Here is a 72089-nt window from a genome sequence, read left to right as displayed (position 1 = left end):
TTCTACCAAGTATGAAACTTGTGATCTATCTTTCAAGATACGAATTTAATATGAACGAGTCTCGTTATTGATCATAATTAATAAGGACTTAAAATACCTAGATTGGTTACGTACTATTTGTGTTATTCATATTTATATTATAAATATAAAATCATATAATGTGAAAAGGAAAAACACAAAACACCATAGGTTTTGTTACGAGGAAAATTTCACCTGCTGAAAAATCATGGGAGCTCGTCTAGATTTGAGCACCAAACTGTATTAAGCCTCTACAGACACTATCATACTATCAGACTTCGGACTGGAGTGTGGTTGAGATCGAATAATCTTCCAAACAATTCAGCTGTAGTCATGCTCCTTACGTCTCTTAAACCTTGCAAGGCTCTACGCAATTGATTCTTTAAGTTGACGTCTTTTATAGCTTAAGAGTTATTTCTACCTAAGTGGAGACTTTTGATACCAATTGCCTCTAATAGATAAGCCTATTTGATTTCCCTTTGATATTTGGACTCTAGGTTTGGAATTCTGTTTGCAATTAAGTTCCAGCAAACCTCGCGAATCCGGAACACTTACACTCAATTAGCTTAGAATCATGGGTCACTAACCGCCTCTCAAGAACAATCCAAAAAATCAAAGAAGAATTTAGATATCTATCTTGAGGAATCACAAGGTCTGAGACGAAGAAAATTTTGCGATTTCTATCTATCTTGTTTATGATTTGAGAAAACAAGAACCTCGAAGATCAATAAGAACAAGATCAAGATACATGAGCTATTAAGTACAAGATAATCAGACCTGGATTCACAAACATTAAGTGAAGTCTTTAAGTCATAACCTAATTATGTTTCTCAGAGGAAACCTAGGATTTTAGAGGACGACTCAAACAAGTAACTAGGACACAAAAGTTCCAAGGATTGAGATAGCATGTTGCATGAGTCGCTCTATTTATAGATTTTCAAGGCTCTTGGAAGCTTTGAATTCTAGCTAAGATAACGTTAGATTCAAGCAAAAACTTTCTCAGTTAGATGAAATTCTAATTAGGAATTTATGTAAGCATATGAGAAATTCTTCTTGAAATTATATAGAAGAATATACACTATGATCCAGGGTTCTGGAACTGTGTACAATGATAGTTCGTATCGGAAAATATTCCTTTTGATCTTTCAAGCAAAGTTCGTGTTCTTTAACACTCAATACTTAAACCATGATTCACAAACAGAAAGTGAGTTAGTGAACAAAGTTGTATTATAAGTGTTTATGAGAGTCGTAGCAATTTCAAACGTATTTGTGAAAATATTTTATGAGCATTTGCTTAGTTCGATACTGGGTAAGTATGTGTAAAGCTACGCAGTCCAATCCAAGAACTCAGGTTCTTGGGGTAGCGTACCGATTATGTGTATCCTTGGCCATTCATGAACTCAGATCCCAGGGTATGCATACTGGTTATGAGTACCTCTCTCCCATTCACGAACTCAGAACCTTAGATTACGCATACTGGGTAAGCGTACCCACCCTGTGTCAAGAATTTCAATAAGTTCTGAAAAATCTTTTTAAACAATTTGAAACATTCCCAATCGCCATAGATACTAAATATCATTTCTTGGGAAATTCCCAAATGATCAACTTGAAACAAAAATAGTTCATGAACAATAAATTGTTCTTCACCAAGATTGTTAAGGATCTATGAACATTCATTGCTTCAATCATATTTTGAGAGATTTATCAAGACAAGCTTGACTCAAAAATTCTTCTTTGCAATATTAATACCTTGGGCTTTACATAGGCCATTGTAGGCCTAATTCCACCTTTTTTACTTAGCTTACACATTGCTGAAAGCATGCACTGATCTTACTCACGTAAATAGTGCATCAATTAGGTTCATGTCATACTTTCCTTAGGATTATGAAAGCTCTGCTAACTTGTATACCGATATTTCTTACTTTCCTGGTCATGCATGTTAGAGCACTGCTCTGTCGAACTCGCAAGTGTTGCTATCTCAAGCTTGTTTGTCAAGTTTAGTTGCCAAAACTATAAGTCTTGATTTCTAGTCTATTTATATCTAAGTCTCGGATTAGGATATTAAGTGTATTTGAGCATTAGGCTTCACAGCATTCATCGATCGAAGACGAAAAACTACTAAGGGGAGCTTGTGGAAATTCATCAACAAAAGGTATGTGGAGACTTGAACTCATCCATCACTCAAAAGTCTATCTACTCTATCTCCTATTTGAGTCAAAAGTCGTATAGATATATAGACTTTGATTATACACATTTGATATTTCGAGCTGAGTTTAACTCGCTTACATATTTCTCGAAATATGTGTTGATAAGCTTTCGCTTTAACCAAGTTCATCTTATATTCTTGACGAAAGTCAAAATTTGATCATGTGAAAATCGTCTGGCGACATCTTACATGATTTGTGTGAGACGGTCATTTTATGTAGACTCGGAATGTTTCGTATTGGTCATTCGATCACTTGAAAATTGCTTTGAAGCTAATAGTTTGTGTGAGACAACTATTGTCGTCTTCTAAGAATGTTTCAATGATTGAAATGGGAGTTTAGAATAATTAACTATGATTGGATATAACACAGTATGCGTACTTGTATGCTAAACTGTTACATGTTATTCCAAGTCCGGGAACCATAGTATGCAAACCCGTATGCATACTGGTTGGTTAATGAAAGTCCGGGAACTTAGTATGCATACTCGTATGCGTACTGGCATAAAGTTCATGTCCGGAAATTCAACTGAGTTTGGAGGTATGCATACCCGTTCGCATACTGGCGAACCCAAACTTAGTCCGACCACTTAAGTATGCGTACCCATTTGCATACTTGAGTAGGTTATGTTCTAAAATCGGTTTTTTCATGAACTAATACATTTATATATTAAGGAATGCAATCTTTTGCAAACCGTGGCTATAATGTTCATGAATTGATTCGAGTGAATCAAAATCGATTTTGCTTCAATTGTGTCTTGTATACTTCTATAATAATATAAAGAATTGAACAACACTAGAACCAGTTTCATTTGAATCATTTGAACTAGTTATGGTTAAGATGAATAAGGTTGATATGAAAGTGTTCATATGGCTAACTTCGGTTAACTATTGTTGATCCAACAAGGTGCACACGTTTAGGTACGGTTACTAATATCTAAATGAAGTCACTTTTCATTTGTGTGTAACAAGCTAAGTTCGATCTAACGGTTGAAAGATATTAGCTTGAGTCTAATCAGGTTTTCATCTAAAGGTGAATATTTAATGCTTTTTTACCAAGGTAGTATTGATTGCAAACCCTGATTTGAAGACTATATAAGGAGAACTCTAGAAACTGGGAAACCTAATCCCCACACCTCCTGTGTGATACTAGTTACGACTAGAGTCAATTCTCCTTTAACCTTAAGTTTTTCCAAAACCTTGTAGGTTAACGACTTAAAGATTTCATTGGGATTGTAAAGCCAGACCCAACTATTTTCTCTGTATTTGCGTGTTCTGATCGTGCTGTTTTGTATCGTATTGAGTACTATCTTCTCTAAGATTTTCTCGAGATTTAATTTCCAATAGGCAAGATAAAAAGTAGTCACAAACATCTTCGTCTCATAGTTTATGATTCCACAATATCTTGTTTCACTACCATACAATTAAGATTATTGTGAGGTGATTGATATTACTAGGTTGTTCGTCGGGAATATAAGACCGGTGTATCAATTGGTTCATGTTCACCTTGATTTATCAAAAGACGGAACAAAACTCATAGGTATTTCTGCGGGAGACATATTTATCTATTGAATAGACTTTTCTGTGTGATACAGATTGGTTTATCAAGTCTTCGACTTTGGGTCATAGAAACTCTTAGTTGTTGGTGAGATCAGCTAAGGGAATCAAGTGCGCAGAGTCCTGCTGGGATTCAGAGGCGTAAGGAACGCGACTGTACCTTTATCAGTGTGAGATTGGTTAGGGATCAACTACATTCCAGTCCGAAGTTAACTTGGAGTATTTTAGTGTCTGTAGTGGCTTAATACAGTATGGTGTTCAAATCTGGGTAGGTCCCGGGGTTTTTCTGCATTTGCTGTTTCCTCGTTAACAAAACTTCTGGTGTCTGTGTTATTTCTTTTCCGGATTATATTTGTTTATATAATTGAAATATCACAGGTTGTATGTAGTTCAATCAATTGGATAATTCAACCTTTGGTTGTTGATATAAATTGATTGACACTTGAATATTGGTCTTTGGTACCGTTCAAGTTGTTTCACATGATAATCAGGCTTGCGGGTTTCTATCTGTTTGATTTGCTGATTACATTGTGAAACTGAGATACAACTCTTTGATATATTTCCATAGATTGAGTCTGACTGTCTAGTTGATTCTCTTGGAATTATACTGGAGTTTGTCCATATAGATTTCCTAAACGAAATATTGGGTGAGGTTGTTAGACCCCTGCTTTTTCAATGCCCAATATGATATTGGTACATGCATACCTCGAACATCTTGATTAGAAGTTGTAACATACAAAAAATGGAATGCAACTTTCCTCATCAAGTTTGTCCGCAATCATCCCTTGCATCGTAATGCCGATCCAGGTGATATAAGAGGCCAATACGCCGCAATCATCTAACAAGATATGAGCTCCAAAGTGTTGGACTGGCAATGCTGCAACTCATTGCGGCTTCCTACATATCCTTCTAAAGGGATCAATTACTGACCGTAGTTCATCCTCGAATGGATAAGCAACTTAAGTCAACTCGTGTTGCAAGGCCGTCCAAGAAATATTGGCATATTCCGCATAGGTCGTTCCGTCAAAATACATCAAGGTGATGCTTATTTAGTCCACGACATGGCATAGTGATGTCTTCGCATCATACGCCCCATTGGCAAGTCTACGCAACTATAAATGAGGCTTAAGCATCATTTATGCTCTTCTGGCTAAGCTATGAAGCTTACTTGTGTATAGTCTGCATATGCACCTTCAACTAACTACCCCTCCCTATATATGTCTTGAGTACATTTCTATAACTAAAACTGGGGGACCACTTTGACACTATCTAAGTCCAAATTTGAGGTGATTGTTTCTCTATTCATGTCCGTTGTCAAAGCCAAGTGCTGTCAAGCACCATGATGGATGTATTTCTAACTTTGGCCCATAAGCCAACTCTAATATTTGTTCTGTTACAGATGGTATCAAAGGAAATTCCGAGTTAACTCTAGAGACTGTTTGTAATGTACTTGTCAATGAGTATTTCCTTGAAAGAAAATTGTAAGTTGGAAGTGTAGGCTGCGCCAGTTGGAGAGTAGACTAACATTTGCACATCAAGCATAGAATTTGCTGAGTATTGTGCCGCTGCTTGGCCTAATTTAGGCACTTGACCACTAAATACTGTCTGAGACAGTTGGATGGTATCCAAATACATCGACATTTGAGTTGATCATCCTACACTTGTCAACTGGAAGGGGTGTGATGCCAGTGCTAGCGTCTGACAAAACCTGCAGACATTCTAGGAAGCCGTCTGAGACAGTGGGCTAGCATTCGGGGGAGTAAACTGTTGGGACGGTTTAAGACTGGCGGATCCAACTACCCTGGCACTACATCACATAGTACTGTAGAAAGCATGGCTTGTCATGTTGGATTTTTTCCAAGAATTTTAGCGAAAGACCCTGTGAGCTTTGCAGGTTCCTAAGTGTTCGGTATAGGACGGATGCTTAGGGAATCCAGAAATTTTGCGATTTATGAGCATCTAGTATAGGACTTTTGCTTAGGAATCCAAATCGAAAAGTTTTTCCACAATAGTTTTTTATCTTGAATTTCAGAGGAGAAGTTCTTTAAAGGGGTGAACGATGTAACACCCAGTGTTTTTTTAGCATGTTCGGAAATGCATCATGGCCTGAGGTGAACCTTCATCTTGAGTTTTTGTTGCGTGTTAAGAGGAACATTGGCCTAGAACCAACATGGCGTCCAGCATAACGCATGCGTAGGAAAAAGCCCAATATCGCGTCAAAATTGCGCATTATGTTGGGCATATTGTCTTAGGGCCAATAATGCGAATTATATTTTCCAAGGGCCAATAATGAAAATTACATTGGCCAAATGCCAATGTGGCATCAAATGTTGTATCTAGCCAGTTGAGAGGATGGACTTGAGAAAAGTGGAGCTACCACAATACATTACGCAGTTCATTGGCCTATGAACAATATCGCAACACAATGGTGCATCAAGCCAGAGCAGGCTGGCCGAGATAATGTAAACCATCATGGCTGTAAATATTAGAATTGTCCTATCGTGCAAAGTTAGAAATACAACCATCATGGCGATTCACAACACTTGGTTTTGACAACGATCATGAATAGTGAAGCAAGCACCTCAAAGTTGGACTTGGTGAGTGTCAAAATGTCCTTACAACATATATAGGGAGGGGTAGTTGGTTGAAGGTGCATGATGAGTGCCAAATATTGCATATTTCTACACCTTTATATTGACAATTAACTCATCTTTTGTGTTTTAAAATCATATTTTATCCGAAATTTAGAGTTTTCATTGTTTTCAAGAATAAATACTTTTACTAATTAATTCTGTGTTTTTAGGTAGTAAATAAATCTTGGATGAACTAAGAAGCCAAAAGAGCTGAGAAATGGTGGATAGTAACTACGGAGGAGAGGCAACACCAAGTTCCCGCTAGAAGGCAGTGATGAGCGTAAAGGAAATATCGCGTAAAGAGCATCCGCAATCCGTTTGTGCATCTATTGCAATCCGTTTGCGAAGACATGGGCTTGGTAAAGAACACAAAACCCTAATCCATATCCAAACCCGTTACATCAAATTTGTTGCACCATTCCAACATCCAACTGCTTATCCTTCAGAACATCAATATCTGAAGCAACTGCTCAACACCCAAGCTGTCTCTTCTTTTCTTCCCCATCGAACATAAGCCTAACTCTTCTCAATTTCCTCTCTTGTTCAACAGTACCAGTACCACCTTCATCTCCCAATTAATCACCTCCGCCCACCTCTCTGAGCACAACCACCATCATTAACGCAATAATTAAACCTCTAATCGCTACCTCTCTCAATATTATCTTTATTCTTATCAAGAACAGTAACCCTAGAAGATAAGTTTTAAAGAGGTAGAGTTAGGGTTAGCTGTACAGCTGGGGGAGCATCGATTCAATGAACTTGCAGAGGAATTGAAGACATGGAAAGTCAAGAAACGCGTTTTGGTGAGTGGGTCTTCATTAAATATCAAATTGAAGGTGAATTGAGTGAAAATTGTGTATAAATAGAGGCTTGCTTCTCCGTAACAAATCATCTAGTTTTAGTCGGATCAATTATCTAGTTTAATATCATTGTTTGCATCTTGTTCATCATGTTCTAATCTTCTTCGCTAGGGTTTAGATGAAGCCCTAGATTTCTACTATGTTATTCATGTTTTATGTGTTGCTCTTGAATGCTTAAACTGTTTTAGGATTGATTTAGTCATAGCACCTCAACATTTTGCTCTCATAGTGTATGTCATGTATCCATTGTAGTTAGAATAACACTATGTTGATTGTGCTGCTACTCAAACTTAGAGACTGTTGTTAATCCCTTAACTAGTTGTGCTTAATTAGGCAGTTAGTGCTTCGGATTAATATCTTAGTTGCGATTGAACTATCCATTGGTGAAACACCTTAGGTAAGTGGCAGACTTGAATCTTCACCCTTATTTGTAGAAGGACAAGAGTAATACTATTAGCTGAATATCTAGTGTAGGTTTGTGGTGGAATCGATAACTCTAGTACCCTCATCTTAAGTGCTTACATCTCTTGTCATTGTACCTTTACTTTCATAATTGTTCTACTACTTTAAAACTTGTTTAATCACCTTGTCGTATCGACACAAACACCCCCTTTTTGGTTACTCTTTGTTCAAAATCAGTTATAGTAAGACCTTAGCTTTAACTCAACACCCACCTTGTCCCTGAGGATCGATCTGTATCTTCTCTGTCTACTGTAGATGTTGTGCACTTGCAGTTGTTATTGTAGGCTTGTTTACAGACCTTTCAAGTTTTTGGCGCCGCTGCTAGGGACTCGGTAGCGGTGTAGCTGAGGCTTCTTCGTTACTTTACTGATTTTTAGCTTAGCCTTGTATATGTGTCTGAAATTTTTGCTATCAATCATTGCTAGTGCAACTTAGTTGTTAACTATCTGTTTATATAAACTGCATTTTAGTCTTGCATTTTTAGCTGTAACTTTTTTATTTATATCATTATATGTTCACTGCATCTTATTTCAGTTAAGTTAGTTGCTTCTCTGCCATTTTTTTTTTGTAGCTTCTTAGTAGTTTGCATCTAATCATATTATAGTAAATTCTAGTCTGATTACTGTTCATATATCCTGTGGCAGTAGCTTTTAAAAATTCTAAACCTGTAGCTTTGTTGTTTCTGTGAACTGCGTCAGCATGACATAATGTCAGTTTAGGCCAATCCGCCGTCTCCTTCCAACCCAGTCTATCTGTTATCATCAACTGAATCTTTTTAATTTTCTTTCAGCAAGTTTACCTGCATCTGGCATCTCATCAATCTAAAAAAAAATATTTCAGTTGTTTTCTTTTATCTTTTTAGCTTATAGTAGTCATATAGCTGTTGATGGAGGATTTTCAACAAAGGTCAAAACCGTAAAATCATGATACTGCATGTTTCTGACACAACTTTCAGGCATGTGACGATTCATATTTTACGATCCATGATGAATATGTTTCTCGAAAAGCCTCCACTAGCTGAGCGTTTGATGCCTCGCATTTCATCATGCCTTCTATGTAGAATAACATAATTGGGCGGTTCTCCGTAAGATTGAGAGCATTAACGCCTTCAGGATATCGGTGATACTTTTTGTTCCCTGAGTACATGAGAGAGACCCCCCTCTACATAGAAGAACGATTGGGCGGTTCTTCGTAAGATTGAGAGCAATAATGCCTTCAGGACGTCGGTGACACTCATTGTTCCCTGACTATATAGAGATACCATGTATATATCCAGGCGGTTCTCCTTAAGATTGAGAGCATTAACGCCTTCAGAAATTCGGCAACACTCGCTGTTTCCTGACTATGCACCTTTCAGAACAGGTATGACGCTTTAACTGGCTAATATCCCTTCTGTAATAGATTAATTCTACCGTGACATTCACCACTGAATTCCTAGAAGATAATCTATTTTATCTCATTACTCCGATTCCATGGTCGAACCCACGACTTGATCTCATGCAATGGTAATAGATAATTATCTTATCTCATTACTCCGATTTCATGATCGAATCCACGGCCGATCTCATGGAACGGTAATAGATAATTTTATTACTCTGATTCTATGGTCGAATCCATGATTGCATGGAATGGTAATGCTCATTTTATTATTCCGAATTCATGGTCGAATCCACGGCTGATCCTATGAATTGATAATAAATAACTACTCACCTTTATTACTCAATTTCATGAATCATTCTCCACTGAATTTCTTAAATCAGTAATAAATACTCAATAACCGGGCATCTGGACTATCACTGAGTAAGTCCCAATAAAATCGTGCAAGTGTACTCAACAATGATGCACTACCGAGCACCCGAATGCACGAACGAGCATTCGAAAATATGGATAAACGAGGAATCCTACACAAAACATGAGAGACAAAATAATAATATTAAAATAATAAAAAGAGGCGCTCATGGGTCGGGCCCACCGACTGGACGGCCGTGCCCTAGCCGTGGCCGGTCCCATGCCTCTTCCATTATTTTTCCTTATTTTGTTATTTTCATGAACTCATGAAAACTCCTTCATTCTAGCAACTTTCCTTGTTTGAACAAAACTCACGGTTTCTCCATATTTTCATGGTTTCATGGGAAATAATAATATAAAATAGGGAAAGGTGTCACGGGATCGGGCAACCTAGCCGGCCGGCCATGCCCTAGCCGTGGCCGGTCCCACACCTTGCAATCCCTTGTCCTTTCATAATTATTATTTCCCTAATCTCATGAAACTTCTCTGTTTCAACAAAACTCATGGTTTCTCCATAGTTTCACGGTTTCATGAAAAATAATAATATAAAATAGAGAGAGGTGTTGCGGGGCCGGCCATGTCCTAGAAGGCCGACCATTCACAAGACGTGGCTGGTCCCACACCTTACAATCCCTAATCTTTCATAATTATTATTTCTCTCATCTCATGAAACTCCTCAGTTTGAGCAACAATCATGGTTTCTTCATATTTTCTCAAATATTGCTCAAACCATGAAAAAGCCAAAAAATCAAATGGTCACATGACCGACTAGGCTACTCATGTAAAATATTAAAATATCATTATTTTAATATTTTCTGAATTTTGATCAAACGAGCAAAGTCCTACTTGCTCATTCGAGCAAAATCACGAATTTCAGTCAAAGATCGAACTCTTCTGAAAATCCAAAATATTACTCAAACGCACATCAAAAAAATACTGAAAATCTCAGGACTGAGACATGGACATTGTGGCGACATGGGCATGCTTCCTTGACCGACCAAGGCCGGCCCTAAGGTTTGCAAGGAGCCGGTCCCACACATTCTCATAATTTTGACCTAATTTGCTCAATTGCTCATATTGGGTGGTCCAAACTCTTTCCAAACAACTTGGAATTTGCTCAAACGACCATCCGCTGGTCCCATGACCACCAAGGACCGGTTTCATGCCCTCTTGGTCGGTCCTCACTTTTCCATAATTAGGTTTTATCACCTAATGCTCAATCGAGCACTATTTCAATAAATGATGAAACCGTCATTTAAATCATCATTCTTTCACCAACTGGTCTAACTCAGAACCCTGGTGCATGCTCACTCTAGAAATTTGGCATCACATGGTCGTCCATTATCCCATGTGGTCGGTCCCTCCCTCACTCATGACCTATTTTCAGCAATTCATCAATTGACGAATAATTGATCAGAAATTAGGGTTTCGAACAAACGCTCCACGAATTCATCATTCTGAGCAAGTTCAAACACTAATAAATTTATGTTGATCCATCAATCAACATCTGGATTAATTATATAATACTCAGTAGTCTACCAGTATTTTAATTAATATTTTATTGGGTCACATCACCAATAAATAATTCGTCGAATTGAGCAATACGTGAGCAACTAGTGCTCAGTTGCTCGAATATTGATCGAACCATCAATATTCAGTAATTTATCAGTAATTCGTCGAATTGAGCAATACTTTCTCAGTTGCTCGAATACTGATCCAACTATCAATATTCGGTAATTCGTCGAACTGAGCAATATTTGCTCAGTTGCTCAAATACTGATCTTGATATTCAGATGCTCGGTTGCTTGAATTTACAATATTTTCTCAGACGAGCAATATCTAAGGACGTCTAACATGTTCAATCCATGAATCATCGAGCATTCGATCACTCATGCTCGATTCAACAAAACTTAGACTCATTGTCTAATCAGTCAACAACTGACTAATCAAATACATGTATGCTTTGAAAACTCCACGTTCGTGAGACATCACTCACGTCACTCGGGGGGATATTACTTAGGGTTTTGGTCTGGCGTTCTACGGCACGTGGATTCATCCACGATGAGAAATGTCAGTAAGTTGTGCAAACGGTTGAAGGAGTTAGCAAAGTAGTAGGTGGACGGTTAACCAAGTCTTCGTACGACCTGGAACTGGTTTCACCACGATTTCCCACTTTCTCACTCTTTCACTCAAGAAACCGTCACACTTACATGGATCAATGTGTTTATTCTGACAATATAAATAAGTCTCTGGATCCATGATTGAAACAAGACAATTTTTCGAGTCATCACTCTCAGAAATTCCATCAATCGACCAGAACTTACTTTGAACTCATCAGTTCATAGAAAACTTGCATAAACCTTCAACACATCCACAATCCTTGATCATCATTGATCACACACAATTCTCAGCTTTCCTCCTACAGATCAACCCATCTCCCTCTTTGCGACCGAATTGACTCTGGAACGACCATTGACTTGGTTTAGGCCGGAGTCCTACAGATTGTTCTCTCGAATCTAAGCACTCCCTTTGCAGTGCATTTGTGTGAGGTTGAACAGTTTGCTCAGGTGAGGAGTCTCGACAACACGCTCGTCTCTTCAATTCCCTGAAAAACCAGCGAACCGTTTTTCCCCATCTACAATAGCATCCTATTCGTATCCTGTTAATATTTGTGTTAGTTAACTTTTGTTTTCTTTTTAATTTCGATATCATCTTGGTAGTGTAGCGTAACTCTGTAGCATCTTAGTGGTAGTGGTGTTCTGTAGCTTAGTTTGTGCATTCGTCTGTAATTCGTAGTTTAATAACATATATCCAACTGTATTGTTTCAACCAGTATCATCTGTATCTTTACTGTCATATTATAGTTTAGTTAATTCATTTGTTCATATATCTTGCATCACTTTAACACTGTCTGTCTTTGCATCCTGTAAAATCTTAGTAGCTGTAGATTTTCATATTCATTTTCATCTGCATATCTGCATCTTGTTTTAGTTTTTCAGTCAATTGCATCATTGTCTTATCTCATATCTAGTTTAAGTTGTGTTACCTGCATCAGTGTCTTGTCATGCCTACTTCAGGTTAGTTAAAACTAGTTTCAAACTGTTTTAGTCATTTTTAAGTGCATCATGTAGTCTAGGTAAGTGACTCTGTTAAAATTCTCTTTTGTTTGTACTTTTTAGAGTATTCTGTCATCTGCATCTTAGCCTGTAAATAGTTGTATATCATAGTAATTTGCATCTATAGTTTTCCAGTCCATCTAAGTCACTTTAGTGGTGAACATTTTGTAGCATAATTTAGATTCCGAGTCCTCTTTCATGTAAACTGTATAACCAGGTCAAGCATCAGTAGAAGTTAGTATATCAACAAATAACTAATTGCATTTCATTCCCCTGTAATATATCCAAACATTATGCATATCATCTCTGTTCTTTTTACATTTGCAACCTATCTATACTTGCATTTGTTTGTCCTGCTCAGATCATTCGGTAAGTGATTGCCTAGTTTGTCAGATAATATATCAGTTGGTTCATCAGTGGTACATAACTACTTTCTGAGTTTGTTTGCTTTACCTGCCCATTCCCGAGAACTGAATCTGTTTTCTAAGTAACCAGGTACCTGAACTTTTGCTGTGCACGTCAAGTAGGAGAAGAAAAAGGACCAGAGCAAACTGGGATTGTCGTGCCTAAACCCGGTTTATACCGGTGGTATCGTACTCGAACCTCTTTTTACTTTTTATTGTGTGAGTAATACAACATGTTTATTTAATGCACTGGCAAACCCTACTGAGCTTTATTCAACCCCTGTGATATTTGGCATATGTGTGCATGTTCCTGAGACATTTAAGAGACATATTTGCTAGCTGGAATTGTATTCCCTGTGCATCCTTGATCACCTGAATCTGATTGCTACTTCCATAAGTCCTTAATTCTCCGAGTTATGCATTTGTTGCTCGTCTAACCAGTACAACATACTAGTTCTGTGTGCATACTTCCGAGTTTTAGCTTTTGGATTCTCGTGGCATTGTTTTCCTGAATTGTGATTGCGTGACTGTCCGGGTGTTATAACATGTTGACTGATATACATGCTAGGATATGATTGTCACTTTCCGTGACCAAACAAACCGACTAGTTAGAATTATCCAAGAGGATATTGTTGATATTCCCAGTTCTGAAGTAGACAGCTCCGACCAATCTGAAACAATGGGTGAGGAACTGAACCAACCCCGTAGTCTCAAGGACTACATGTACCCAACAAGGCCAAGCCAGCCCCTCGTGCATTATTCTACTAGCTGATGCTGGTCAATTTAAAATAAAAGCAAGCACGATTCATATGTTGCTTGCGTTCAGAGGGGTTGATGCTGAAAACCCTTACCACCATGTAAGATAATTTGAGGAAATCTGTGGGACTCTGCGTTTCAACCAAATGTCGGAAGAGTCCTTCAAACTGAGACTATTTCCTTTCTCTTTGAAAGAAAAATCCAAGTTCTGGTTGTATGCCCTCCAACCGCAGTACATTAGAACATGGGATGACCCTACAAAAGAGTTTTTCAAAAAGTTTTTCCCAAACCATAAGACTGCGACCATTCGTCAAAGTCTGAATAGTTTTGTGCAATTAGATGGAGAGACTCTAGCCAAATATTTGGAGAGGTTCAATGAATTATTGCTCCAATATCCTCACCATGGTTTTGAAAAATGGAGACTTGTGTAAATTTTGTATGAAGGTTGAGATGTAAGAACCTGAACCACAGTTGAGTCAATGTGAAATGATACATTTATTGACAAAAGTGCCAATGAGGCTGGACTTTCTTAATCGAAGTCGCTGAAAAGATCAGCAGTGGAAGTCCATCCGTGAACCTAAAAAAACTGTCCCTATAGCTAATGTCCATATAATTGAGTCCGACTTTGAAGGAAATGCAAAAGTTACATCCTTAGATATGATAGTAGAAGCGCTAGAGCTGCAGAAGAATGTGAAAATTACTGCCCCTACTCTCTGTGATCAAATTGAAACAGCCATTTATGCGGCATGTCACAGTTGAGACCACCTAGTGGATAGTTGTCCAGACCTACATGCATTTTAAGAATCTAAACTTGAGTAGGCTAATGCTTTGTATTATAAGCAAGAGAACAACCCTTATTCTCAGATCTACAACCCAGGGTGGAGAAACCACCCTAACTTTTCATGGTCTAAAGGGCCCATACAAGGCGGTACAATGAGCAATAACCAGGGATATTCGTATCCTAGAAACCCCCAAGTGCAACCACACTCTCAGTACCCTGTAGAGAAAAAGCCTAGCTTTGAAGACAGTATCGGTCTGTTGACTCAAAATTTTTTACAACTTCAAAAGACCACAGACCAATGTTTCACAAGTCTAGAACTTAAAATGGGTCCAATTTGTGATGCACTAAATGAGAGAGAAAAGGGTAAACTCCCTAGTCAACCCCAACAAAATCCAAAAAATGCATTTCAGGCAAGTACGTCAGCATGCAATGAGTCCTCACATAATCAAGTGAATGATGTCACCACTCTTCGGAGTAGTAAGGTTGTTGATAAAAATGTAGGTGTACCACAATCAGTTGAGTCTAAATCAGACTCACCAGTGCATACAACTCCACAGAAAACACCCATTGTAGAAAAGGAATATGAGCATGATAGTGACTCTAAGAATTCCACTGATGATAATGCTTCTTTACCATCTTTTGTGCCTGTTGCTCCATTCCCACAAAGGTTGGTGCAGCAAAAAGGGAGTAACCAGTACAATGAGATGTTAGAAATGTTTAAGCGAGTCAATATAAATATTCCTTTTCTCGAAGCAATCAAACAGATACCTGCTTATGCTAAATTCTTGAAAGATCTATGCACACAAAAACGGAAATATCATGTGCATAAGCGTGCCTTTCTCACTGAGCAGGTGAGTTCAATTATTCAAAACAAGACCCCACCTAAGTTTAAGGGCCCAGGTAGTCCAACTATCACATGCACTATAGGTGACCATATAATCGATAGGGCTTTGTTAGACTTAGGCACAAGTGTGAATCTTCTGCCATATTCAGTATATGAGAAGTTAGGTCTAGGGGAGTTGAAACCCACCCATGTTACGCTGCAATTAGCGGACAGATCTGTAAAAATTCCTTGTGGTATTGTTGAAGATGTGTTGATCAAGGTTGATAAGTTTTATTTCCCTATGGACTTCATTGTTTTAGACACTCAACCTGTGCAAAACCCAGACTGTCACATTCCTGTAATTTTAGGACGTCCTTTTCTAGTGACGTCCAATGCTATCATAAATTATCGTAATGGAGTGTTGAACTTGTCATTTGGAAACATGACTGTGGAATCAAATATTTTTCGGGTTAGCCAACAACCTATGGATTTTGATGATAATGAATTGCATGAGGTTAATATGATTGAGAGTCTGATCCAAGACTCGTTGCCTGACATCTTATCTATGGATCCTTTGCAAGCATGTTTAGATAACTTTGACTTAGATATTTTTGATTCTGAGTACATTAGTGAAGTACACTCTTTGCTTGAATCTGTGCCTCCCATGGATATTGCTAAATGGCAGACTGTTGTGGAAGCACTTCCACTCTCTGATTCCAAATCTGCCTCATCTCTTGTCAAACAACCTAAGATTGATTTGAAGCCATTGCCTGATACTCGTTGATATATTTTTAATTGATTGAGTCTTGTTGATTCTCTTGAAAGTATATTCGAGTTAGTCCATACAGATTGCTTTGCGAAATATTGGGTGGTGTTGTTAGACCCCCGCTTTTTCAATTGGTATCAGAGAAGGCAAACACATTTAAGACCTCAAAAGTTTGTGTTTTTAGCGATCTGACTATATGGACCATAAAGTCTCAATTGACACTTCACCAGGTTTTAAAAACAACCGTAGAAAAAGGTCTGATAAAATGGTTACTCTTTAAAAGGGGTTGGATGAACAAATCCGGATCAACTCTGGTCTTGTTGCAGAAATTACAATTCTTAAGGATTTGAGATCTGGTAATTGTCCCTTGGTGAATCTGAGTAACTCCAGTTGTTCCCCTTTAAAGAATAGTCGTAAATCAGATAGTAATCAACGACCGTTTGATGAAAAAATTGATGTGACTAGGAACCACTCAGACAAACTTCAAAGAAGTGGCCCGTATTGTTGTTGTGATTCTTCCAATCGTTTCAACAAGTTTGTATGTCCTTCCAAAAGAGTCTGAATGTTGCATGTAATCTTTGTAAGAAAACTAAACAACATGTTGATACTCTGAAAGGACATACAAAACTATCAGGAAACTCTAAACAGAGAAATACTAATAGTATGGGTGCCTTTTCTTTAAGATCTACGTCTCCTTTTCAATGGTTTCTTGATAGTGGATGTAGTAGACACATGACAGGTGATTTCACATAGTTCGTTTCGTCTATTGACTATGAAGGAGGTTCTGTAACGTTTGGAGATGGGAGTTGTTGCTACATCAGCAAGAAGGGAACGATCAAACTACCCGGTGTTCCAGAAATCCATGATGTAGTGTACGTAAAAGGTATGACTGCTAATCTTCTTTCTATTAGTCAAATTTGTGACAAAGGCCATCGAGTTGTCTTCAATGCAAATGGATGTGACATTGTTGACAAAACTGGGAAAGTAATTTTTCAAGGAACTCGTGGTAAAAACAACTGTTATCTACTTGATACTCAGTTTAGCAATCGTTGCAATTTGACTAAGGTGGAATCTACACATCTTTGGCATGAGCGTTTTGGTCACATCAATTATCGCCTTCTAACTAAGATCATTAACAAAGAACTTGTTAGAGGCATTTCCAAAATCAATGACGATTGAAGGTATATGTGGTGCCTGTCAAAATGGTAAGCAAACGAAAGTTCACCATAAATCATCCCGAGATATTCTCACTAAAGCTCCACTTGATTTAATTCATATGGATCTCTTCGGACCAATTCAACAACCTACTGTTGCTGGTAAGAAGTATGCTTTAGTTATGGTAGATGATTACACCAGATTCACTTGGTTTGCGTTCTTATCTCATAAGAATGAAACTCTTGGTGAATTCAAGATTATTGTTAAAAGGATCCAGAATGAACAAGGTCGCAAACTAAAGAAAATTAGAAGCGATCGTGGTACGGAATTCAAAGACACAAAGGTATTTGAATTCTGTGACGAACTGGGGATCATTCAACAATACTCACCACCTATCACTCCTCAAGCTAATCGAGTTGCTGAAAGAAAGAATAAAAATATTCAGGAAATGTCCAGGGTAATGCTCCATAACAAAAACTTACCTTTAAGATTTTGGGGAGAAGTTGTTTTCACAGCATGCTATTTGATCAACCGTGTGTATTTACGGTCTACAACCCTTAATACTCCTTATGAGTTATGGTATGGAAGGAAACCCAACCTACACTATCTCAGTGTGTTTGGAAGTAAGTGCTATATTCTGAAAGATCGAGAACAGAAAGGGAAATTCGACACCAAAAGTGATGAATGTATCTTTCTTGGTTATGCTTCTGATAGTCGTGGTTTTCGAGTATTTAATCTCAGAACTCAAGTAATGATGGAATCTGCTAATGTTATCATCGACGACATTAGTAACTTTCGTCAGGATAATCCTCCTGCTGAATTGCCTCCAATCGAGACAATTGAGAAAGTCAAAGAAATTCCAGAATCAGTTGAAGTTATCCCAACTGTTACTGATCCTGACATTTCTAGTGACGAGGAGAAGAGCACTGATCATGGCATCCCTGATGAACAAGAACGTTTCCCTCCACGACATCTCCGAGATATTCTCACTAAAGCTCCACTTGATTTAATTCATATGGATCTCTTCGGACCAATTCAACAACCCATTGTTGCTGGTAAGAAGTATGCTTTAGTTATGGTAGATGATTACACCAGATTCACTTGGGTTACGTTCTTATCTCATAAGAATGAAACTCTTGGTGAATTCAAGATTATTGTTAAAAGGATCCAGAATGAACAAGGTCGCAAACTAAAGAAAATTAGAAGCGATCGTGGTAAGGAATTCAAAGACACAAAGGTATTTGAATTCTGTGACGAACTGGGGATCATTCAACAATACTCACCACCTATCACTCCTCAAGCTAATGGAGTTGCTTAAAGAAAGAATAGAAATATTCAGGAAATGGCCAGGGTAATGCTCCATAACAAAAACTTACCTTTAATATTTTGGGGAGAAGCTGTTTTCACAACATGCTATTTGATCAACCGTGTGTATTTACGGTCTAGAACCCTTAATACTCCTTATGAGTTATGGTATGGAAGGAAACCCAACCTACACTATCTCAGTGTGTTTGGAAGTAAGTGCTATATTCTGAAAGATCGAGAACAGAAAGGGAAATTCGACACCAAAAGTGATGAATGTATCTTTCTTGGTTATGCTTCTGATAGTCGTGGTTTTCGAGTATTTAATCTCAGAACTCAAGTAATGATGGAATCTGCTAATGTTATCATCGACGACATTAATAACTTTCGTCAGGATAATCCTCCTGCTGAATTGCCTCCAATCGAGACAATTGAGAAAGTCAAAGAAATTCCAGAATCAGTTGAAGTTATCCCAACTGTTACTGATCCTGACATTTCTAGTGACGAGGAGAAGAGCACTGATCATGGCATCCCTGATGAACAAGAACGTGTCCCTCCACGACATCTCTGGGTTCAAAGGAATCATGATCTAAACAGTATTATTGGAGGAAGAGATTCTACAGCTAAAACTAGAGGACAACTTCAAAATATTTGCAATTTTGGTTGTTATCTTTCGCAAGTAGAACCAAGAAATATTGATAAAGCTCTGAACGATCCCTTTTGGGTGAATGCTATGCATGAAGAGTTAAATCAATTTCAAAGGCAAGATGTGTGGGAACTTGTACCTTGTCCCTCCAATATCAATATTGTTGGTACCAAATGGATATTCAAGAATCAGTCTGACGAATTTGGCAAGATTGTCAGAAACAAAGCTAGACTTGTTGCTCAGGGATATTCACAGATTGAAGGGATTGACTTTGAAGAGACCTTTGGTCTTGTGGCACGCCTTGAGTCCATTCGTCTCTTGTTAGCTCATTCTTGTTTTCTTAAGGTTAAGCTGTTTCAAATGGATATAAAATCCGCGTTCCTTAACAGAATCTTAAAGGAAGAAGTCTATGTTGCTCAACCAAAGGGGTTTGAAAACCCTGATTTCCCAGATCATGTGCTAAAGCTCAAAAAGGTACTGTATGGGTTGAAACAAGCACCTAGAGCCTGGTTTCAAAAACTTACTACTTCTCTCATTAGAAAAGGTTTTTCAAGAGGCAGAGCTGACAAAATGTTGTTTACCAAATGGAGTGGGAAAGATGTTGTTATTGCTCAAATCTATGTAGATGATATCATCTATGGATCAAATTCTGAAATTTTTGCAAAGGACTTCCAAGTCTCTCTTTCTAAGGAATTTGAAATGAGCAATGTTGGTGAATTAAAATTCTTCTTGGGATTACAAATTCAACAACATAAGGATGGAATTTACTTATCCCAAGAGAAGTATGCTCGTGATCTTGTGACAAGATTCGGCCTGGATAAGTGTTCTCCAAAATTAACACCTATGCCCACCACTGGTAAAATACATAGAGATGAGAAAGAAGAAAAAGTGAATCAAAAGTTGTATCGATCTATTATTGGTAGCCTTTTGTATCTTACAGTAACTAGACCTGATATTTCTTTTAGTGTTGGTTGTTGTGCCAGGTTTCAGGAAAATCCAAAGGAATCTCATCTTGCATATGCAAAAAGGATCATTCGATATATTAATCACACTGTCGGGTATGGTTTATCTTACACTTTTGATACTAACAATGATTCATCTGCATATTCAGATGCTGATTGGGCAGGATGTGTCGAGGACAGAAAAAGTACATCAGGGGGTTTCTACTACGTAGGACTAAATCTTGTTGCTCGGCATAGCAAAAAACAAAATTCTCAATCCCTGTCTACATGTGAAACAGAATATATTGTTGTTGGTTCATGCTGTACTCAACTCCTATGGATGAAACAAATGCTAGCTGATTATGGAGTTGATACTGTAATAATGAAGATCTTCTTTGATAACTCTAGTGCGATTCGAATCACTGAGAATCCCGTTTAGCACTCAAGAACAAATCACATTGACATAAGGTACCATTTTATTCGTGATCTTTATGAAAACGGTATCATAAGTATGGAATTTGTGCCTTCCGAACAACAATTGGCTGATATTCTTACCAAACCATTAGACACTGCTACATTTCAACACTTGCGGCAGTCTATTGGTGTTGTTTTGGTTCATTAAGCGTTTTTATAACTCTTGCCTTTGTGCTTATCTCTATCGTTTGGGCAATTGAGTTTGAAACTCCAGTAGGTTACTTCAGTTCAATTCCTGTAGACTTGTTTTCTGTCTAGTTAGTGTCATCTTTTGTGTGTGTCAAAATCCTTCGTTTCTCTTGAAATTAAGGTCGCTCATTGTTGTTCCCTTGGGAATGACATCAAATGGGGGAGAGTTCTTTTGAACTTGTGCTTAATGGTCATATCTTGAGGGGTGTGCGGCTGTGGAATTTTAGAGGGGTTATCCTGTATCTTTAAACTCCTTGATGAATGTTGTTAGCTTCGGCTATATGATTGCATCTAAACAAGATGATGTCTGTTTCTTTCTCTCAGTCATGAAATGTCTCTTACGGAAATTTCATTATGATCCCGTTCTTGTACCTTTGCCAATTTTATTGACAAAAAGGGGGAGAATTAATATGTAGTTCACACTACAAATACATATGGTTTTCGGATCATTGTGTAAGGGGGAGTGGTTTTCATGTGAGATGGAGTATTGACTAAGGGGGAGTGATACATATCACCATAGTATTATTGTTGAAGTTGTGATACAATTGGACTTTGACACTATGTAATAATACTATGACATTGTATAACAATGATCGAGACCGATGCTTTGTCATTGTTATAGCTACGGATCTTCAACAACGGTGATGCTAAACATACAACCTTTGGGATCATTGGAGTACTTGGAAGTGACGAAGATTTCGAGGAATGTTGAAGATTAGACATGTGGAATAGGATCTACTAAAGTTTCATTATCTTTTTTGTATTCCTTATGTATTGATAGTTTTGCCAATAAAATTGACAAAGGGGGAGATTGTTAGAGCACTGCTCGGTCAAACTCGCATGCGTTGCTATCTCAAGCATGTTTGTCAATGTTAGTGATCAAAACTATAAGTCTTGATTTCTAGTCTCTTATAGCTAAGTCTCGGACTAGGATAGTAAGTGTAGTTGAGCTCAAGGACTTCATGGCGATTCATCATACAAGTAGAAGATCTACTCAAGGAACCGGTGGAACTTCTCGACAAAAAGGTATGTGGAGACTTGAACTTATCTGTCACTCAAAAGTCTATCTATTTTATCTCCTACTCTTTGAGACAAAAGTCGTATGCTATATATATAGACTAGATCATACACATTTGGTATTTCGAGCCGACTATACCTCACCTATCTATATCTCGAAATATGTGTTGGTAAGTTTTTCGCTTCGACCAAGTTTATCTTTACCTAGTGACGAAAGTCATGAATGTTTCAATCACTTTGAAAATTGCTTTGACGGGAAATAGTATAAAAACTATATACGTCCTTTAAGAATGTTTCAATGATTGGAATGAGAGTTTAGATTACATAACCAATGGATTCCTTGAACCGAAGTTTTCGAACTTTGTTGATCAAGAGAACCGGAAGTATGGCAAGTGCCAAGTCCGCGAACTTAGTCCGCGAACTGCCGAAGTTCTCAAACCCGAGAATTTCTGCTGGAGTTGACAAACTACTTGCGTGAGCCAAGTCCGCGAACCCAGTCCGCGAACCGACGTAGTTCTCGAACCCGAGAATTTATGCTGGAGTTTCTAAACTCTATCCGGTGCCTTAAGTCCGCGAACCTAGTCTGCGAACTTGAGAAGGTTATATATCTAAAGATGATTTCTGAACTTAATCCTAAAAGACTAAGGAATGCATTTGCAAACCGTGGCTATTAAAGTTCATGAACCGATTAGAGTGAATCAAATCATCTTTGCTTCAATTGTGTCTTGTGTAGTTACATAAGATTTCCTTGCAATTGAACAACTCTCTTAACTAGTTCATTTGAGTCAATTGAACTAGTTATGGTGAAGAAGTACATGGTTGGTATGAAACGCTCATATGGTTAACCTCTTTGGGTAAACTATTGTTGAACCAACAATGTACACGTTTGGGTGCGGTTAACAAACCTAGAAGCCTACAGTAATTTGTGTATGACAAGCTAAGTTTTCGATCTAACGGTTGAGAAATATTAACTTGACTATAAATCAGGTTTTCATCTAACGGTGAATATTGATTGCTTTGTAAATAATGAAAATCCCTGATTTGAAAGGCTATATAAAGGAGACATTTAGCATTGAGAAAACTAATCCCCACACGTCCTTGTGATACTAGTTTCTCTACTAGAGTCGATTCTTCTTTAACCTTTGGTTTTCTTCTTCTAAAACCAGGTTAACGACTTAAAGACTTCATTGGGATTGTGAAGCCAGACCGATACTACTTTTATCGTAGTTGTGTGATCTGATCTTGCATCTTCTATCGTAACAGTACAATCATATTGATTGGCTTGATATCGTGAGAGTTCTCCGATAGGCAAGATATAAAAAGTAATTACAAACACTTTCGTCTCATCGTTTGTGATTCCACGACATCTTGTTTCGCTACCATACGATTAAGGTTGTTGTGAGGTAATTGATTAATCTAGGTTGTTCTTCGGGAATATAAGACCGGACTATCAATTGGTTCCTGTTCACCTAGGTTATTATCAAAAGACGGAACAAAAAATTTTAAGGTTTTTCTGTGGGAGACAGATTGATCCTTTGATAGACTTGTCTGTGGGAGACAGATTTGTTTATTGTTAAAGCCTGCAATTTTGGGTCGTAGCAACTCTTAGTTGTGGGTGAGATCGGCTAAGGGAATCAAGTGCGTAGTATCCTGCTGGGATCAGAGGCGTAGGGAGTACAACTGTACCTTGGATCAGTGGGAGACTGATTGGGGTTCAACTATAGTCCAGTCTGAAGTTAGCTTGGAGTAGGCTAGTGTTTGTAGCGGCTTAATACAATGTGTATTCAATCTGGACTAGGTCTCGGGGTTTTTCTGCATTTGCGATTTCCTCGTTAACAAAATTCTGGTGTCTGTGCTATTTCTATTTCCGCATTATATTTGTTTATATAATTGAAATAATACAGGTTGTGCGTTTGAATCAATCAATTGGAAATCCGACCTTTGGTTGTTGATTGATATTGATTGATCATTGGACATTGGTCTTTGGTACCGTCCAATTTATTCCTTGTGTTTGATTAGGACTCGCTGATTTCTATTAGCTTGAGTAAATCAAAACAAGAGAGAGATATTCACTCGTTGATATACTTTTAATTGATTGAGTCTTGTTGATTCTCTTGAAAGTATATTCGAGTTAGTCCATACAGATTGTTAAGTGAAATATTGGGTGGTGTTGTTAGACCCCCGCTTTTTCAATTGGTATTAGAGCAGGCAAATACGTTTACGACCTCAAAAGTCTGTGTTTGTAGCGATCTGACTATATGGACCATAAAGTCTCAATTGACGCTTCACCAGGTTTTAAAAACAACCGTAGAAAAAGGTCTGATAAACTGGTTACTCTTCAAAAGGGGTTGGATGAACAAATCCGGATCAATTCTGGTCTTGTTGCAGAAATTGCAATTCTTAAGGATTTGATATCTGGTAATTGTCCCTTGGTGAATCTGAGTAACTCCAGTTGTTCCCCTTTAAAGAATAGTCGTAAATCATATAGTAATCAACGACCGTTTGATAAAAAACTGATGTGACTAGGAACCACTCAGACAAACTTCAAAGCGTACAGTCATTTGTGTATGACAAGTCTTAGTAATTGGTAACCGATCCTATGACTTGTGCAACCGATCACAAGTAAAATAACATAATTATGTGGTAACCGATCCTAGTACCTAGTCAACCAATTTTTTGAAAGCTAGTGTGACTGATCCTAGTATCCACATGGAGGTAGAACCAAAGCTTTGTTTTGGTAGAACCGTGAAACCCATTAATGGTGATTTGATAGGATAATCAATCACTTAGTTCTTGGAAGTCAGATGAACCAATTCTAAACTCGTTTGGAAGTGTGGCAAATCGGTTCCAAGATTGTAAGTATGAAAAAGGATTTACAAAGAAAAGATGTCGACATACTTTGAACATGTGCAGTAATTCTTACCTTTTATTGTTCAAAGATATTCCTTAATAACCAAAGGAGAATCCCGGATCGAAATAAATTGAGAATCTTTTAATTAAGGTTTTTAGCTTTATATGCTTTTGATTTCCAGCAATCAAATGCACATCTTTAGAAAATAAAAATTGGTAATGTGCTAATTGGAGATTTTCTACTGAGATTTCGGTCAACGTTTGGACAGTGCATTTCCAGGAATTATGAAAACCGTTTTTGGATTTATTGCATATCTTTGAAAATATTCGGTCTTGGAAATTCCTTGGTCTATAAATATTGAAGTTTGCATTTCGAGCAAACTAATACTCAGAGCCAGCAAAACTACCTAGTTGTGTTGTTACTGGTGGAGTCGTCTATTCGGAAAGGAAAGTACCCTAATTAGGCGAAATCTCTTACGATCGCTCGTTTTAAAGACTTCTTTGGGATTGGGAAGATCTACGAGTACCGTTGGTAGGAAACTAAATAATTGCAGTTTATTATTAGTTTTCGATTGATTTGATTGACTAACGGTTGTTGAACTTTGATTGCACCTAGTTTGTTTATTGAGAATCTTCTCTTCAGATATAAGATTCACTCAAACTAGATCGAAGTATCGACGGGGATCTTTCGACTCTTTGTAGATCTAAAGACGTCTTGTGATAATCCATCTTTAACAGACTCCGTTCTTTGTGTGATTGATCACAAGAGATTCAAGTTTTTTGTGTGCAGGTGTTTATTGAAGATCTAAGAAGATTTATTATTTGAGTTCATCTTTGGTGTGCACAAAACTTGATCGGCTGGGGATCCAACTATAATCAGTTTATCTTTGTGATAATCTTGATTTATTAGTTGAGTAGATCGGCATCAATACATTTCTTTGTGATTAATAATATTCATTGCATAGTCTAAACAATTACCTTGGTAGTTGTTAAATAGATAGATCTAAGAACCTGACAAAGGAGTTTATTGGGATAAACGGAAGAACCTTTTGTCAAACTCATATCACGGTATTTGAAAAGAGTTGTTACCGAACAGATTTGTTGTTCCTTTACTGTTTGGAATATGAACCAAAGGAATTGTTCCAAGTGCGTGACTTATTGCAAGTTGGAGGCGCAAGGATACTGAGTGAACTAGGTGAACTATAGGTTTAGTTGTTTGGTCTCAATTATACGAAGTTGGTTTAGATTTTGTATAACGGCTTAATTCTGAGAGTATTCAATTCTGGACAAGGTCCCGGGGTTTTTCTACATTTGCGGTTTCCTCGTTAACAAAATCTTAATGTGTCTTTTACTTTTCTATTTCCGTAATTATAATTGTTTTATTATAATTAGAAGTAAAATACAAAAACGTTAATTCCTAATTACTTGATAGCAATCCTATTATGTTTGGTTAAGTCCGAACCTATTATCAAGTAATCATACTTCATTGTTGTACTGTCTCGATCTCGTATCCATAGACGATCACACGAGTTATCTTGTTGTCGTATTGTCTCGATCTCGTACCCATAGACGAACACATGAAGTGTGAACCGATTAGTTGTATCGTCTCGACTCAGTCCATAAACAATCACTTTCGGAGAAAGGACTTATAGGTGGAAAAGTTTTAGATTGAGGTATATTTGGGTACCCTCGTCTTTTCAATTAGTATCAGAGCAGGCAAACACGAAAATATCTAACAATCTGTGTTTGGTGCGATCCAACCTATAATAAATGAATCTAATGAGTGATTCAGTTAACGTACCGCCAAGGTTTAATGGGACTAACTACCCATTATGGAAATCTTCTATGAAAGCTTTTCTTCAATCCCGAGATTTTGATACTTGGTTATTAATCGAAGATAGATATGAACAACCGATGGATTATTCGGAGACAAAGTTCAAATGCTTAGCGTTCTATACTCATGAAGAAAGAGTTCTTGCAAAGCAGAATTCTGATGGTTTAAATGCCATCTTACATGCAGTTAGTTATGATCTTCTACATCATGTGCTGACATGTAAAACTTCTAAAGAAGCATGGGATGTTCTTGAGACTGTATTTGAGGGAGATGATTCTGAAAAAGAATCAAGACTTCTTTCCCTTTCATCTGAATGGGAACACCCCAAAATGGATGCTAATTATACCTTCGAGGAGTTTAACTCTAAACTTTTTGAGATTGTTAATGCATCTTTCTTTCTTGGAAAGGCTATACATGAAAAGGAAATAGTATGCAAAATTCTCATATCGTTACCATCCAGATACGAGTCTAAGAAACATGCCATATTGGAAGCCAATGATATTTCTATACTTTCTAGAAGTTCTCTTGTAGGAAAGTTAAAGATCTTTGATAAAGAAACTCTGATGAAAAGCCAAAATATTGGATATGATATCTCAACTATAACAAGTAAATCTTCGAAAGAAGTATGTGTAAATAAGACTGAGAAACGTTGTCAATAGGATGAACTACTTAACTCAACAATTCTTCTTCTAACACAACAGATTAAGGATGTTTTATTGAAAGATAACTCTAATTATGATAAAGAAATCCAATGTTTCAAGTGTCGTAGATTCAGACATATGGCAAAATATTGTTCAAGCAGAAGAACTCAGAAATGAAACAAGGCTTATGTCTTTACTCTTGATGATATTCCGGAGGAAGAACCCTATGAAGGAATATCTAACTGTAATGCACTTCTTGCCAACTATAACAGTGTTGAATATTGTGAGTCTAATCAACTCCTAGAAACACTTGAGTTGGGAATTAAGGAAAATAAAAGGTTAAGCCTAGAACTTGAAAACCTTTTGAAATTCCTATCAGATAAAACCCGAATGGTGAAATCTGAGCAAGCAAAATTGGTTGAAAAACTAAAAGGGTCAGAAACTAGTTTTTCTGATAATATACTAAGTTCTTCATGTGGAGGAAATAACCACACTGCAATCTTCCATGGAAATCTCCAACAAAATAAATTTATCAAGGCACTTCACAAGGGGGTAAAGATTTTGAACGCTGATAAGTTTATTAGATCTCAAAAGGAAATTGCAAACGCTTGCAATTACAAGAGAAAGAAAGAACGTAAGGAAACACAGTTTATTGTGTTTATAAGTCATCCTAAGGATGTCTTTGTTACCTATGGTGAGAATAATTCTCACCTCAACACACACTGATTGTGTTGAACAATGCATCCTCACTTGTTGCCCAAAATTCTGACTGTGAGGAGGTATAAATCTGGGCAGGTTGTACATATTCCTTAAGTGAAAATAATAGATATCTTTTACTTTTGGGGAAAATATATTCGGTTTCCATAAACCAAATTATCTCTTGAATTTATCCTATCTTATATACCTTCTTCTTGTCCGAAAGAAGACTATTTTGTTTCAATGGGGAAATCCATAAAAGAATAGTCATCTATATATGATTTAGCACTCTGTGAATCAGTTATGACTGAAACTCATGATGTCTCTCTTCATGATAATCCTCAAGATTCTCTAAGAAAACATATTTTTACTGTTAGAGGTTGTATTAGATATCATAAGATGATGATAAAGGATTCAAAAGAAGTACTAGCTGATCTTCATTCTCAACTGTTTGAGATGAAAAAATTGTCTACTGAAAAAGGAAGTGCTCAGAAAAATTTGAATCCAGTTTTCGAAAGAAATCTTCACAAGACTTGCAATTAGAAGGAAAAATAGACATCAGTTTTTGATTTCTTTCAATTATTGTTTAAGGTCTATTATGAATAAAACTATTTATTATTTATGAATAAAATTATTATTTTATAATTTTTCTTGTGATAGTTTTCGATTACATAGCATGTGCTTGAATGCTTTATATTATTACTATGTATGTTTATGGGATGTTTGATTTCGGTTTTCATAACCTTAATATTCAATCTCATATGGTGTGAACCCTTATGGTTTTTGTGACTTTTTGATTTAGCGGGATTGAGTTCTAGCCCATGTTGGTAGGGTTTATCAAAGGATCATAAGGGGTTCCGATAGAAACTAATATGTGAAAAAGTCACAATATGTTGAATCGTTTGGTTTAGCATAAAAGCATATGTGTTTCGGGGTTTGAACTTTTGCATCGCATTAGTTAAAACCGATTTTCAACCTTTCTCTGGTAAAGGTTGGTGTTTGTTGTTGTTCTTTTGTCTTGCAAGAGGATGACAACACGGTGATATTCCTCCCCGGAAAGATGTGAAGAAATGGTGAAGAGGATGCGGAGCTTGAGGTAACAAATTTGTTAGTTAATCGTTTTCCTGTTTAAGAAAAGCCCGATTTTATTGCATATATTTATTGCTTTTTCTTAACAAAATTTCGGTACAATTGATGTTTATTCCATTATTTGTGTATGGATGTGTGTGTGATTCAATTGTTTCCGGTTAAGAAAAACTATTGTTATCTTTCTTTATGGTTTGGTATCAATTGTTTAGTATTACAGAATTTCGGTGCAATTGCGGTGCTATAATGTCTATGTTTGTTTCAATTGCTTCCGGTTGAGGTAAATAATTATACAAGTTGATTTATTTGGTTTGTATGAATTGTTTATGGCTTAACAAAAAGGTTTTCGGGACCAATTGTTTAGTCCAATTCGATTCCGAATAAGAGAAACTAAGTTAATTCTGATCTTAGTTAAACTTATCAAAGTGGAGGTTTCGGTTATTCAAGTCTAATCAAATGCCTTAACAAGAAATGCTAGTTAACTAACCTAGTACTTGTCTTGTTTAAAAGTGAAAGGTCTAAGTTATTATTTGAATAATTAGAACCTGATGAGAAAAATAGAGTTAATTCTGATCTTTATTTTGGTCTTATCGAACAAGCGATTGTATTTGTACAAACGGTTTAGCAAAAGAACTAAGGTGCTTAGTCAATTTTGATTTGCTAAACTATTAGGGAAAATTGCTTCGGGCAATTGTTTCCTTGGTAACATATCAAAACAAAATTACTTTGTAGTTTCGCTTTTGATATTGGTTATCTAAAATGGTGTGTGGAACCCTCGTGCTTAACTCTTATAGGTTTTGCAAGTCTTTTAAAATTTGTAAGATCCTTTCGGTTTGTCTTTTATTTGCTCGTACCTTTGTCATTTTGTGACAAAAATGGGGAGAAATATATGGAGTAAAAAAGTGATTTGGTATCACTAAGGAAATGACAATGGTGCTTAAACGTTATATCTAACGAAAGAGTAAAGCATAGACTAAGGGGGAGAAACATATCATATTGATAATTGTGGTTATCTTAACTACAAAGGGAATAACAAAGACGTGTGAATCGAAAATCTACCTATCTTACCTTTAAGGGGAGTATTAGCTTTGTTATTATAATGTCAACATCGGCATTTATGGATTGAATGTATACATGTTATTGTGTTGTTGAAACTTGGAATCAAGCTTATGTGTAATGAATTCTTGTAATTTGTTTATCCATATGATGTAAGAGTTTTTTCACTAAAACTGACAAAGGGGGAGATTGTTAGAACATAGCTCGGTTAAACCCACCAAGCGTTGGTATGTCAAGTTTGGTTGTCATATTTTAGTGAATAAAAACTCATTTAAAGAGTCGCTTGATTATTTACTAGAGTCAACTTCGTATAGGTTAGCTAGAAAGTTACGAGGATATGAAACTTACAAGTATTACGTGAAGACTTGAAAAATATGAAGAAGTAAAGAGATACATCGACGACATCATCCATCCTCTTGAGGTTAGTAATATTTGACTTGAACTGTTTCATTCCTAACGTATCTTTCAAGTCGTTCATATTGAAAACATAACTGCGAAGCTGTGAATGATTATACTCTAGTTAGACATAGTATTAAGGAATTACAATACGAAGTATAACGTCTATCTTTTGAACTTCTCATATAAGACATCGACATAATCGTATGAATGATATTGTGATTATGTGGGTATGGGTGAAGATTTCTTCCTAAGAAACAATGTTTTTACATTCGTTTAAAGGAAGTACAATTCATAAACTTGTTTTGTGAATCGAAAGGGAAATCGCTAGGCTTATTGGTATTGTTATTCATTGCAAATCTTTGGATTACCAATATATGTGTTTAGTATAACCGCTCATAACTTGTTTATGTATCTTGGTAAAACTATTCACAATGCCTGACTTTTGTATTGGTATGACTTTTATTAGTGAAACCGATTTTAAGTAATCACCTGAGATGGTATGATCGATATTTTGTAATTGGTATGTCCAACTCTAGACATTGGGTAACCGATCCTAGTAAGAGGTGCAACCGATCATGTTAGAGCATTGCTCGGTCGAAATCGCATGCGTTGCTATCTCAAGCATGTTTGTCAATGTAAGTGATCAAAGCTATAAGTCTTGATTTCTAGTATACTATATATAAGGTCTCGGACTAGGATAAAAAGTGTAGTTGAGCTCAAGAATTCCATAGAAATCATCATACAAGACGAAGGACTACTCAAGGAACCGGTGGATCTTCATCGACTAAAAGGTATGTGGAGACTTGAACTTATCTATCACTCAAAAGTCTATGTATCTCCTATCTTGAGACAAAAGTCGTTTTGCTATATAGACTTAGATTATACACATTTGCTATTTCGAGCCGAGTTTATCTCGCCTATCTATTTCTCGAAATATGTGTTGGTAAGCTTTCGCTTTAACCAAGTTCATCTTTACCTAGTGACGAAAGTCATGACAAGTTTCAATCACTTTGAAAATTGCCTACTTTGACGAAAAATAGTTTGTGAATAACAGCTATAGAATATCAATGTCCTCTAAGAATGTTTCAATGATTGAAATGAGAGTTTTGATTATATAACCATTGGAGGATATAAGCATTGTTGTGGAAACACATATATGTATAAGTCCTTATTCCTTGAACCGAAGTTTGCGAACTTTGTTGATCAAGAGAACCGGCATGGTGGCGTGAGCCAAGTCCACGAACTGGCGGAAGTTCTCGTCCCGAGAAATTCTGCTGGAGTTTGTGAACTCCTTCCGGGAACTTAAGTAGGTTATATCTAAAAACGATGTTTGAGAACTTATTCTTATATAAACTAAGGAATGCAAATTGCAAACCGTGGCTATATAGTTCATGAACCGATTCGAGTGAATCAGTCAAAAAAAGATTCACTTTTCTGTGTGATACAGATTTGTTTATTAAAGTCTTCGACTTTGGGTCGTAGCAACTCTTAGTTGTGGGTGAGATCAACTAAGGGAATCAAGTACGTAGTATCCTGCTGGGATCAGAGACGTAGGAGAATAATTGTCCTTGGATCAGTGTGAGATTGATTGGGGTTCAACTACAGTACAGACCGAAGTTAATTTAGAGTAGGATAGTGTCTGTAGCGACTTAATACAGTGTCTGTTCAATCTGGACTAGGTCCCGGGGTTTTTCTGCATTTGCGGTTTCCTCGTTAACAAAATTCTGGTGTCTGTGTTATTTCTTTTCCGCATTATATTTTGTTATATAATTGAAATATCACAGGTTGTGCATTGTTCAATCAATTAGAATATCCAACCTTTTGGTTGTTGATTTAAATTGATTGACACTTGGATATTGGTCTTTGGTACCATCCAAGTTATCTCTCTAGTATTTAATAAAGACTCGCAGATTTCTATTTGCTTGAGTATATATCAAATCAAGAGATTGAGATATAAACTCTTTGATACACTTTTTATCTAGATTGTGTCTGACTGTCTAGTTGATTTTCTAGAAAGTATATTGGAGTTTGTCCATACAGATTGCTAAGAGAAATATTGGTGTGGTTGTTGTACCCCCGCTTTTTCAGATCACAAGTATGTGGAATCGATCCTTGTAAGAGGTGCAACAAGTCTTAGTAATTGGCAACCGATTCTATGACTTGTGCAACCGTTCACGAGTAAAATACCATAATTATGTGGAAATAGATCCTAGTACCTAGTCAACTAATTTTTGGAAAGCTAGTGTGACCGATCCTAGTACCCACATGGAGGTAGAACCAAATCTTTGTTTTGGTAGAACCGTGGTGATTTGATAGGATAATCAATCACATAGTTCTTGGAAGTCAGATGAATCAATTATAAACTCGTTTGAAAGTGTGGCAAATCGGTTCCAAGATTGTAAATATAAAAAAGGATTTACAAAGAAAAGATGTCGACATACTTTGAACATGTGCAATAATTCTTACCATTTATTGTTTAATGATATTCCTTAATAACTAAAGGAGAACCCCGGATCGAAACAAATTGAGAATCTTTTAATTAAGGTTTTTAGTTTTATATGCTTCTAATTTCCAGCAATTAAATGCATATCTTTAAAAAATAAAAATTGGTAATGTACATTTATTAATTGGATATTTTCTACTGAGATTTCGGTCAATATTTGGACAGTGCATTTCCAGGAATTATGAAAACCGTTTTTGGATTTATTGCACATCTTTGAGAATATTCAGTTTTGGAAATTCCTTGGTGTCCAAACTCCCTTGGTCTATAAATATTGAAGTTTGCATTTCGAGCAAACTAATCCTCAGAGCCAACAAAACTACCTAGTTGTGTTGTTACTGGTGGAGCCGTCTATTCGGAGAGGAAAGCACCCTAATTAGGCGAAATCTCTTACGACCACTCATTTTAAAGACTTCTTTGGGATTGGGAAGCTCTACGAGCACCGTTGGTGGGAAACTAGATAATTACAGTTTATTATTAGTTTTCGATTGATTTGATTGACTAATGGTTGTTGAACTTTGATTGCACTTAGTTTGTTTATGCTTGATAATCTTCTCTTCTGATATAATATTCACTCAAACTAGATCGAAGTATCGACGGGGATCTTTAGAACTGTTTGTAGATCTAAAGACGTCTTGTGATAATCCATCCTTAACAGACACCGTTTTGTGTGTGATTGATCACAGGAGATTCAAGTTGTTTGTGTGCAGGTGTTTATTGAAGATCTAAGAAGATTTGAAGAAAAAGAAGATTTCTTATTTGAGTTCATAATCTCTGGTGTACACAAAACTTGATTGGGTGGGGATCCAACTATGATCGATTTATCTTTGTGATAATCTTGATTGATTAGTTGAGTATATCGGCATCAATACATTTCTTTGTGATGAATAGTATTAATGGCATAGTCTAAACAATTACCTTGGTAGTTGTTAAATAGATAGATCTAAGAACCCGACAAAGGAGTTTATTGTGATAAACGGAAGAGCGTTTTGTCAAACTCATATCACGTTGTTTGAAAAGAGTTTTTACCGAACAGATTTATTGTTCCTTTACTGTTTGGAATACGAACCAAAGGAGTTGTTCCAAGTGCGTGACTTATTACAAGTTGGAGGCACATGAATACTGAGGGAACTAGGTGAACTATAGGTTTAGTTGCTTGGTCTCAACTATACGATGTTGGTTTAGGTTTTGTATAGCGGCTAAATTATGAGAGTATTCAATTCTGGACAAGGTCCCGGGGTTTTTCGGCATTTGCGGTTTCCTCGTTAACAAAATCTTGTTGTGTCTTTTACTTTTCTATTTCAGCAATTATAATTATTTATATTATAATTGGAAGTAAAATACACAAACGTTAATTCCTAATTACTTGATAGCAATCCTATTGTGTCTGGTTAAATCCGAACCTATTATCAATTAATCATACTTCGTTGTTGTATATTCTTGATCTCGTATCCATAGACGATCAAACAAGTTATATTGTTGTCATATTGTCTCGATCTCGATCTCGTATCCATAGACGATCACACAAAGTGTGAACTGATTAGTTGTATTGTCTCGACTCAGTCCATAGACAATCACTTTCGGAGAAAGGACTTATACATGGAAAAGTTTTAGATTGAGGTATATTTGGCTACCCACGTCGTTTCATATTCCTTAATAACTAAAGGAGAATCCCGGATCGAAATAAATTGAGAATCTTTTAATTAAGGTTTTTAGTTTTCTATGGTTTTAATTTCCAGCAATTAAATACATATCTTTAGAAAATAAAAATTGGTAATGTGCATTTACTAATTAGAGAATTTCTACTGAGATTCCAGCCAATACTTGGACAGAGCATTTCCAGGAATTATGAAAACCGATTTTGGCTTTATTGCATATCTTTGAGAATATTCGGTTTTGGAAATTCCTTGGTATCCAAATTTCCTTGGTCTATAAATATTGAAGTTTGTATTTCGAGCAAACTAATCCTCAGAGCCAGCAAAACTACCTAGTTGTGTTGTTACTGGTGGAGCCGTCTATTCGGAGAGGAAAGTAACCTAATTAGTTGAAATATCTTACGACCGCTCGTTTTAAAGACTTCTTTTGGATTGAGAATCTCTACGAGTACCGTTGGTGGTAAACTATATAATTGCAGTTTATTATTAGTTTTCGATTGATTTGATTGATTAACGGTTGTTGAACTTTGATTGCCCCTAGTTTTTTTATGCTTGAGAATCTTCTCTTATGATATAAGATTCACTCAAACTAGATCGAAGTATCGACGGGGATCTTTAGACTGTTTGTAGATCTAAAGACGTCTTGTGATAATCCATCGTTAACAGATTCCGTTCCGTGTGTGATTGATCACAAGTGATTCGAGTTGTTTGTGTGCAGGTGTTTATTGAAGATATAAGAAGAATTAATAAGAAATATTAACCATGATGAATTAATAAGAAAACAAATACTTGTGACAAACAAGTCCGATTCAGATGACAGTGATGAGATTAAATTTCATAAAGCTTGCAGAAAAATATAATCTAAAAGATAATATATATTATCCATCTGCCGAGAAGATCGTCAGAGAATCTTTGATTCATGAAGATGTTGAATCTAATGTACTTGACTTTGTTCAAGCCAAAAGGGATATATTAGTTAAAACAAGGATATGTGATTCTAATCTCCAGAATCTCTTAACTAATATACAACGTTGTGATTCTAATAGTCTAACCGCTTACAAGAATCAAAATAGATGTGCTTCAAGGGGTAATCCTATGACTAGTATCCAGTCAAGACCTTCTGTCATCCATTATGACAATGATTATCTCTTAGACATAGGAAAAGATTAGCTCAAGTATACAAAAACAAATGATTTCATATCATGCTGTTTTGTTATTGATCAACTGTCTAAAAAAAATCTAGGAAACAATATCATCAAATGATGTTGTCATATTCCAAGAAATTCCTGGGTCGATATAAGAATTCTGATTATTTCACGACTCAAAAGATTTCAAGTGACGCTTATGATCATGTTTATCTAACTGATCATTTTGTTAATTCAGATCATTCCAGATGTGACTTATTAAAAGAAGTTTATTCTTGGAATAATCCCGAAAGGGAAGATACTCGAAAATATCATGATGGATCATGTTCCACAAAATTTGAGCTATCACAAGCTCACTCCAACAACTGATGTTGGTGATCGGAATTTTCCTAGATGTGCTCGATTTAAATAAATGGGAAGTTCTTAAAAAGGAGCACAAGAACATGAAAGAGGTAAATACAATCTACTTGTATCATGAATATCTAAAGAATTTTTCTAGATTTGGAATACTTCTTCTACTTTTAGAAACATACTTTCGATGTTGGAGAATTCATGACAAAATGGGGCAAGATATTGTCAAACCTTCTTAATTGCACTAATTTAGAAGAACTCTCAATGTTATTTCCGTAAGTATATATTTATCAAATAAAAAAAAATACCTTGATTAGGTATGAGTAAAACTTGGAAACCAAGTCATATTTGATATTTATAAAAACCATCTTAAGAAACGATTCATTTCTCAAGTTTTTTCCGAGGTTCAGGATGGATAAAAATATAATTGATATTGGTTCGCAATTAGAAAAGCTTGAAACTTGTCCTCCCGCTGAGATTAAGTGCAATTTCTCAAGGGAACACAAGACGAATCACATATCTCCTGATCTCATGTTCTATTTAATAAGGGACTTTGAAATTGCTCAAGAACAATTGGAAGCTTCTGTAAAGAATGAAAAATGGCTTGAATCAACTCTTTTGAAGTTGATTGTTGAGGTGAACCTCTTGAAGAGAAGACAGAAGAACCTGATTTCTGAAGAATCTTCAGTAAATAATAAGAGCACCTCTAGAGATTAAGTCATATACTGCAAGATTTAATCCAAAAAATAGACATCAGTTTTTTATTTCTTTCAATAATTGTATAAGGTCTATTCTGAATAAAACTATCAATTATTTATAAATAAAATTATTATTTTATAATTTTCTTGTGATAGTTTTTCGATTACATAGCCTGTGCTTGAATGTTTTACATTATTGCTATGTGTTTATGGGATGTTTGATTTCGGTTTTCGTAACCTTAATATTCGATCTCATATTGTGTGAACCCTTATGGTTTGGGTGACTTTTTTGTTTAGCGGGATTAAGTTCTAGCCCATGTTGGTAGGCTTTATCAAAGGATCATAAGGGGTTCCGATTAAAACTCATGTGTGAAAAGTCACAATATGTTGAATCGTTTTTGGTTTAGCATAAAAGCATATGTATTTCGGGGTTTCAACTTTTGCTATGCATTAGATAAAACCGATTTTCAACCTTTCTCTGGTAAAGGTTGCATTTTGTTGTTGTTCTTTTGTCTTGCGAGAGGATGACAACATTAACGGGGGAGAGTTCTAATGTGAACTTGCACTTAATGACATATATTTTGGGGTGAAGAGGATACAGAGCTTGAGGCAAGGAATTTGTTAGTTAATCGTTTTCCTGTTTAAGAAAAGCCTGATTTTGTTTCATATATTTTGCTTTTGCTTAACAAAACATCGGTACAATTGATGTTTATTCTATTATGTGTGTATGGATGTGTGTGTGTGTGTGTGATTCAATTGTTTCCGGTTGGGAAAAACTATTGTTATCTTGCTTTATTGTTTGATATCAATTGTTTAGGCTTAACGAAATATCAGTGCAATTGTGGTGCTTTAATGTCTATGTATGTTTCAATTGCTTCTGGTTGAGGTAAATAACTATGCAAGTTGATTTATTTGGTTTGTATGGATTATTTATGGATTAACAAAAAGGTTTTCGGGATCAATGGGTTAGTCCAATTTGATTCCGTATAAGAGAAACTAAGTTAATCATGATCTTAGTTAGACTTATCAAAGTAGAGGATTCGGTTATTCAAGTCTAATCGAATGCCTAACAAGAAATACTAGTTAACTAACCTAGTACTTGTCTTGTTTAAGTTGAAAGGTCTAAGTTATTGTTCGAATAATTAGAACCTGATGAGAAAAATAAAGTTAACTCTGATCTTTATTTTGGTCTTATCAAACAAGCGATTGTGTTTGTACAATCGGTTTAGCAAGAGAACTAAGGTGCTTAATCAATTTTTGATTTGCTAAACTATTAGGGAAAATTTCTTCGGGCAATTGATTCCTTGGTAACATATCAAAATAAAATTACTTTGTAATTTCGGTTTTGATATTGGTTATCTAAAATGGTGTGTGGAACCCTCGTGCATAACTCTTATAGGTTGCAAGTTTTTTAAGATTTGAAAGATCCTTTTGGTTTGTCCTTTACTTGATCGTACCTTTGTCATTTTGTGACAAAAAGGGGGAGAAATATATTGAGTAAACAAGTGATTTGGTATCACTAAGGAAAGGACAATGGTTCTTAAACGTTATATCTAACGAAAGAGTAAAGCATAAACTAAGGGGGAGTAACATATCGTATTGATATTTGTGGTTATCTTAACTACAAAGGGAATAACAAAGACGTGTGGATTGTAAATATACCTATATTACCTTTAGGGGGGTATTAGCTTTGTTATTATAATGACAACGACGACATTTGTGGATTGAATATATGCAGGTTAGTGTCCTGTTGAAACTTGGAATCAAGCGTATGTATAATGAATTCTTGTAATTTTTTTATCCATATGATGTAAGAGTTTTGTCACTTAAATTGACAAAGGGGGAGATTGTTAGAGCATTGCTCGGTTGAACCCACCAAGCGCTGGTATGTCAAGTTTGGTTGTCATATTTTAGTGAACCAAAAATCATTTAAAGAGTCGCTTGATTATTTACTAGATTCAACTTCATATAGGTTAGCTAGAAATCTATTAGGATATGAGACTTACAAGTATTACTCGAAGACTTGAAGAATGTGAAGAAGTAAAGATCTACAACGACGACATCATCCTTCCTCTTGAGGTTAGTAATATTTTGACTTGAACTGTTTCATTCCTAACGTATCTTAACATAACTGCGAAGCTGTGAATGATTATACTCTAGTTAGACGTAGTATTAAGGAATTATAATATGAAGTATTACGCCTATCTTTTGAACTTCGTATATAAGACATCGATATAATCGTATGAATGTTATTGTGATTATGTGTAAGGGTATGGGTGAAGATTTCGTCCTAGGAAACAATGTTTTACATTCGTTTAAAGGAAGTAAAATTCATAAATTTGTTTTGTGAATCGAAAGGGAAATCGCTAGGCTTATTGGTATTGTTATTCATTGAAAATCTTTGGATTACCAATATGTGTGTCTAGTATAACCGCTCATAGCTTGTTTATGTATATTGTTAAAACTATTCACAATGCCTGACTTATGTATCGGTATGACTTTTATTAGTGAAACCAATTTTAAGTAATCACCTGAGATGGTATGATCGATATTTTTAATTGGTGTGACCATTCCTAGTCATTGGGTAACCGATCCTAGAACTTGGTGGGACTAATCACAAGATATGTAATCGATCCTTGTAGTAGGTTAACAAGTTTTAGTAATTGGTGCAACCGATACTATAACTTGTGCAACCGATCACAAGTAAGTACCATAAATAGTGGTAACCGATCCTGGTACTTAGTTAACCATTTTATGGAAACTAGTGTAACCGATCTTAGTAGCCACTTGGAGGTAGAACCGAACTTGTGTTTGGTAGAACCGTTAAACCCATTGATGGTGGTTGAATGTTTTTGATCAATCACATAATTCTTGGAAATCAGATGAACCAATTCTAAACTCGTTTGGAAGTGTGGCAAATCGGTTCCAAGATTGTAAATATGAAAAAGGATTTACAAAGTAAAGATGTCGACATACTTTGAACATGTGCAGTAATTCTTATCTATTATTGTTCAAAGATATTCCATAATAACTAAAGGAGAATCCCAGATCGAAATAAATTGAGAATCTTTTAATTAAGGTTTTTAGTTTTATATGATTTTAATTTCCAGCAATTAAATGCATATCTTTAAAAAATAAAAATTGGTAATGTGCATTTACTAATTGGAGATTTTCTAGTGAGATTTCGGTCAATATTTAGACAGAGCATTTCCAGGAATTATGAAAACCGATTTTGGCTTTATTGCATATCTTTGAGAATATTTGGTTTTGGAAATTCCTTGGTGTCCAAACTTCCTTGGTCTATAAATATTGAAGTTTGCATTTCGAGCAAACTAATCCTCAGAGCCAGCAAAACTACCTAGTTGTGTTGTTACTGGTGGAGCCGTCTATTCGGAGAGGAAAGTCACCTAATTAGGCGAAATCTCTTACGACCACCCGTTTTAAATATTTCTTTGGGATTGAGAAGCTCTACGAGTGTCGTTGGTGGAAAATTAGATAATTGGAGTTTATTATTAGTTTTCGATTAATTTCATTGACTAACGGTTGTTGCACTTTGATTGCACCTAGATTGTTTATGCTTGAGAATTTTCTCTTATGATATTAGATTCACTCAAACTAGATCGAAGTATTGACGGGGATCTTTATACTGTTTGTAGATCTAAAGACGTCTTGTGATAATCCATCGTTAACAGACTCTGTTCTGTGTGTGATTGATCACAAGAGATTCAAGTTGTTTGTGTGTAGGTGTTTATTGAAAATCTAAGAAGATTTGAAGACAAAGAAGATTTCTTATTTGAGTTTATAATCTTTGGTGTGCACAAAACTTGGTCGGTTGGGGATCCAACTATAATCGGTTTATCTTTTGATAGATTAGATTGAGTAGTTGAGTAGATCGGCATTAATACATTTCTTTGTGATTGCCTAGTATAAACAATTACCTTGGTAGTTGTTGAATAGATTGATCTAAGTACCTGACAAAGGAGTTTATTGGGATAAACGGAAGATCCTTTTGTCAAACTCATATCACGTTGTTTGAAAAGAGTTGTTACCGAACAAATTTGTTGTTCCTTTACTGTTTGGAATACGAACCAATGGAATTGTTCCAAGTGCGTGACTTATTGCAAGTTGGAGGCGCAGGGATACTGAGGGAACTAGGTGAACTATAGGTTTAGTTGCTTGGTCTCAACTATACGAAGTTGGTTTAGATTTTGTATAGCGGCTTAATTCTGAAAGTATTCAATTTTGGACAAGGTCCCGGGGTTTTTCTGCATTTACGGTTTCCTCGTTAACAATATCTTTCTGTGTCTTTTACTTTTCTATTTCCCCAACTATAATTATTTTTATTATAATTAGAAGTAAAATACACAAACGTTAATTCCTAATTACTTGATAATCAATCCTATAGTGTTTGGTTAAGTCCGAACCTATTATCAAATAATCATACTTTGTTGTTGTATTGTCTCGATATTGTATCCATAGTCAATCACGCAAGTTAGCTTGTTGTTGTATTGTCTCGATCTCGTATCCATCGACGATCACACAAAGTGTGAACCTATGCGTTGTATTGTCTCGACTCAGTCCATAGACAATCTCTTTCGGATAAAGGACTTATAGGTGGAAAAGTTTTAGATTGAGGTATATTTGGGTACCCTCGTATTTTCAGAATGTTATCTTGATCATCGTAATTCTTGTCTATTCAGTGGTTCGTCCCTTCTGTTATTCGGTCATTCAAGAGTTATTAATAAGGAATAAGATAAATAGAAATTATAACGTACTTTTTGTCTAAGACTATGTAATTCCACAAGTATCATATCTGCAAGATTGATCTTGTGAGGTAAAATCGATTAGGCATCCCTATAACTTTTTAAAGAGAGTAAGTTATCCTAATTGTTTAGGTTTTCTTGATATTTTTTTGCCTTGAAGATCCTTCATTAGCAAACAGATTTCTATCATCTTGATTGTATATCTTTCTGAAAGGAAATCAATAGGCTATCTGTTAGAGTCAGATTAGTTAAAAGCCCTCACTTAGGCTGACGCAACTCCTAGAGCTATAAAGGACGTTCGCTATGGGAATCAAGTGCGTAGGTTCTTGATAGATCCAAGAGATGTAACGAGCACGAATGAAGCTGAAATGTCCGGAGGGTCAATTCTGTCTCATCTACATTTTAGTCCGAAGTCTGATATTAAGATAATGTTTGTAGCGCCTTAATACAGGGGGTGATCAAAACTGATCTAAGTACCGAGGGTTTTCTGCACATTGCAGTTTTCATCGTTAACAAAATTTCTGGCGTTTTATGTTTTTTTTCCTTCTTTCTCGCATTGTATTGTTTATCTGTATAATAGAAATATCACAAGTAGTATGTTAAACAACCAATAAAGTTTTAATCTCACACTATGTGGAACCTACAAGATTTGCTCTTATGAATTCGTGTCTTGAAATAACAAGACTTGCTATTGTTGGAATTAGGTTTGGGTGCAGTTCGGGTACATACTAGGTTGATTCTTGGATATTGGTTTTTAAGATCGTCCAAGTAAACTTGTTTACTAATCAGTTACAAGGATATTTACTGTTTATCTATACTTATTGATTATGACAAGATTGTCCATACAGGTTTCGGAACGAAAAAGATGGTGGTATACTTTGTTACTGTTAGAGCATTGCTCGGTCGAACTCGCATGAGTTTCTATCTGAAGCATGTTTGTCAATGTTAGTAATCAAAACTATAAGTCTTGATTTCTAGCCTACATAGCTAAAGGTCTCGGACTAGGATAAAAATTGTAGTTGATCTCAAGACTCCATGAAAATCATCATACAAGACGAAGGACTACTCAAGGAACTGGTGGATCTTCATCGACTAAAAGGTATGTGGAGACTTGAACTTATCTATCACTCAAAAGACTATTTACTCTATCTCCTACTCTTGAGACAAAAGTCGTTTTGATATATAGACTTTCATTATGCACATTTTCTATTTCGAGCCGAGTTTATCGCGCCTATCTATTTCTCAAAATATGTGTTGGTAAGTTTTCGCTTTAGCCGAATTCATCTTTACCTAGTGACGAAATTCATGTTATGTTTCAATCACTTTGAAAATTGCTCTGACGAAAAATGGTTTGTGAATAACGGCTATATCCGTCCTTTGAGAATGTTTCAATGATTGAAATGAGAGTTTAGATTACATAACCATTGGTAGGATATAACCATTGTTGTGGAACACACATATATGTATAAGTCCTTATTCCTTGAACCAAAGTTTGCAAACTTTGTTGATCAAGAGAAATGGAAGTGGTGTGAGCCAAGTCCGCGAACTGGCGGAAGTTCTCGACCCTAGAATTTCTACCGGAGTTTGTGAACTCCTTCCATGAGCTTAAGTCCGCGAACCCAGTCCGCGAACTTGAGCAGGTTATATCTAAAACCGGTTGTTCTTGAACTCATGTTTATTTAAAATAAGGAATTCTTTTGCAAACCGTGGCTATAAAGTTCATGAACCGATTCGAGTGAATCAAACCGTTTTTGCTTCGATTGTGTCTTGTGTAGTTACATAAGATCTAATCGATTGAATAACTCTCTAACTAGTTCATTTGAGTCATTTGAACTAGTTATGGTGAAGAAGAATAAGGTTGATATGAGAGTAATCATATGGCTAACCATTTGGTTGACTTGTTGAACCAACAAATGTTAATGTTTGGGTACGGTTCATAAACCCAAAATTGTACATTTCATTTGTGTGTGACAAGCTAAGTTTTAGATCTAACGGTTGAGAAATATTAGCTTGAATCTAATCAGGTTTTCATCTAACGGTGAATATTGAATGCTTTTTCACTAAGCTAACATTGATTGCAAACCCTGATTTGAAAGTGTATATAAGGGATAACTCTAGCAACTGGGAAACCTAATCCCCACACATACTGTGTGATACTAGTTGTGCTAAGCTAGAGTCGATTCTCCTTTAACCTTTGGTTTCTTCTTCTAAACCAGGTTAACGACTTAAAGACTTTATTGGGATTGTGAAGCCAGACCGATACTACTTTTCTTGTAGTTGTGTGATCTGACCTTGCATCTTCTATCGTACGAGTATAATTGAAATAATTGGCTTGAGATTTTATATCTCCGATAGGCAAGATAGAAAAGTAATCATAAACAAACTTTGTCTAATCGTTTGTGATTCCACAATATCTTTTTTCGATGCATCGATTAAGATTATTGTGAGGTGATTAATAAAACTAAGTTGTTCTTCGGGAATATAAGTCTGGTATTATTGATTGGTTCCTGTTCACCTTGATTTATCAAAAGACGGAACAAAACTCGTAGGTATATTCGTGGGAGACGTATTTATCTATTATCGTAGACTTTTCTGTGTGATACATATTTCTTTATTAAAGTCTTCGACTTTGGGTCGTAGCAACTCTTAGTTGTGGGTGAGATCAGCTAAAGGAATCAAGTGTGCATTATTCTGCTGGGATCAGAGGCGTAGGAGCATAACTGTACCTTGGCTCAATGTGAGATTGATTGGGGTTCAACTACAGTCCAGACCGAAGTTAGTTTGGAGTAGGCTAGTGTTTGTATCGGCTTAATACAGTGTGTGTTCAATCTGTACTAGGTCCGGGGGGTTTTCTGCATTTGCGGTTTCCTCGTTAACAAAATTCTGGTGTCTGTGTTATTTCTATTCCGCATTATATTTGTTTATATAATTGAAATAATACAGGTTGTATGTTGTTCAATCAATTAGAATATCCGACCTTTTAGTTGTTGATTTAAATTGATTGACACTTGGATATTGGTCTTTGGTACCATCCAAGTTATCTCTCTTTGATAAAGACTCGCAAATTTCTATTTGCTTGAGTATATATCAAATCGAGAGATTGAGATATAAACTCTTTAATATACTTTTATCTAGATTGATTCTGACTGTCTAGTTGACTATCTAGAAAGTATATTGGAGTTTGTCCATACAGATTGATAAGCGAAATATTGGGTGTGGTTGTTAGACCCCCGCTTTTTCAATTGGTATCAGAGCAGGCAAACACGTTCAAGACCTTACAAGTCTGTGTTTGTAGCGATCTGACTCTATGGACAGAGGTGTTATCTCAATTAACGTACCACCAGTCTTCGATGACTCAAATTACTTATGGTGGGAAATTTATATGTGAGCTTTTCTTCAAGCGCGTGATTTTGAATCATGGGTATATGTAGTTAATGGCTATGATCCTCCCGCTGCGGCAGTTGGAGATGTAAACGTTCCCAAACCTATTGGTGAATACAGCCCTGCTGAGATACTTGCTTCAAAGCAAAACTCTGACGGTTTAAATGCGATCATACATGCCATTACCCCAAATCTTCAGCACTATGTGTCTACCTGCACTAAGTCTAAAGATGCCTGGGATATCTTAGATATTGTATTTGAAGACAATAGATATGTTTCTAAGAAGCACGTCATCGATGGAGGAAATAACCTCAACACCCTTTTCAAAAATACCTCTCTTGAAAAGGTAAAAATTCTTGATCCAAATTCTGTTCAGACCTTTGCATTCTATGTTGTTTTCGAGACAAGTGAATCCTCTAACTTGTCTTGGGCTGATGAATGTTCTTCATATGGTGACTGGTTTGATAAACCATTGATAACAAAAAGTATCAAGGATTTTTTGTCATATCTTGCTGCTAATGATTCTGTGAAAGAAAAATCCTTAAGTGTCAACGTTTCGAATACATCTGATGAATGTCATGAACCTGCATCTCTTGCAGCAGAAACATCTACATACTCAAACTTTGATTCAGAAATTGAGTCCGACACAGAGATTTTTGAATTCTTGAAAAGGGAGGTTCTTCAAGAAAATCTTCAATTAAAAGCTTCATTGAAGAAATTAGAATCATTAATCCAGGTGAAAGATCTTGAGATAGACTGTCTCAATGATAAACTCACCAGAACCATTGTTCTAAAGGAAAAAGAGATTAATACTCTCAAAGATGATCTACAACGATTGTCTGGAAGTTCTGACAAAATCTCAGCAATGTTATTTGGTCAGAAATCCTTTGGAAACACAAATAGTTTAGGATTTAAAAGCAAGACTGCAAGTATTGTCAACCCTGTTTCGAAATATCATGGGAAATTAAAGGTTGACAGTTGTGATAAACAGAAGGCACTTTAACAAGATAAAGTATCCTCGATTTTTTCGTTTTGTGGAAATGCGAATCATGTTCAAAGCTCGTGTTGGAGGTTCAATAGGAACAACAAAAGAATGTCCAGCCTGCAAAAGAACATGCAAAAGATGAATCTGGATAATCAACATAGGTCTCATAAAACCAATGCTTCCAGAATCAGAAGATGTAGGAAACCTGTTTATACAACAAACCTTGGAAAATCATTATGTGATAAACAAGGGGAGCGTTTAGCTCACAACATCTCTGTCTAGTCCCAGAGACGTTCGCATCCTCATTTTTAACTTGAGAAAATGAGGCTTAGCATCTTTGTGGCTCAAGTATTGTATTTATTTTTGTTAGAAAATATATATTCTCCTAACAATATAGATATTGAATCTTTAAACAATGGAAGACTTATTCTTCTAGGGTTTAGACGTTCACAAGTCTATTTATTTCATTTGTAGACTCTTTTCTTTTTCCCTAAAAAGATACAGTTTCATGGCTCCTGTAACTAGAAGCATCACGAGCAGAGATGCAGTCGAAGCAATCAACGTGTATCTATGTAAAGGAATATCTTCCTCAAGGGTAAAGAAAGTGAAGACTACAAATTATGGAGAAGGTTCTTCCTCTAACTTCCTTTTGTCTTTTTATCATCATGATGATAACTTCAGAGGTTTGGTGAAAGATTTCATCAACAAAAGAAACAATTTAAAATCTCAAATTGTTTCATCTTTAGAAGAGATAGCTCACTATGAACAAATGTTGTCTCTAACCAAGAATACCTTGCGTGAGCTAAAAAGAGAACTTAGTGAGTTGACTGATATTTCTGAAGATTTGGAGGAATTGAACGATCCCATAATCAATGGGGTTTTCAATAATGAGAAGGAGTTCTCTGTAGAGGCTCTGAGAAAGATCTACAACGACTAGTAAGTCTTCGGATGAGAATTCTATGTTCTTGTTTTTATTTGAAGAATAACTAGAGTTTGGAATAGCCATTATTGTGATTACACATAGCTATGTCCAACGTTTTCATTTTCATGTTTTTTAGATTTATTAGTTTAAATTCTAAACTTGTTTGGAAGATGATTTTTTCAGTATTAATCTTTATGGTTTTATATATTGCAATTGTTTATGGGATATGTGTGTTTGCGTCCGTGAACTATGATTGTCCCATATCTTGTCAAAAGTAAAGTCGTTCATGAATTGATATGCATGTATTGATGAAAGAATGAATAGAATTTTGACAAATACAAAAGTTAAGCCTATATTATCAATTATTGATGGAAGATAGGTTAAAATCTTTTGTTTGCAAGGATTATATCTATTAAATGTCGTTATGCAAATAGTGATGGAAAATAGAATGAATCCTTGTGTATTCCACAGTAATTGATCTTCCCTGATCCATATTTTATGTATTACCGTGAGGCTCTATAAAGTGTCTTATGTTGAGCATTAAACAACCAAGTTGATTATTTTTTATTAGCTATGGTATTGTTCCGTAAGGTACTTTATGTCGAGCATTTTCAACTAAGTTAATCATCTTGTTTGGTTATTTAGTTATGACTCCGTAAGTCTTCTTATGTTTGAGCGTTCATGACTGGGTTGATTGTTTTCATGAATAACTTAGTCATTACTCCATAGACTCTCTTATGTGAGTATGACCAATTAAATTGATTACTTTTGTGGTTAATTTGATTGTGTATTTTTCAATTAGATTAATTATGGGTTTACTTGTGATTAATCTAATTGAGAGCTCTTAAGTCTCCATAAGTTCACTTGTATTGAGCATTTTCGGTTAAATTAATCATGAACTTCTTGTGGTTAATTTAATATTTTGGATTCAAATTCATACTTGTATGTGATTTGTTATGTCCAAAGAAATCCTTCTTTTCTCTTTTGAAATTAAGGTCGCTCTTGTTGTTCCCTTGGGAATGACATTTTAGGGGGGACAGTTCTTTTTGAACTTGCACTTAATTGCCAAATCTTCGTGAGGAGTGCGGCTGTGGAATATTATAGGGGTTATCTTGTATCTTTATAAACTCCTTGATGAATGCATTTAGCTTCGGAGTTATGATTGCATCTAAAGAACAAGTTGATATTTTTGCTTTCTTTTGGTCATGAAATGTCTCTTTCGGAAATTTCATTAGGATCCCGTTCTTGTACCTTTGCCAATTTTATTGACAAAAAGGGGGAGAATTAATATGTAGTTCACACTACAAATACATATGGTTTTCAGATCATTATGTAAGGGGGAGTGGTTTCCATGTGAGATGGAGTATTGACTAAGGGGTAGTGATACATATCACCATAGTATTGTTGTTGAAGTTGTGATACAATTGAACTTTGACGTTGTATAATGATACTATGACACTGTATAACAATGATTGAGAACTATTGTTTTCTTATTTTTATAGCTACGGATTTTCAACAACGATGATGCTAAACTTACAACCTTTGGGATCATTGGAGTACTTGGAAGTGACGAAGATTTCGAGTAATGTTGAAGATTAGGCATGTGAAGTAGGATCTACAAAAGTTAAAATATTTATTTTTTGTATTCCACATGTATTAATAGTTTTGCCATGAAAATTGAAAAAGGGGGAGATTGTTAGAGCATTGCTCGGTCGAACTCGCATGCGTTGCTATCTCAAGCATGTTTGTCAATGTTAGTGATCAAAACTATAAGTCTTGATTTATAGCCTACATAGCTAAAGGTCTCAGACTAGGATAGAAAGTGTAGTTGAGCTCAAGACTCCATGGAAATCATCATACAAGACGAAGGACTACTCAAGGAACTGGTGGATCTTCGTCGACCAAAAGGTATATGGACACTTGAACTTATCTGTCACTCAAAAGTATATTTACTTTATCTCCTACTATTGAGACAAAATTCGTTTTGATATATTCATTATGCACATTTGCTATTTCGAGCCGAGTTTATCTCGCCTATTTATTTCTCGAAAATGTGTTGGTAAGCTTTCGCTTTAGACGAATTCATCTTTACCTAGAGACGAAAGTCATGTTATGTTTCAATCACTTTGAAAATTGCTCTGACGAAAAATAGTCTGTGAATAACGGCTATATCCGTCCTCTGAGAGTGTTTCAGTGATTGAAATGAGAGTTTAGATTACATAACCATTGGTAGGATATAAGCATTGTTGTGGAAACACATATATGTATAAGTCCTTATTCCTTGAACCAAAGTTTGCGAACTTTGTTGATCAAGAGAAATGGAAGTGGCGTGAGCCAAGTCCGCGAACTGGCGGAAGTTCTCGACCCGAGAATTTCTGCTGGAGTTTATGAACTCCTTCCATGAGCTTAAGTCCGCGAACCCAGTCCGCGAACTTGAGAAGGTTATATCTAAAACCGGTTGTTCTTGAACTCATGTTTATTTAAACTAAGGAATGCTTTTTAAAACCGTGGCTATAAAGTTCATGAACCAATTCAAGTGAATCAAACCATTTTTTTTTCGATTGTGTCTTGTGTAGTTACATAAGATCTAAGCAATTGAACAACTCTCTAACTAGTTCATTTGAGTCATTTGAACTAATTATGGTGAAGAAGAATAAGGTTGATATGAGAGTAATCATATGGCTAACCATTTGGTTGACTTGTTGAACCAACAAATGTTAATGTTTGGGTACGGTTCACAAACCCAAAATTGGACATTTCATTTGTGTGTGACAAGCTGAGTTTTCGATCTAACAGTTGAGAAATATTAGCTTGAATCTAATCAGGTTTTCATCTAACGGTGAATATTGAATGCTTTGTTACTAAGCTAACATTGATTGCAAACCCTGATTTGAAAGTGTATATAAGGGAGAACTCTAGCAACTGGGAAACCTAATCCCCACACATTCTGTGTGATACTAGTTGTGCTAAGCTAGAGTCGATTCTCCTTTAACCTTTGGTTTCTTATTCTAAACCAGGTTAACGACTTAAAGACTTCATTGGGATTGTGAAGCCAGACCGATACTACTTTTCTTGTAGTTGTGTGATCTGATCTTGCATCTTCTATCGTACGAGTACAATTGAAATAATTGTCTTGAGATTTTATATATCCGATAGGCAAGATAGAAAAGTAATCACAAACAAACTTCGTCTCATCGTTTGTGATTCCATAATATCTTTTTTCGCTGCGTCGATTAAGATTATTGTGAGGTGATTAATAATACTAAGCTGTTCTTCGGGAATATAAGTCTGGTATTATTGATTGGTTCTTGTTCACCTTGATTTATCAAAAGAAGAAACAAAACTCCTAGGTATATTTGTGGGAGACGGATTTATCTATTATCGTAGACTTTTCTGTGTGATACAGATTTGTTTATTAAAGTCTTCGACTTTGGGTCGTAGCAACTCTTAGTTGTGGGTGAGACCAGCTAAGGGAATCAAGTGCGCAGTATCCTGCTGGGATCAGAGGCGTAGGAGCATAACTGTACCTTGGATCAGTGTGAGATTGATTGGGGCTCAACTACAGTCCATACCGAAGTTAGTTTGGAGTAGGCTAGTGTCTGTAGCGGCTTAATACAGTGTGTGTTCAATCTGGACTAGGTCCCGAGGTTTTTCTGCATTTGCGGTTTTCTCGTTAACAAAATTCTGGTGTCTGTGTTATTTCTATTCCGCATTATATTTTTTTATATAATTGAAATAATACAGGTTGTGCGTTGTTCAATCAATTAGAATATCCGACCTTTTGGTTGTTGATTTAAATTGATTGACACTTGGATATTGGTCTTTGGTACCATCCAAGTTATCTCTCTTTGATAAAGACTCGCAGATTTCTATTTGCTTGAGTATATATCAAATCGAGAGATTGAGATATAAACTCTTTGATATACTTTTATCTAGATTGAGTCTGACTGTCTAGTTGATTCTCTAAAAAGTGTATTGGAGTTTGTCCATACAGATTGTTAAGCGAAATATTGGGTGTGGTTGTTAGACCCCCACTTTTTCAGTTACCTCTTATTTTCAAAAGATATGTTCAAGATTCTCTGAGCTATGTTACGAGAAAAAATATAACTAATTGTAACGTGTTTTTATTTCTTAGCATTTAGGATTTATGAAATCTACTGACATAAGTGTTAACAAATTGTTTCTAGAGGAACAAAATTGCTATAAAAAGCAATGCGATTCACGTAACCAATTGTCGATGGCCTTGTCATCTCCTACTTCCCCACCGATGAAATCTTGAATTACTAACTCCCACTGTAAAATAAACTTCCAAATCCAAAATACATTAGAAGATTTCTTGCATTAAAAACAGATTAGTTCTTGAAATATTTAGCTTCAAGGATCGTATTTATCTATTACATGTTTATATAAATCTAGAAACAAATGAACATTTTAGCATATTCAAGAAACACTAGATAAGCTTCCTATCATGGATAATCTTTCTCGTTGTAACATCTAGGTACCGATCGTTTGCGTCTTCTCCAGTGAACTTGAAACAACTTCCCACGTACTGGCAAAACAATTTTCTCAATCCGTTTTAGTGATATTTTTCGCTTTTAGCTGGTTATGGTTGCTCCGCTGCTTCGTTCGCGTAGTTTCTTGTATTCTTTTTGTACAATCTCTTCTCTTCTCTTCTTCTTTTATACTGGTTTACGGTTTTTGTTCCGCTCCTTTGATAATGAATTTCTGCGTTGTTGATCAGAAGCGTAATAAAATACCCAGTGTAGTCAATCTCGACCGAGATGGCCGAGATCCGTCGATAACTAACGTAGCGAAATATTGAATTTGTCAACAAAGACGAAATCTGGGCGGAATTGACCGGAATTCTTGGTTGAATTTCGGTTGACTCGGCCGGAATTGGCAGGAAATCTCCGTTAAAGTTTTTGAAATTTGTATGAATCTTGACTTTTTACTATTTTAAATGAAGATTCGTTTCTTTTTATAAAAACTGGTGATATTTTATAATATATATATATGTGTGTGTAAAAAATGTTTGATATACATATTCTGGGTATAAAATTCCTAAACAATATTTCGGTAGTTACTCTGACATTTCAACCGAAAATCTCCTCGAGATAAAATTGTCCAAGTATATCGGTCTCGGACGGAAATCCGGAATTGATTACATTGGCAAAAAAAAAAAAAAAAAAAGAAAAGAAAAAAAAAAAAGGTCATTGTATTCTCTGCGCAGAGGCCCACATTCACACAGAATGGATAAACAATAAAAAGAAAAGGAAAAGTAGGTTGTATGGAAGACCCAACCTCTCCATGTTATAGTTTGTTTTGCAGCTTCCCCTTCCCTTCCTTTTCCTCCTCCAACTTCTATATGTTATAAATAGAACATCCCAGCACAAACCATACCCTCTCAACACTTTCTTACATTCCTTCCCTTGCAATTAATCAGTGCCCAAAATTCTACGACATCTCATTTCATCAAAACATTCTCGGAATCTTATCATCTCAGTAAGCCATAAACATACAATCAAAAATGTGTAATTCTAAGGCCAAGAACAATTGGAAAGCTACTACGACCAGTACAATTGTTGACACTCCGGTAACACCACCTCCTGTTTCTCAAATGGATGGTCGTCCGGTACTTCAACCAGCGGGTAATCGTGTCGCCTGCCTAGACCGACGTAATTCATTGAAAAAAGTCTCTTTGAAAACTCCACCACCACCAACATCTACTACTAAAACCAAACCTTCATCATCTACTACCAGTAGTCCACCAATTTCTCCAAAATCAAAATCTCCTCGGCCGCCGGCGCTTAAGAGAGGAAACGATCCAAATGGTTTAAATTCGAGCATTGATAAATCGTTAACACCCCGATTAACAACGCCGATACTAACACCAACTTTAGTGAGAAAGAAATCCAAGAAATCTCTTACTATAAATGTTAATAATAGTATATCTCCTATGACTAGCAGTAGTACTACTAAAACTATTGAACGTTCATCTTCTTTCAACTATCCTTCTTCGTTGATCGTCGAGTCTCCTGGAAGTATAGCCGCTGCAAGAAGAGAACAAGTTACACTTATTCAAGCTCAAAGGAAAATGAAAATTGCTCATTATGGTAGATCTAAATCTGCGAAATTCGAAGGAAACATCATTCCTGTAATCGACACGTCTTCTAATACTCCTGTAACAAGTCCTAGAGAAAAAAGATGTCGTTTTATCACAGGAAATTCAGGTATGTTACTGATTCATTTAAACTTATTAGTTTTAGCACTAACTATATATCATGTATTAATTAATATTTATGTTATTGCAGATCCTCTCTATATTATTTACCATGATGAAGAATGGGGAGTTCCTCTACGTGATGACAAGTACTTGTACAGGGTCCATCAATTTAGTCAGGGCTCCATTTTTATTATTATTACGGGTATTTATGTTATTTTTGTTGTTGCAGGTTGTTGTTTGAAATGCTAATGTTGAGTGGTGCACAGGTTGGTTCAGATTGGACTTCAATCTTAAAGAAACGTCAAGATTTTAGGTGGGTAGTTTTTATACTTTTCCTTTAAAATTCAACACTATATTTAGGTTGTTTGATTGATTGTTCTAAAAATTTATCATCTGCTTCTTTGGTTTTATTTACTGATTGGTGCTAAAAGAAAAAGTATGTGTTCTCAGGGATGCATTTTCAGGATTTGATCCAGAAATTGTTGCCAATCTTAATGAGAGACGAATCACATCAATCAGTACTGAATATGGCATCGAATTGAGCAGGGTTAGAGGAGCTGTCGATAACTCTAAACGAATTCTTGAGGTAATTTACCAAAAACTTATTCCCACATTTCCACCGTACACGTACAGTTACTCTTTCAAGGTTGAAATTTGTTAAATTTCCCTCCGAAATTTAACCTTATGTATACTGGCATCGTCTAGCTAGGAAATCATATTAGATTTCATACACCATTGAAGTAAATTTTACAGTATGACCAAAAAAAAAAAAAGTATATTCTTCTATTTTGGCACATTTTTTGGATAGGGATTGCTTTGGTCGAAGAAGATGATTGGGTCTATTAAGCCAAATTCTCTCTCAAATACCTTAGCTCTCTGTATTTTCAGTCCATTTTATTGTATAGGTGGGCTTACCATTTCTCAGAGTTAAATATGAAGCCTATTATTGGAACTTCACTTCCCAATAGAGGGGCTTCACAAGGATTCATAGTGACCCCGTTAGTTGGCTAAGGGATCTAAAAACATATAAAAAATCGAAACTATCCTTCTATCTGTTAAAAAAACATATAAAAAATCGAAACTACCCTTCTATCTGTTAAAAGTACTAAATTATCCTTTCATCAGTTAAAGAAAACCTAATCAAAAAATAAAAACTTATCAAAATCATACTCCTAACTGTTCTTGTCTTTCGTCTCCTCTCCTCCTCTTCTTCAACCACAACTCTTTTCCTTTCCATTTTTTTTCCACCGTCTACTATTAATGATGATTCAAAAATTTTATAATTGCCGATTAAAATCTATTTTAAAGATCCAGAAGAAAAAAGTTCACTCAAATTCCATCGAAATTTAGAGTAGAAAATACAGTTACGGTCGGGTGTTCTTCGTTTACTAGCCGTAATTTTGATTTTTTAGATTTGCATGTGATATTACGGTTGAGTTTTTTTAACCGTAATCATTGTTACGGTTGGTTTCGAGTGAAATCCAACCTGACCTGACCGTACATAATCATGGAAGTTCAAATTTTCCTGAAGTAGTTTTCAATTTACGCACACTGCTACATGTTGTACTTAATTTTTCACACTATATAAGGACCATAGATCAGAATATATCCAATGATCATAACTTTAGGCCAGATCAACTAAATTGCCGTAATTAAATGTCTCCATTATTTTACGGTTTTACAAATATTTTGTATATCTTTTTTTAGGTAATAAAATCTTCACAAGGTAAATCTAAACGCTTAAACCAACAAGTTATCGTCTTCTTGGGACTGTGTTTTTATCTGTTAAGATTTTATTACCTAAAAAAAGATATGGAAATATGCTGCGTTTCATCACAGAGAACTTTCAAATGATAAAGGTTCAAACCCTAGTTAGCAATTCGGGATTCGGAAAACGTACGGAACGACAAATGTACGAGTATTATACGGTTTTGTAAAATCCAGATTCGGTCCAAAATTCGGTCAACGGGACGTGATTCGTCATTAATTCGGAACGGCATACGTACGTGTATAATTCGATTTATAAATGTGAGTTCGGCTCTGAAAATTCGGTATCTATATATAACAAATAATTTGTATTTATAAGGTCATAGACCAATTTTTATGCATATGTGTGAGTTATTTAAGGAAAAAATAAACTCAATATGATGATATTAATAATATATACAATATTAGTTATCCAAAAGGACGTCGTATAGTGGTTTAGATGCTTGGTTAGTGAGTTTGAGATCTCTCTCACCTTCACCTTCAAATCTCTTCAGTCGTTTTTGTTTCATAAAAATTACAACACGTCTAATATTCGGTCGTGTATGTTATGGAGGCAGTAAAGCCCAAAAAGTGGAGTCTTTGAAAAGTAAAAGCTAAAGAATTTATGGCGAATTAAGCGGACGTATCATCCGGGATACGTAAAATTCGTGAACGATTCACGAATAATCCGGGAATGCCACATAATACGCGACTTGGGTTCGGAGTTGCAAACGTACGCGAATAAGACGGTAAAATTCGTGATACGGAAAAATTCGCGAATAATTCGCGAATCATTCGCGAACTTACTAACTAGGGTTCAAACTTTAGCACGATAGGAAGAAATGGGACTATAAGTATAAAGAGAATATGGGAAGTGTACTCTTTACAAAGGATTCACAAACGTATTCATAGTTGCCAGTGCATGGAAGTTACTTAACAGTAGCTTGCCATCTAGGACCATCCGTGATCCGTGTCCTTACTTAATTAAACATGATCAAGTTGGATAAACATTAACCACTTATTTGTTGCATTGGTATATCATGACCACGTTAGCTTGTTTGACCAGTGGACTGAATCAACGTTAGATTTCAAAACAACAAAAGAAAGAGTTACGTTTGATTTTAAAAAACCAATCGTAAATCTTTTACACTTGGATTTGCTTGCATTTATCTGACCGTAAAAAAAATCACGACACTTTAAATTTTGTCCATATTTTACGGTTGGGATGGACTCTATGAAATTAACCGTAATCTTTATGGTCCAAAAACCTAACTGTACGTAAAACTGTAAATCAAATTCTAGGTTTTTAAAAAAATCTTTTTTTTCCGTTTTCTTTCTCACTTCTACTTCTATTCCCTCTAGAAACCCAAAACTTAATTTATTTTTCTCTCTCACCCAAATAAAATCAAAATCATTAATCTAATCCAATATTAGATTGTATTAACACTAATTAAATGAGGACTGTTTGGCCATTATGAATTTTTTAGATAAGGGGTTTAGGAAATTACTAACTCGTGATCCATTTTTGTCTTATTAGTGAAGCCCTGATAATAGGCTTCTTAAAAATAGGGTTCAAATTATAGCGAGGTTAAAAAGAAAGAATTGAATAGCACCGGCGATTTTATTCTTTCGTTTTATTGGTGGAACATAATATTTTACTCAAAAAAAAAAGTGAAAAATAGCATAAAAGATTCTCCAAGGCTAATCTTTCTATATTGATGAAACTCAAATAACAAACGAGTAGACATCGGAATTGATTAGGTGAAAAGTTTGAGCCGTACGGAATGAATAACATGTGATTGCATGTTACTAAGAAATGAATTAATATGATTTTCATTTCTTTTTTGCCTAATCAGACAATTTACTAATGCCAATTGTTTGATTTCATGTATAATTGCAGATTCAAAGGGAATTTGGTTCATTCGGCAACTACTTGTGGGGATTTGTAAATAACAAACCCATTTCAACTCAATACAAATCATCACACAAAATCCCAGTGAAGACATCAAAATCGGAGACAATGAGCAAAGACATGGTTAGGAGAGGGTTTAGGGGTGTAGGGCCAACAGTCATGCATTCATTCATGCAAGCTGCTGGTCTCACGAATGACCATTTGATTACTTGTCCACGGCATCTGCAATGTGTCGCGGCCGAGGCATCTCACCGTTCTATGGTTTCCCCGGCTGTATAATAGCAACACTTGGCAGTAACTATAAAAAGGATGATGGATCACAGATATAAGAAAGAGAGGAGAATTACTGCTCCACGAAATCGTTAATACATGCTAATGAACACTAGTTGTTTTCTAACTTTTTTTTTTTTTTTTTAATTTGTGAATATTTTGATGAACTAAAGAAAAAGAGGAACAAAAAATAGATTTGCTGTGAAATTTTTTGAAAGACAGTGATGAAAGGGTTTGAGATGGATAGCTAGATAAGAATGGAAAAAGGGGGATTCCAAAAGATAACAGGGGATACTGACGCATGTGTTTTGGTGGAGACATAGAGGAATACAAAGCATGTGCAAAGAGACAAGGCAGGTCATGTGTTGAATGTCAGACAGAAAGATGTGCTAGAGCTTTCAATATTCCATGTGATGACCACCACCACTACTCACGCAAAGTCCTAATTTTCTTAACAGGCTGTGTCAATGAAAGAGAGATTATATATAGGGTGACCACTGCTGGACCCTGTTTGTCTCTTTAATCTCTACCCTTCTACAACTCTGTATACATATCTGTAATTTGGGTTCTCCTTGATCTCTTACTTTTGTTGAGATAAGGAGCTGTAATTTCAAATTTTGGGCTAACTTAACAGTATGGCAGTGACTGTATCACAGATGGGAGTGTTTAATAGGTACGTGTGAGTTTTGAGTGTCTTGTAAAAATTTCTGTAATGCATGTGATGAGGTTATTATCATGTACTACTAGTCTTAGTTCTATTTACCTAATTATATACTTAAGCTTTGTGTTTGTTTATTTATGAGTTAAACCAGATAACGAAGATCAAGTATCTTTTCCACATGGAAACATGTAATGTATCTTTTTTTTATTTTTTTTATGAACAGTCAGATCACATTTCATTCAATCTAAAAAGGTGAATACATGATTGTTTACCCAGAATTAAAATGTTTATTTGGAAATGTCTACACAACATTCTCTCTGTAGGTGCTAGAATCAATATAGATAACACCTGTAATTTATGCAATACTGAAATAGAAAACATTGATCACCTGTTTATGAATTGTGATTTTGTTAGTAATGTCTGGAAGTGTCTACCCTACAACACAAGTAGGGTAAAAACTAAAAGTCATAATTTTCGAACTTGGTTTAAAAATTGGTTCCAAAATAAAAACAATTTCAGTCATGATAATGTTAACGGGGAAAACATTTGTGCAACTACTATTTAGTTTATTTGGAAAGCAAGGTGCCAGAGTGTTTTTGAGAAAACTAAACCTTGTTACAAGTTTATAACTAATCAGATTGTGAATCACATCATGGCTCAGGCAGACATCAACAACAAAGGAAAGAAGAAAACAATTAATACCAAACAGAAAGAAGATGACAGTAATAAGGCTTACTTCACTATGGCTATTACAAATCAGAGCTCAGAAGTTTTTCTTATTTGTATGTGACTGATTTCGCAGGCAAGTTCAAAGGTGCCAGGTGCAGTGTTGCTTCGCAAGGATCGATCGAAGACAAAAGAAAGACCATGATAACGGTGATGCAGTGGTTGACTAGTATGAATTGTAAAAGAGTCACAATTACATGGAAGGCAATGGGCTCCTCCAGAGACTCCTTTTTTGGGGAAGGAAACTTGAATCTGGAAGATCATTACAGAGATGCTGAATTTCAGAATGCTTATAACTCCTTTAACTCTCTTAAGGTTGTGTTATGTAATAAAGGGAAAGACAATATTATGGTTTGTAATATATATAGGCTAACAGTCCTTTTTAGAGATGAGGTATGGTCAGAAATGGATGGGAGAAACATGAAGAACTGGTTTGAAGTTTTGGACAGATTAGATCAGAACCTGCAGGCTACTACAAGTTCTACATATGGTTTCTCTACGCAGGGTGAAGACCAAATTCTAAATGGAGATAGTGAAATTGGGAATATGGATGATGAGTGTTGTACCAAGATTATGGATCAGGGAAATATCTTCAATGTATACAATGAAGACGGAAGGAATGAACAAGATCTGATAATGTGGGAAGGAAGAGTTACTCAACCCAAAAATGTCACAAAGGATGGCGCGAAAAGGGGACTTTTCAGAAATTCAATATTTGAAGAAGGAAGTACAAGCCGAGTGTCTGGAAATTTGAAATTTCTGAATACCACCAATGTTAACATTAGGTATGGTTCTCAAGTTAATAGCCAATTTGAGCATGTAACCGATTACACATGATCCATTCTCAATAAAACGTAGTTTCTCTTTTGCCAAAAAAAATATTGTTTACAAAAGAAAGAACATCAAAATTCAAGAAAATTAAAACTCAAATACAAATAAAGATACCAATTACATGCAATTTGCGAAGAGAAAGAGCAAAATACCGCAAAGGTACCCAATTTTTGTATGAAAAGTAGAGAGAAATGATGGTATAATCTGGAATCAATTCCGACCATTTTGAATGTTTGTCTTCTATAACAAGAGATGCTCCAAAAAGAAAGGAGTTCTTAGCCGTTAATCTTGTATATATGAACGAAAAATACGGATGCGCTAAATCCCTGTTGATGGTGGATTTTCATTTAAGACTAAAATTGTAAAAGCCAAAATTATGCTCTGATATACTGCAAAGAATAAATCCACTGATAAAATGATGAATACTTCTTCACTTCGCTAATTTACTTAGAATGGAGCATGTAGCAACAATCCCATGTACCCTATGAATTTATGGCATCATGACCAGCCTTGTATTTCCTGTATTGTTCCCACTGAACTCTCATTATTGGTGCAGTATGACGACTGAGTGTTACTCTCAGCAGAGTAACACGAATCTCCAAGTGTCACTAATGAGGCATGCACGAAATACATGTACAGGCTACAACTCTCGGTGTGTTATACTAGCCCGATTAAGCATATTTGAATATAGACTGACCATATCAGTCTCAGAAACAATCACGACCACGCAAGTTGGCCGTATGATTTAACCAGCCTAGACGATCCTCAGCAGGAGCAGGATACTATATTAATGACCACCAGCGGGCCCACTTATGCCCTGGTCGGGCGAATACCTACCATGCCTCCCAAACTACCACCGAACACCATCCTGAAGTTGGATGTCCAGACTGGTATGGAGCAGCTTGGAGGAATCGTACAAACAAAGGCCGCCTATGGCAGTCTCAAGTTCATCACGTCCGTCCAACTTCACCGGCGTGGATCATCCCAAAGCCGGTCGAACAAGCGTCGTGGTGTACACCGCAGGGTCTTCTTCCTACCTACATGACCGACTCTTCCTTAACCTGACTAGATTGCAATATACGATTGTCCGAAGTTGTGTCAGCGTGAAAAATTGAGGGTCGCGGGAAATTCCACTAAAGGTCCCAAATTGATCACGACCATCCAATTTCACCGGCATGATTGGATGGCTTAGATCAGACCCATAGCCACCAGGCAGGTATTGGCGCGTTCACCACCGGCCCAATGTGGGCCCCACATGGTCGGCCTCCCCAAAGGAGAAGCGTGGCTTTCCAATTCGTCCAGCCAAAGCAGCGTGAACGTGAAATCCTAATTAGGGTTTGCGGCACATCAGATGTGTCGCAAATCAGTCTCAACCATCCATCTTCGCAGGTATAGACGGAGGGCGTAGATGTAGATTCAAAGGGTTCAGAGCATGTCAACACAATCACCGTATGCCCGCCTACATACATGACTAATCAGTCAATACCAACTATGGTTGGTCGTCTCGATTCGTGCGCCTAAACAAGGCATGGCCGCGCGTTTTCAATTGCAAATCGATCTCGACCACTCAACTTTGCCGGAAAAATTGAGTGGCTTAGATCACATCTTCACGGGACAATGAGGTACGGACGTGTACACTGGCCTGCTGACTGCACGCTTGGCTGATCGGCCAAGACCGACCATGGTTGGTCGTCTCAAAACGCGTGCCCGAAGTAGGCACGACGTGCGGTCTTCAATTCCTTTGCGGCATGGGATTTCTGTCGCAAATCGATCTCAACCACTCCTCTTTCCCAGACAAATTAAGTGGCTTAGATCGCATCTCCATGGGACAGTGAGGTACAGACACCTACACCAGCATGTTGTCTACACGCATGCCCAATCGGCCATGCCAAAAACGTGTCCCATGTCTGGATTCGACCAAGCTAAAGGTTGGTGTTCGAGCACCTCCTAAACCCTAATCCAAAGGTCACAGATATGGGTCGCAAGCCATCTCGTCCGTCAAACTTCACCAGCCTGGACGGACCGCCTAAGGCCGGAGTTAGGCGACCCGTGAGGTATCACCACAATCACCGTCCACCAATCTTCCATACAAAGTGATCGGCCAAGTAAGGGCTTACCTATACAGCCTCCAAACGATAACTCGAAGATGGTTGGATGTGAAGCTATGCTTAATCCGCGACTTACTCCATTAAGCCTTAAAACAGCGATGCTTCATACACGCTGAATATATTCGATGCGTTACATGCATAAAAATGCACACGATATTTCATAAATATCGACTTCCTAAATAACTTGGTTATTTATCCTAGCATCACATGCTTTCTGTGGGTCCCACGATCCACACACTCGAGACATTAACCATGTCACAAACTGGGGGATACATACTGGGGTATTTGGTCTGGCGGTTTACAGCGTGCAGCGCACAACGCGCCATCACAAGAACGTGTCAGGAAGACATGGACGGTTAGTGATGATGGGAGAAGTGGGAAAGACTGATCGTGTGACACTAACACACGCAACTCAACTACTCCATCACTCCACTTCCCACGAGAGACGTGGGTAAGGCTCAATGACTTGTATAAATAGGTTCTCCTCCCTATTTCCATAACAATACAAGACATAAACCAAGTGTTGATACAATCATATTCAAACACCAGAACTGATAGCTTACATCCTGCAAGCCAGTTCAGCTTTCTGATACAAGTCATAAAACAGCCAACACCTTCACAATCTCAGCACCTTTTTCGCTTCCCTCCCTAAGATCAACCCCATCTCCTTCACTTTGTGACCGAATCAAGTATGGAACGACCATTTCTTGGTTTAGGCCAGAATTGTACAGATTGATTTCTCGAATCACAAGCACTCCCGTGCAGTGCATTTATTTAGGGTTTAGATTTATTTCTCATCCACACACCCCAAATTACCAAAACCGGCAGAAATAGTTTTCACCCATAAACAATTGGCGACCACAGTGGGAGGTTAATCTCTCGGTTGTAAAGTCGATTTCTTCAAAATATGATTCAATTTTATCAGTTTCGAAAGGGTAGATCTTAGGATCAATTCAATCATCAATCCATTTCAAGATGGTAGAACTTAGGTCTGGATCAGCAATCAATTCCGATGGATCTAGTGTGGATAACACTCTCGGTGTTGATGTACCTGTCAGTGGAGCTAATATGGTCAATACATCTCGTGGAGTTGTCTCTTCTACCACCAACGCCAGCGGAACAGGAGATATTCCAGTAAGTGTAACGCCTCTTATCACCAGAGCCAGAGCAGCCGCGAATCTCGGCATCTCCTCAAGTGTAGCACCTTCGGTGATCACCAGAGCAACAACTTCCAGTCCTTCATCAGGACGAGGAGCCGTAGGACAAGAGGAGGACCATCTCCCATTACCATTGCAGACTTGATGGAGAGGCAGGAAGTTCTTGCTAAGGATCAAACGGATATGGATGCAACTCAGAAAGAGGTACTCACTTTCCTCAAAACTTTAACTGAACGATTTCCACAAGATTCACGGCAACCCCTGGAGCCAACAAGGAATGCCTTCAATACACCTGGAGCAGGCGTTTCCACTCGGGCCCATATGAATGAAGAAGCTCGTGTTGCTCCTGAACGTCCAAGGGAAAGGGACCAATCATCCAACTTCATCACGCGTGAGGACCTGGAACGACTTCTCCAAAACCGAGGCAAAGGAAATTTAATGGATGCGCACCAGCATCAGCCGTCGTACCCTCAAGATGTGCAACGAATTCCTCTTCCAAGAGGATACACCTCTCCTCAGTTCTCCCTCTATGATGGTACTGGTAACGCTCGTGAACACATCTCTCGATTTTTGGAGTCCTTAGGGGAGCATGAGTACAATCATGTTCTCCGCCTGAAAGAGTTCACGAAGTCACTTACGAGAAGGGCGTACACCTGGTACAACAACATCGCGCCTAACAGCACATCCAATTGGGGCGAGATGGTCAGTGCTTTCTACAGAAAGTATTTCTTCGTATCCGAGCAGATCACCTTTTCAGATCAAGGTAGAGTCTCTCAGCGGAACAACGAGCATCCGAACGACTTCGTTAAGAGGTTCAGAACTCAAGCACTAGATTGTCATGATCCGAACATCACTGAACGTCAGTTGGTAGAACTGTGCATCAACGGGATGATACCCATATACCGCGCTTTACTGGAGAATCTGTCTTTCAGACGTTCTGCGAACTCCATGAAGCTGCCAAGCGTTCAGCCACAAATGCCCCAGCATTGCTAGAGAGAACCAGCGTTGTTCGAAACGAAGATCCACGTGAGAGTCGAGGAAGCAGGCGTCTTACGAACAAGCAATACAACACTGGTCTTTTTGTGAGCGTGGTAGGTGAAGGAGGAAAAAGGGAAAGCTCCAGCAACGGAACAACAACCCAAGCGTGCGGCTCCGGCACACACGACCTCGTCTCAAAAAGGAACAGGCAAGACTAATGCACAAGACACCAAAGATGCAGGCTTCCCATTCCCCATGAGTGAAGTAATGGAACTCTTGGAGGAATGGATTCAAGACGATGCTATCAAGCTTCCTCCTATCAGACGCCCGCCAACTGAGAAAGACATGGCAGACCCCAAGTACTGCCGCTACCATAGGTTTGTCCATCATCCGACCAAAGACTGCAACAGGCTGAAACAAATCTTCAAAGAAAAGATAGAGGCAGGAGAACTCCAGCTTGGAAACGAAGGTGTTAATAGAGATCCTCTCCCTATCATGAACTACATGATTTCCGGGGATTCTGTTCGCAATATTGTACAATCTACGATGGAATGTTTGTGCGAGATTTTATATTTCTCCAAGGTGCAGCGTCAGGACATATTTGCAGCCCTCAACCGCGTTGTCTCAGGCAGGCGTTTGTATCTAGAAAGGGAAGTGGTCTCGAAACCTCAGTCTTTACTGGAAGATGCAAGCAAGGGAAACTGGGGACTCCTAACCTTCGCTCGTTTGAAGGATGTTGAGTTTGATAGAACATTGATTGATACGGTCTCCGAATTCATCACTGTCAAGACCTTGAAGGCAGCAAGGATTTCAAAGCAAGAAGCCACTCGCAGCCCAACTGTGATTAACAATCCAGAGGGAGAACTTGGAGATGCATATGGATACATCGATTTTGAAGTCAAATTGGGTGATGCCTCGACGCAAGCAACATTCTACATAGTCAAAGAGCATCCCAATTACGACATGGTCCTGGGACGCTCTTGGATACATGACAAAAAGGAAACGCTGGGAGCTTGTCCTCTACCGGCTACGATACGCGAAAGAATCTCCAACAAGCCGTCCGGACCTGAAGACTGTCTATTACCGCACCTGCAGCTTGCCTACGTGACACAGCTCCCTGGAGAGATCCCATCAGTATACATTAAGAGGTTCTGAGCTCAAGTAAGTCTCACCATGCAACCCTTTTTGCAACCAATCACTCCTCACTCTGACAAGTCCTGGGGACTGGTTCCAACCAACAAACCAACCCAGGCTAGGAGATGTGCATAGGAGGCCGGCCCCTTCAAACGTTTTATCAAGAGCTTAGAGGATGTCTCGATCAAAGACGATAAGGCCAAGGTCCAAGTATCTGCACGCCCAAACCCATTTGGAATTGGAGATCTGGTGACGAAGATGACTTTATTCAAGGTTGGGAGCATGACAGTGAAAATGACCACTCCACCTGACTCGCCCACTGAAAGAGAGGATGAACCATACCTGGTAGCATATGTTATCCTAGGCGGCTACTGCAAGCTCATCAACGCTGACAAGATGGAAGGCGTAACAATTCACTCACGACGGCTCAAACCCTACCATACTTAAGACGATGTGCTACCACTTTCCAGCGTCCTCCACACTTAAAAAAAAAATGCTGTGTTATTTCCTCCAGCGTGTTTCTTTTACAATTACCTTTTCACACCATATTTGTAATTCTTCCAGAAAATGATTGCAATACTTGCATTCATAATTAGGGTTTCAATGTTCAATTTTCAAGTTAATTGAAATATTATCTCCATCTAAGAACTTCTTTACCCTCTAAAGGAAGATACAAAATCCTGAGTCAGCCTAAATCAACCCACTAGAGCAAGCCAGGAAGGAAACCCTAAGCAAACATTTCGTTAGAAGTCAAGAATATGTGCAGAAAAGAAGATGCTTTGAGCTATTTATCCCAGCAAGACCAGGGAGATCTCGCGTCAGGAGCACATACAGGTCCGTGGTATTCCATTATGGCATTATTTCTTTTATCATGAAAAATCACATACATATGAAGGCACACCATTGTGCCTGAAAAGGTTCAGATGTAGTCTTACGAAAGATTATAACTTAAAAACCTTTATTCAAACAAGCAAACAAAAGAAGAAGATCTTGAACTCAGCCGCCACTGAGTACAAGGAAGATTTTCACGAATTACGGGAATATATTTGAAAAGAGAAAAAGAAGCAAAGAGGTTTAGCCATCAAGAAGGTGGACCGCGCCTACACCACCGCTAGGACCTGCTTCAACACCATCGCCATCGTGGACCACTACTGCTTCTTCCTCCAGATCTGCCTCAGCTTCCTCTTCGGATATTTCTACAGCAACACTATCCGCCTCAACAGCATCAACACACAGCTTCCACATCTTCCTCAAGAGCCACGACAGTGTTAGGAATTGTGTTGAGCACTTTCAGACACTCAGGTTCGTCCGTGTCAGAATCGAGGATTATCACGCCATCATGGATTGGGTAATCACATTTATCTTCATCGAGAGGCCGTTTGTGTTCAACCCTCCGCCTCTTTAGACGCGCTGCAAATCTCTCAGCTCTTGCGCTTGTTGATTCTCGCAATGCTTCTTCGCGCCTCCATTGCTCCTCCATATCGATCGCAACTGAAAGGGAGCAGATGCGTCCCCTGGTAATACGCAGGTGCAGAATGGACATCCCTGTATAGCACGACCGACTTCACGGAGTGGGAGATCAATTTTAGCCATTACCTCCTCATGTGAACCAGCCTCCTCAGGCTTATTGACTTCGAAACTTTTTTCTGGAGAAGTTACAGAGTGATCATCACCAATCGCCTCCATGATAAACTGCGAAGAAGAAGAAGTTATGGTTACAAAAAAAAATCATCATTATTATTGATCTATCAGAAGATCAGATAAGTGCGGAGCAGTACCTGGAATATAGAAGAAAACGATTCTATGATAGGAGGAGTCCTTAGAATTTTCTTTATATTTCACGAGCCAACAGAATCCCAGGGAGAAAGGGAGTCTTCACTTTCCACCTATAAAGGCTGATAATTTGGGATAAATATCAACAATGCTTATCGGATATATTTGAGAGAAGCCGCCGTATAATGGAAGGGAGTACACCCAGTCCAAGAAGCGGTCCAAGCTCTTTCCATATATGTGCGGAGGAAACCAAAGGGAACCGGCTCACCTGACCAAGTCCTGCTTCCCCCACAACCCTAATCAGGTTCGACCAGCCAGACAACACCTGACGATATCTATATATGCGGTAAATGCGTATTTACTCTAGCTTAATCATTTCAGTATACAAATTTGTCACCATCTCATGCCTACCCCACAATAGTGTAACCATTATGCGCTAGGAAGGGGACTTAATGTTGATGGTGGATTTTCATTTAAGGCTAAAATTGTAAAAGCCAAAATTATGCGTTGATATCCTGCAAAGGATAAATCCACTGATAAAATGATGAATACTTCTTCACTTCGCTAATTTACTTAGAATTGAGCATGTAGCAACAATCCCATGTACCCTATGAATTTATGGCATCATGACCAGCCTTGTATTTCCTGTGTTGTTCCCACTGAACTCTCATTATTAGTGCGACATGACGACTGAGTGTTACTCTCAGCAGAGTAACACGAGTCTCCAAGTGTCACTAATGAGGCATGCACGAAATACATGTACAGGCTACAACTCTCGGTGTGTTATACTATCCCGATTAAGCATATTTGAATCTGGACTGACCATATCAGTCTCAGAAACAATCACGACCATGCAAGTTGGCCGTATGATTTAACCAGCCTAGACGATCCTCAATAGGAGCATACTACTACATTAATGACCACCAGCGGGCCCACTTATGCCCTGGTCGGGCGAATACCTACCATGCCTCCCAAACTACCACCGAACACCAGCCTGAAGTTGGATGTCCAGATTGGTATGGAGCATCTTGGAGGAATCATACAAACAAAGGCTGGCTATGGCAGTCTCAAGTTCATCACGTCCGTCCAACTTCACCGGCGTGGTTGGACGGCGTAGATCAGCCCAAAGCCGGTCGAACAAGCGTCGTGGTGTACGCCGGAGGGTCTTCTTCCTACCTGCATGACTGACTCTTCCTTAACCTGGCCAGATTGCAATATACGATTGTCTGAAGTTGTGTCAGCGTGAAGAATTGAGGGTCGCAGGAAATTCCACTAAAGGTCCCAAATTTATCACGACCATCCAATTTCACCGGCATGATTGGATGGCTTAGATCGGACCCATAGCCACCAGGCAGGTATTGGCGCGTTCACCACCGGCCCAACGTGGGCCCCACATGGGCGGCCTTCCCAAAGGAGAAGCGTGGCTTGCCAATTCGTCCAGCCAAAGCAGCGTGGATGTGAAACCCTAATTAGGGTTTGCGGCACATCACATGTGTCGCAAATCAGTCTCAACCATCCATCTTCGCAGGTATAGACGGAGGGTGTAAATGTAGATTCAAAGGGCCTAGAGCATGTCAACACAATCACCGTGGGCCTGCCTACATACATTACTAATCGTTCAAGACCAACTATGGTTGGTCGTCTCGATTCGTGCGCCCAAACAAGGCATGTCGCGCGTTTTCAATTGCAAATCGATCTCGACCACTCAATTTTTCCGGACAAATTGAGTGGCTTAGATCACATCTTCACGGGACAGTGAGGTACGGACGTGTACACTGGCCTGCCGACTGCACGCCTGACTGATCGGCCAAGACCGACCATGGTTGGTTATCTCGAAACGTGCGCCCGAAGTAGGCACGACGTGCGGTCTTAAATTCCTTTGCGGCATGGGATTTCTGTCGTAAATCGATCTCAACCACTCCTCTTTGCCAGACAAATTGAGCGTCTTAGATCGCATCTCCATGGGACAGTGAGGTACAGACACCTACACCAGCATGATGTCTACACGCATGCCCAATCGGCCCTGCTAAAAACGTGTCCCATGCCTGGATTCGACCAAGCTAAAGGTTGGTGTTCGAGCACCTCCTAAACCCTAATCCAACGGTCACAGATATGGGTCGCAAGCCATCTCGTCCGTCCAACTTCACCAGCCTGGACGGACAACCTAAGACATAAGTTATGCGACCCGTGAGGTATCACCACAATCACCGTCCACCACTCTTCCACACAGAGTGATCGGCCAAGTCAGGGCTTACCTATACATCCTCCAAACGATCGCTCGAAGATGGTTGGACGTGATGCTATGCTTAATCCGCGACTTACTCCGTTAAGTCTTAAAACAGCGATGCTTGATACACGCTGAATATATTCGATGTGTTACATGCATAGAAATGCACACAATATTTCATAAATATCGACTTCCTAAATAACTTAGTTATTTAACCTAGCATCACATGCTTTCTGTGGGTCCCACGATCCACACACTCGAGACATTAATCATGTCATAAACCGTGGGATACATACTGGGGTATTGGTCTGGCGGTTTACAGCATGCAGCGCACAATGCGCCATCACAAGAACGTGTCAGGAAGACATGGACGGTTAGTGATGATGGGAGAAGTCGGAAAGACTGATCGTGTGACACTAACACACGCAACTCCACTACTCCATCACTCCACTTTCTCCACTTCCCACGAGAGACGTGGGTAAGGCTCAATGACTTGTATAAATAGGTTCTCCTCCCTATTTCCATAACACGACAAGACAGAAACCAAGTGTTGATACAATCGTATTCAAACACAAGAACTGATAGCTTACATCCTGCAAGCCAGTTCAGCTTTCTGATACAAGTCATAAAACAGCCAACAACTTCACAATCTCAGCACCTTCTTCGCTTCCCTTCCTAAGATCAACCCCATCTCCTTCACTTTGTGACCGAAGCAAGTCTGGAACGGCCATTTCCTTGTTTAGGCCAGAATTGTACAGATTGATTTCTCAAATCACAAGCACTCCCGTGCAGTGCATTTATTTAGGGTTTAGATTCATTTTTCATCCACACACCCCAAATTACCAAAACCGGCAGAAATAGTTTTCACCCATAAACAATCCCTTTTGTTGAAGATGAACTCAAAGCGATGCCGTGTTGAATCATCATTGTTCTCAAATCTAGAATAACAAACCATGAAACAACCAACAAAGATTGAACAAATCACCATCAAAGTGAAGAAATAATCACTCTCAAAGCGAAGAAAAAATCGCCCCAAAAGCGAATATAAAATCACCAAAATATTGAAGAAATGTGCCAAAAGACACCAGAAACTAAAAGCCAACATCTTATTCTATTAGAAAATCTACTAAAACTAAAGAAAAACAATAATCGTTGCTCGGATCTGGTCCAAAAAGGACCAAATCTGAGCAAGATGATAATGTAGTTGTTAAGGTCTCTAAGAGAAACATGTAATGTACCTGATCAATTCTTTTTGTTAGGTTGGAGATGGCTTAGGCCAAACACTATGATGAGGGTTATGTTCGCTATACCTTAATTGTAGCGAAATCCGACCACTATAGTCTTCCATGTAGCTTAAGTGTAGCGATATCCCTTAGTTATATTTAAAAATGTATCACAACTGATTTGGGTTGTGAGTTTCTGTGTAACTTTCTGCTTCACAGAAACTGAGTATCCGTTTAGCAATTGAAATGGATACTCCGTATTCGTGACATTTTTAAAAAGAAACTGAGTATCCGTTTGTTAAATTTTATTTGTTTGACTTTTTTTCGTTCACACTACACTCACACCCGATCCTAACCATCCATCATTCCCAACGGCTCTACCTTCTTCGTCGTTGGATCCCAACGGTTATTTTCTCAAAATTTAAGAAAAATGTCTATATAAGGTAACTCTAATTCTCAATTCAAACTTGTCCCAGTTAATTGAGTTTAATTTTTTTTTCTAAATCATGAAATTTTATTATTGAAAATGAGCTAAAGCTTACAAATACAAAAATCAACAGCCAGAGCTTAGTCTCAGCTGCTCTTTAACAAAAATAAAAATACTAAATGTGCACTTCAATTTTAGAATAATACATTTCAGAAGAATCTAAAATATACACTATTTTCATGCTCCGAACCTCCAAGGAAGTTTGGTTTTGCTTCATAGTATTGTATTTCACTTCTGTCCAACATTACTCCCTTTTTTTGCTAGTGCGTCTGCAGAGAAGTTGATTTCTCTATAAGAATGCCTGAAATTGATTGAAGTGATTTTGTGTTTAATGTTCTTCCATCTATTCTCCACCACCCAAGGAATTCTGCCACTTTGAAATGCTTCCAAAACTGCTTTAGAATCTAGGCTGAAACATACATCAAGTATTTGTTGTCTCACATCCCATTCTCCTACAACAATCAAGGCCATCACTTCAGCTAGATAATTAGTTGCTATTCCTAGACCACCTGAAGCAGCTCCAACACAACCACCATTAGCACATCTTGCCATAAATCCAAAAACTGCTTTTCCTGGATTGCCTTTAGAAGCTCCCTCACAACAAATAAGTACTTGATACCTAGCAGGTAGTTTAAAGAAACATTGTTTAACTTCAGTACTCTGACTTTTAATCCCTGTAACACCAAAGAATAAGAACACCTGAAGATCATACACATTCCCCCACATCTTCCCTTTAATTCTGGCACTACATTCTTTAGTGAAACTAACAATTCTTTGTTGAAATCTTGCAGTATCAGGTTTTTCTCCTTCATAGATAACTTTGTTTCTAGTCAGCCAGAGTTCCATCATTACATTAAATGCACTAATGAACCATATCTTCTGAATAGCTGCACTCTTCATTTTTTCAAAACTGAGAACCTCCTCAAATGTTGTAGGATTAAGGAATTTAAAAAAACCACACAACCAATGCCATATATTCTCACTGAAATCACAGTGCCATAGTATGTGGTCCATTGTGTCCTGATTGTTCCCACAGAAATAGCATTTAGACAGAGTTTGAAATCCTTTTTTTCTTACTGATTCTTCAGTTGGACAGGCTCCTCTCAAGATTTTCCATAAATTTTCAGAAGTGTAAGGATGGATGCAAGGATTCCATACCTTATTAGCCCAAGGCACCACCGGGTATTTTGTCCTCACCAATTGAGCAAAGTTAGTCATTGTAAATTTGCAAGTAAGATAATCAGTCCATATTCTCTTATCTTGACCTGCACATATTGCTGGAAGTTCTGTAACTTCAAAATATTGAAACATGCATTCTGGGATTTGCCATTTTCCTTCCTGAATTAAGTGCTCCACTTTCATATCAATATTTTGCATAACATAAGCATTTTCAGGATATCTTTCAATTAATGCATACTCCTTTATCCACTTATCTTTCCACATTGAAATGTTTTTTCCATCACCAACCAACCATCTACTTCCTTCATTGAACTCAGACATTACCCATTTTATCTCTGGCAAAAAAAATGATTGTTTGTAAGTTTTACTCCATTCCCTATTTATTTTTTTATACTTTGCTCTCATGAAAGTAGTCCATTCCATATCTTCTGTTTCTATCTTCCATAGTAGCTTCAGTATGAGTGATTTATTCATTACTTCCAACCTTCTTAGACCAAGACCACCTTCATTCACAGGAGTATTAACTGCATCCCACTTTACAGTAATCAATTTTTTTACTGTAGGGTCACCAGATCATAAGAAGTTTCTAATTATCCAGTCA

The 72089-nt window shown here is 37.2% G+C and overlaps 2 protein-coding genes across 2 annotated transcripts; both read left to right on the top strand.

The window, feature by feature from the left end:
* Positions 1 to 14901: 14901 nt before the first annotated feature.
* On the top strand, positions 14902 to 16185 carry LOC113355622. Its single transcript, XM_026598533.1, has 3 exons — positions 14902 to 14941; positions 15080 to 15655; positions 15770 to 16185. The coding sequence occupies exons 1-3, from the start codon at positions 14902 to 14904 to the stop codon at positions 16183 to 16185; spliced, it is 1032 nt and encodes a 343-aa protein (XP_026454318.1).
* Positions 16186 to 52182: 35997 nt separating this feature from the next.
* Positions 52183 to 57799, top strand: LOC113309778. The gene is made up of 5 exons (XM_026558291.1): positions 52183 to 53083; positions 53165 to 53222; positions 53306 to 53389; positions 53527 to 53662; positions 56723 to 57799. Exons 1-5 carry the CDS (start codon positions 52381 to 52383, stop codon positions 57011 to 57013), a joined length of 1272 nt encoding a protein of 423 aa, XP_026414076.1. The 5' UTR covers positions 52183 to 52380; the 3' UTR covers positions 57014 to 57799.
* The last annotated feature ends 14290 nt before the right edge of the window (positions 57800 to 72089 follow it).

The sequence above is a fragment of the Papaver somniferum genome, chromosome 1 (genome assembly GCF_003573695.1).
Source record: "Papaver somniferum cultivar HN1 chromosome 1, ASM357369v1, whole genome shotgun sequence".
Taxonomy (NCBI): Eukaryota; Viridiplantae; Streptophyta; class Magnoliopsida; order Ranunculales; family Papaveraceae; genus Papaver; species Papaver somniferum.
This window is presented reverse-complemented; position numbering and strand designations above follow the sequence as displayed.

Bases quoted from the DNA above. Each gene is read 5' to 3' on its own strand.
- LOC113355622 (XM_026598533.1), top strand. From the start codon at position 14,902: ATGGGTCCAATTTGTGATGCACTAAATGAGAGAGAAAAGG. The intron at 14,942-15,079 runs GTAAACTCCCTA...ATAAAAATGTAG, and splicing joins ACTAAATGAGAGAGAAAAGG to GTGTACCACAATCAGTTGAG. The intron at 15,656-15,769 runs GTATTGTTGAAG...CTGTAATTTTAG, and splicing joins ATCTGTAAAAATTCCTTGTG to GACGTCCTTTTCTAGTGACG.
- LOC113309778 (XM_026558291.1), top strand. From the start codon at position 52,381: ATGTGTAATTCTAAGGCCAAGAACAATTGGAAAGCTACTACGACCAGT. The intron at 53,084-53,164 runs GTATGTTACTGA...ATGTTATTGCAG, and splicing joins TTTTATCACAGGAAATTCAG to ATCCTCTCTATATTATTTAC. The intron at 53,663-56,722 runs GTAATTTACCAA...GTATAATTGCAG, and splicing joins ACTCTAAACGAATTCTTGAG to ATTCAAAGGGAATTTGGTTC.